We start from the raw sequence: 72089 nt of genomic DNA on the forward strand, positions 1-72089 counted from the left end.
AACCAAGCAGAGAATCGCATGATCAGGATGCATTGTGCAAGAACTTTTGTGGGTGGTCCTCATACTCCCTCCACTGGGTCCTGTACTGTTTAACAGAATTTAGGGATGTTCAGGGAAGGAAGGAGAAGCATGGGATGCTAACATCTGCAAATAGCATGAAGTCAGGCTTGGGAAGGATTGTGAAAATCTAATGAATGAGGAAAAATGTTGGTGAATGAAATTTAATACCAACACCTGTAAAGTAATGAGCATCAGAGGAAAAGCATCAGGTGCTTCTTACACCGCAGAGAACATGGACCTGGTTTCGTCAGCTCAGGGAACTCTCTCCTGTGGTCACTGCAAGAAGGCTGGAGGAGTATCCCGGTGTGGGATGAATACAGAAAAGCTTTCCCTGCTCACTTGTTTCAGCAGTTGCTGGCCTAGGAGCACTGTGTGTTGCTGCTCACCCAGCAGCTTCAGAAGGCTGGAGGAGAGGATTGTGAACACCCAGGGTCTGGAAATGATCCTTAATGCAATGGCTCTCAGTGCATTTTGGGAGGTCTGCTTCAACTCTATGTGCTAATCCAACCTCCCTGTACATCAAGCTCTCTGTATTCTACAGCTGACCTAGCAAGCCTATAGCTCTTCATCAGGCTGAGTTTTATCTGTAAGAGCTTTATCTAACACCATCATTTCACAGAGCTTGAGTTTGTGTATGAAGAGCTGCAGTTTCTCTGCCTTCTTCCATGTATTCTTTTATTTTGATCACTCTCTAAAACTACCTAAAAGATGGCTGTATCCGTGTGGGCATCAGTCTCTTCTCTCAGATAAAAAACGATAGGACAAGAGGAAACAGCCTCAGGTTGTACAAGAGAAGGTTTGGATAGACTGGATATTAGGAAAAATTTCTTCATTGAAAGGGTTGTCAAGCATTGGAACTGGGAAGTGGTGGAGTCACCATCCTTGGAGGGATTTAGAAGACATGCAGAAGTGGCACCTGGAGACATGGTTTAGTGGTGGACTTGACAGTGCTGGGTTAATGGTAGGACTAGATGACCTCAGAGTCCTTTCCAACCTAAACAATTCTATAATTCCTTTATATGATTCAAACAACTATTTTTAATACAGATGAGGCTAGTGAGTACCACAGTAAGGCTTTCTGGCATGCCTGAAGGGGAAAGAAAGGATGTGTGGCTGCACCAGTAGGTAATCCTTAGCACACCTTCATACACACATACATCCAGCTGATGACCACTGTGTGTGAGTGTATAGGTAAAGGGCAGTATAAGAATCTGCCTGTGCATAGGCCCTTGCCAGACTATGTCCTTTGAATGGATAGAAAGGAGCAGGTTGATGTGATGTTTTCCATGCATTTATTTAACAGATTCTTTGCTGGTGTGAGGACAGAATCATAGAATTATCCTGGGATTACTCACCTTCGGCTCTATGCCTGCATTCACTTGGCTGTAATTTCATAACTCAGAGAAACACCTTCATATTTTCTAATAAGAAATGTGTTGTGGGGAGTGGTATTGCCCCCTATTTGCATTAATATCCCCTGTCACAGGAAATTTTCCCAGACATGAGCCCTTGTAGCTGTTTGGACACCCATCCACATTGTGGCTGCTCCATATCTTCCTGGGATTCTTCTGCATCTCATACCTTCTCTCCCTGACTGTCCTGCCTCTGACTTGTGCATTTGGAGACCTGCCTCTAAATTACTGTATAATCAAGCAAATATGTGAACAGGGGGCTCCACAGGTGCCTTATCTGCACAGAGAGCTGAAAAATAAGCCGAGAAGTCAGCTGAAGGTAAATATACAAACTAGAATGAGATTTTCAGGTGGAGGTATCTTCAAGGATCTTTATTGTCATATGTTATAAATTGACTGCTGAAAATACTGTATGAAATATGAACTGTATTCAGAGAGTGTTTATTGCATACAAATACACCTTCTACAGTTCTCAGTGGGTTTGCACAACTGTATTAAAATTCACTCTATAACATCAGTGGTAAAACCTCCAGCAATCATGTGATAGATTCTTGTTGATAGTGGTTTCTACAGTGTGCACTTCACTACCCAAGAATCCACCAACTGTCTTGTCCACAGTCAGCTGAGAAGTCTCATGTGGAGTTACAAAAATTTACATTTGCTGCTTCCAGCCCACATCTTCCTCATTGCAACATCCAAACACTAGTTTTAGGAGCAAACTAACAAACTTAGAGGCTTATACAGTAATCATAGTTAATATTAGAAGAAATCTCATGAGTGAACCTAAATCTATCTAAACAGAATAATGTCAGAAAAACATAAATATGTTTTATGGGTTTCTAACAGTAGAGATGGTCACACTCAGGGATGAGTCTTTGGCCTCTTCCTGTTGAAATTAAGAGAAAAAAAACCCCCACTGGCTTCAAAGAGAATTAAGAATTATCCTGGGATTACTAAAGTCATCAGTGAATAGAACTCTGCTTCTCTTCTACCCTTTCCCACAGATTTACTATCTTATTTTCTAAAATAAATTCTAAGAATGTTGTTTATTTTAGAAGACTACAGGCTGAAGGAAAAAACTGTGCAGAAGGATGGATTGAAATCGTCTTGTTTCAGGCATCTTCAGATGGAAAATTCAGGTTGATTTAACCCACTGTGCTATGTAGCAGGACAGCACTGGTAAATGTTTTTTACATGTGAAAATAACGGAAAAGACATGAATTATGGAGAAATTGTTTGATTTTAAACTCACATTTGTACAAACCAACCCCAGTAATGTTCCTCCCTCAAACTGTATACTGAGGTATATTGTGTCAGAATTACCTGCCCCATGTCTCTTCCATAGGACTTTATTTCTGAATGAATTCTCGAACAGAGGGTGAGCAGAGGGCAGGAAGTGAAAGCTCTCCTAATCCTAATTTGTCAGCTCAAGTGTTGTATGAGCCTTTTAACAGATGTCATTCAAAGGCCAACTTCTCCCACCTGGAATATCTACTCTCATCATGAAATAAGCAAAACTTCTTTCACAAAACCAGGTGCCATAGAGTAAAATCTTATTATTAAATAGTATTAGTGGATTTCCCTTCTGTTTTTGCTTTTCAGATGTTTATACTCCAAACAGCTCCTACTTTGGCAGTGTACATTTTACACTTGATACAGTAAAGAAAACACTATGTTCCTCAGCTTTATGAAGCCTTGTTCCATAAAGATATTTGCAATATCCCAAGAATGTTTGTCAAGTGGTTGTTGACTCTTATTTATTATCTGAATGGTAAAAATCTGCTTAGATTGTTCTGATGGGAAGAGTGCAAACTGAGCTTGAGAAAGGTCTCAGTGTCCACAATGAGCACCTTCTGGTGGTAATATTCATTGAATTAACATACCTGCTCTTCTCTTCAGCCTTGAAGAAGAGAGAATAATAATTTCCAGAAGTTTGTTAGAAGCCAGATGCTGAACAGGAATAAAAAAGCCAGAAGAAGAAGGGACCAACACCAAAATTATTTTACCTTGATGAAGTGTGCTCTGTGAGAAGTGCCTACAGGCCAAATGTTGACCCTTTACAGAAAGTCTTTTACCCACTGGGAGGCTTCCTTTATAGACAAGTGCCTTAGAGACCACTTGGAGACTGGGAAGGAAAAAAATTGATGGGTTTTAGGCTTTGAACTGCTTTAGTAATGTACTCTTTGTTCCATCAGCCCCACTTTTTCAGGAAAAAGATGTATTTTGTTAGTATTACTCAGCTAATGGAACTGCATTTCAGTTTTGCAATATCTTGGCATTTTGTTTTCATCTTGCTTTGGGATGAAACGCATAAAATGTTTTAGATATCCTGTATATGTTCTTGCAATTGGATCTGGATTTACAAAGATGACATATTTTGACATTTTGAGCAGAATCTCATTTTGGCATTTGAAAAAAATATTGATTCATACCAAACTGTTTCAATTCAAAACTGTCATTTCAGTTTGAAAATAGCATTAAATTGGCTTTTGCAGCTGAAATGTCAATTTAAAAGAGAATGTTTCATCTTAAATTGACATACGGGAACAAAACATTTTGATTCAGAATTTCCACCTGTGGGAGAGTAAAAATATTTTTTTGTTGTTGGCCAAAACATTTTTTTCTCAATTGCAATGATTTTCATGAAACCAGAGTTTGCTACAACAACAGGAAAACAATTATTTAATGCAAAACAGTTAAATCATTTTAGCACTTGGCATTATTGTTCAAATCAGGCCCAAAAGCAGCCAGACTTGTTTTTCCTGCTACGCAGACCTAGCTAAAATATTCGAGTTCATCCTTGTGACAGTTGCTCATGAAGAGCTGTAACTACCATCATCATCACCATCACGTTCCTCCCCAGTGGACCCCCCCCCCCCCCGAAAAAATGCACACATACAGCTCTGAGCTGGTTCCCAGTTTCACAAGAGAAGATGGTCAGGATTCATCTGCCTGTTCAGGTTCACTCTCTGCAAGAGCCAAGAGGCTTCATTAATTATACTGCTTTTGGGTGATTGGGAGCTAAACGGAGAGTGAGCTCTGTTGGATTGGCTTCGAGGTGTCCATCCCGATCTTACTAATTCTTTGCTGTGCTCTTCTCAAATTTCATCCTCTTCGAAACTTATATCAGACTCCTTCATGTTCCCCAGCTCTTTAAAGGTTGCTTTCGTTAGTGTTCTCTTTGTGTCCCTCAGGACAGATTTGAGTTTCCTAGTCAGTACATCTGGCCAGTTGTGGCTGTAAAACAGAAGGGGAGGGGAAGGGAGGGAAGGGGAGAGTTGAACTAAATGGCCTTGCAACACCCGTTCCAACCCAAAGCATTCTATGAATCTATGATTCTATGATCTTATCTGCTGGTCAACTGCACCTTGCTAGTCTATGGTTTGGCCAGCAACATGCAATTATTTGAGCGTTTACTGTATTTCCTGAACAAGAAAGAATCTTGAAGGATCTGTCACTAAGCTGAGTTCACAGTATGAGAGATCAGAATAGAAGGAGAGTCAAATTCTTGAGGAACAAGGAAAAAAAAAGGAGAGAAAATAACTTGAAAAATTGAACCTCTGTATTTTTGGGTAATCCCAGACTTTTGTCCGTGCAGGATACCTGTATGGTACCCGTATGCTTATATATCTAAAGGTCAGCAAAGAGCAATACAGAGTGTACTAAGATTCATACGCCATGGATCCCTCTATAAACACAACAGCTACCCATCACACTGGGGTGAAATCTCACCACTTAGAACTCCAAAATGAGTTCTGACTGACTTGCATGGACTTTAAGTCTCATCTCCAAAGTGAGATCAATCCACAAATCCAAGGGAGTCTGACCTCTCTGTGGGACAGTTCTCTGTTGTGTCTTGAATTTAAAGAGAGAAATCCCTTTCTCTTTATCAGAAGTATTTTAAGATGCAATGGGTGGGATTCATCTGCCTGAGGATATTATCCATCAGTGTTTGAGATGCCATTGTTTATCCTACGTGGTCTTCAGCTGCTGTTTCATCTACAGCCTTGCACAAGTGTCTCTACAAACATGGTGCTCTGGGCTGAATCCCACTCACATGAGTGGGTTGGAAGGCATGTGTTAAGGTCACAGATCCTACCACAGGACAAAGTATAAGAGTCACTAGTGATATAGTCAAGGGGTTTATCTTCTGGTAACTGGAGATGCACTCACATGTTCCTCATGCTTTGATGAACATTTTTACCAAGATCCATCCAGAACCATCACTTCTCTTTGAAATAAGGTGTCCACTAAAGACAGCAGAGTCCACAGCCTTCAAGGTTAAAGGATTTGATTCCTGAGCATGAAGAGCAGAGTCTTGACCTTCCTCTAGACTCCAGACCAGATGAATACTCCTAAATATAATTACTCCAAGATGGGGATTCCTATGCTATTGCAGCAAGAACCCTTTGGGACTGTAAGCTGTTTATGGTCCCAGATTAATAGGATCGTACACTGAGTGAATGGACCATGGATCACTATATCTGAGATCTGTGGAAAGTGTTCCTTTATTGCTGTCAAGGAAAAACAAGGTTATTGGTGGCATATTCCCTTTCACCATAAGCATTTAAAGTAGCTTAGCTGGAAACATCACTAAACCACCAAGCAGGCATGTTGGGAATAACTAGCTGTTGAGGACTTAATTGCCTCCGTTGAAAGCTTCATGCACACAAGAAGGATTGAACTAGGACCATTGAAAAGATCCAGGTATGAATGCCTTATTGATTTTTCAGCTATTTCCCATGGATTGAGCCAAGTTGGCTACTGAAGACCTTCTCTTCTCCATAATGTACTACTAATCAGCCTGTGGGTGATACAACTACTAAATATTTATGTATCAGTATATATGCAGGTTTTGTCAAGCAGGGTTAACCCCAGTGAGAGATGCTCTTTGTCTTTGGCCTTGGAGGACTAGCTGGTACTCTTAGGTGTAAATCAGCAGGGCGATCTTCTGTGCCTTGGAGCTTATATTTAGCAGCCAGTGTTCTCATATGGTAGTGCTTATTGCAGGTCTCTGCAGATTGGGCCCCATATTTAAATCATTTATTTTATTTTATTCTTATTTTTTTAAGGAGGAATTTCTGCCCAGGTCCTTGATAGGGAGAACCTCAAAATTTAAAAATCTTTTAAGGGAGATAAACCAGCCCAGTGACACACACTGAATCTTTAAAAGTTGTGGTTGGGAAGGAGGAACACAGCCAAAAGTTATCTGCTGGGTTTTATCCTTATGAGAAAATTAGATGGAGCTTTAGTCTTCATAGTCATCTATCAGCCTGATCAGCCTATATCTTAGGGGTTTGTAACCATCCTGTATCTAGGTACTCTGGGCTTTCATCCACCTCTCCTTTTTTTAAGAAAGTGGAAATTAAATACACATTAGTTCAGAGGAACTGAGCAGAAGCATTATTGATGTTTTTAGAGATACTATTAAGAAAATCTAATCATACAGCATTTTCAGGGGACACCATACACGTGCACGTGTGGGTGTGCAAGCTTACATGCCAACCTTGCTCCAGTAATATCTCCTTGATCAGACACCTCAGGTCCATCTAACTGTAATACTCCATCTAACTTCTGAATTTCACCTAAATCCCCCTAAATCCATTATTTCTCGTACTCGTAGGTACCATAATTAATAACAGAGCTGCATCCTTTTTCATGTCATGAGATATGGGATTATACTAGGCAGGAGATATACATTACAGGAAAGCAACAATAGGCAATTTGGATTTTTGCAGGTTTGAAGAGTTTTATCACTGTGTTTACCATGTACTAGTCTCCTCCTGGCACAGTGCACATCAACATTCAATGGACTGATAATACACTGCAGGTAAACACAGTAATACTGTATGCCTTTCAGGAATTAATATGATAGTAGAGCATAAATTCACTAGGAAATCACCCAACAGGGCTACTACTATCTTTAGACAGCCTTACTGCTGTTCTGAACACATTTTGAATGAGACACTTTAGAATAACAATACAACATATTAAAAAAAATAGAAAGGAAGAAAAACAAATTAAAAAGGAAAAAAAGGACACTAAAACCAGCAAAGTGCAGACACACAACATGCAAGCAGGCACTAAGCAGAAGAGCTACATTGGGACTGTCCTACAGCTACTACCTCAGATCTAGGCCCTTTTGCCAAGGCTTTTTCAGCTTTCCTCCTTTTGAACTCTGCAATTTCTTCCGGGAGTAACCCATGAGCTCTATACCTGCAGTGAACAGGCAGGCCATTAGAGAAAGAACCAGTTCAGTTTCATCTGTAATAAAGAACAGACTGTAATGTAGACCAAGTGAAAGGTGAGTGTCTTCTGGTGAGAAAAAGGAAAACAAATATTGGTCCTGGTCCTGGTTTTATTTATTCCCATTTTGTATCCTTTCAACTTGAATTACTGCAAAAAGTGAGGTCAGCTAATTAAATTTTAAGTTTCCAGAGGTCTCTTGGTACTCTTAGACACTTCTCCCAGGACAAGATGAATGACTTTGTTGATTGAGGAGCACAAATTATATGTCTATCTGTTTCAGAATCTATTAGACAAGATGAATCCTGGGAGAATGATTCCATTATTCCACTGATCCTTCCCCTCATTATTAAAGGAAAGGAAAGAACAAAACTGCTGTGAAGACCTCACCTTTGGTTGGTTCAGTTCCTGTCTCAGTGCCTTTTGGTCTTCCAGAGGTGTTGCTTTCAGAAGCTCTCATCTCTCAAAAGTATGAGTACATTTCCTAATGGAAATCCTATTTAACTGTCCCTAGAGATAGCCAGCTGTCTCTGAAATTACCACAAATTTAAAAGCCTTTCCTGAGGGAGATCAGAGTCAAGTTTCAGCTTTTTTGTCAGTTCTGTTCTACAAATGGAAATGTCTAGTCAAGTTGTCCTCCCATTCCTTACCTAAATCCTCAGCTCTGGGAACATCCTTCTTCTTTTTAGAAACATTAATCCCTGTTTATAAACTTCCTCATGAGTGCTGGAGCATTTAGGGCTCTGTCCAAAGGACTGGGAAGCCAGAAGGATATAACCCTGATGGGTTCAATGAGGAATGACTTCTGGGAATCCACAATTCAGGTGGGATTTAGCTTCCTGCCATTTGTCTCTCTGCAACAGAGATATTTTCATCTGAGCCAAATATCTTGTGTTCCCTTCTCAGCCAGTGGAGGGAAGCTGACGCTGCCAGAACACAGCAGGGGTTTATCCCAAAGTAGATATCCTTTGTGAGACAGAAGATCTGCACCTAGAAATGTCTATTTCCCTGCACTGACTCTTAAAAGACGTGCAAGATGACCAGATCAGATGGAGGTAAATAATATTTAATAAGATTAAATCTTGACTGTTGGAGGGAGAAGAGGAATCTTTGTGTCCAGACCCTTTTTGCAAGCAGTAGCAAAATACAGCCACAGGGTGAGTGTGAGTGGTTTGTTTCTTGAATCCACTTGGCAGGACTCACCCACAGAGGAGTGGAGGATGTTGCTGCCTGTGTCTGCACAATAGCGCAGCAGGTTGTGACCCACAGAAAGTGAAGACCTGATCAGGGTATTTAGGGATGAAGCACAGTATGAGATTGAGGTCCACCTCCAAACATCGCTCACACAAGTATCAAATAACTATGATAATGACTTGCCTTTCATCCACAGCTCAATAACAAAAAGAAAGATCCTGCGCAAATAGAACTTGCACATCTCCTGAACTCACTAATGTCTGAGCAACTGGAAAGGTCTGGTTCTACACCCTCCACCCCATCCTCTTTTTTAAGACAGCTGTTATTTTTCCAAGGTCCTCTCTTCCTACCACCTTGTTTCCAAAGCCAGCAGGAGAAAATCTGTAAAGTCCTGACTTTGCTTCCTTTCTGAATACTGCATTTAGGGTTTCTTGCTATCAGCACCAATTCTCTAATACTCCTGTCATTTCTTCAGAAACCTCAGCTTGCTCAAAAAGAGCTTGTTTAGAAATAAAAGCTGAAGCAACCATATCACAAGTCAGACAGTCTTGTTCAAAGGGAGATGTCACCAGCTTTCATTCCCTCTCTCCCCTCAATCAGATTTCAGAGAAAACTCTTCTTTCTCACAATCATTATGCCACAGCCATGATCAAAATATTCCTTTTTCTTTATTTTGCTGCCATGTTAGGGGGTCAGAAATAATTTGAAAAGAAGGGATTGATTGTGAAGAAAAAAGCATGTGTCCTAAGATTCGGTGATCAAGTCTATGAGTATGAGCCAGAGGATGTTTGGATTTCCCCAGATAGCTCTTGTTATATGTTATATAAAGTTTATCTAGGAAATATTTTGATACTGTTTCATAAGTCCAGCTACGGAAGGCAACAGAAGTTTTTTGCTGCTGTTTGCCTCACAAGCTCTTTTATTTCTGATTTAAAAGAGCATCAGTTGAAAGACTTAAAATAGGAGCCTGAATAGAAATCCTTTCTCCCGGGAAAGACACATCAGCAGCAACAGCAACAGCAGAGGCTCTCTACCAATCAACTCCCATCATACCATGGTGCATCAATACAGACAGAACAATGAGAACCTTGTGCTGAGTAGAAGAAAAAGCCATGTTTTCCTAATGGGTACCTTTTTCCCAGCTCATAAAAAGGTGATTCTCATTTGGTGTTGGGAGATGGATTCTTTGAGCATCCTTCGCTATTTCTCACCCATTTATCTTCAAACAAGGATCTCAGTGCTTCCTCCAGGGATGATCCTCATGTATGTGAGGATGAGAGAGCCCCCAGATTCACTCCTATCCATGCCTGCATCTTCAGTTTTCAGTGATGTCTCATGTCAGGCTGCACTCATTGCTGTGAATGGTGGTGGGCTGGATAACCTATTGACCCTTCTGGACTTAAGACCTACTGCATGATTTCATATGAGGTCAGGAATCTGGGTTCGATGTTAAAAATCAAAAACTCTCATATGTGATCTACCCGGGCACTGAGTTCATAGTTAAAAACCCTTGAGAGGATCAACAATCTGTATCTTTCTTTGCTGAATTGTGTTACTTTTTCCTCTCCAGTTAACTTTCCATAACTAATTTAGAATAGTCTCAAAAAGGGAAAGTTTCTGGATAAAACTACCTGTTGGCATAGAGGACTTCTGATGCTTTTGAACACTGTATTCAGTACCAAAGCAAAGGATTTCTGAACCAGGATGTTGAACTTGGAAATTCAGAAGGCTGAGAATGTCACTTATCTCCTTGGAACAGCAAACGAACATGATCCTGGCTCTTGGTTTCATTTTGGCTTGCTTGTTTTTTGTTTGTTTTTTTCTTCTGAATTTCATTAGCCAATGAATTTTTCCTAGTGTTAGATATTTTTTCAGTGCTTTACAAAATGCGTCTGTGAGTTAGTCCAGGTCAGGCTTATATCTGCTAGTTTTGCATAAGCTCATGCCTTTTCTGCTGTTTTGGACAAGAGGAGTGCTCCACCAGTGCTGCCAAGGCTCTGCCTGTCCCAGAGCATCGTCAGCTTCAAATATCCCACATTTATATACTCGCAATTTTGTGGTTTTATCATGTCTGCTCTTCAGCTACCTAACTAGTGTCCTGGTATAGCCTTCCTCTAAAAGGCTGAAATCTCAAAAAATATCTATCCTACAGGTAGTCTGCTGCTCGACTGCTTATCATGCTTCTTTTTGCTATCTCATAATTTTCTTACTTCTCTATGTCCAATCTGCCATTATTTCCTGTGGCAGTATCAGATGTAGGTGTAGAAATTTGCCTTGAAGCAAGAAAAATTCTAGAGAGCCAACAGAAGTGTGTGCCCTGTTCTATGTTATGCAAAGTTAACCTAAAGCTCCCATGAAAAGCAGGTAAAACTGAGATTTGACCAGACCTATAAAGAGGTATTTATGGCTCAAAAAGGAACTTCAAAATTTCCATCCCTAGGATGTGACCCTTAAATCCACGGCCAACAGGTTTGCAGGTTTGGACATAAGATCAAGGACAATTTAGTAACCTTCATTAGCAGGAGACACCTCTTGGCGTGGCCACCAAAACTGCCCACCTGTAGATATTTAGGCCACCTAAGTCCCAAAATAAAGTGTGAGATAAAAGCAAGTGCTCATAGATCTCATGGTAACGGAATACCTAAGTAGAAGAGGAGTTGCCTGAGGACAGAGAGAAAAGATGAGTAGAAAAAGAATTTATTCAGCTCAAAAGTCCAGAAATTAGGAAATCCTTATGAAAGTATATGAGGCCGTGACTTGAAACCACCATATTTGCCAACAAGAGAGACACAACTTCATTTTTGTGCCAAAAACTGAACCATCAAGATAAGGCTGGAAAAGCAGGACATAATGTCTGACACCTATCTGATAACAGCCCAACTGATGCATGAGGCAGTTCTCTGAATATTTGCCTTGCTTGAACAAGTAGTTACTTCTTTCTGTCATTTGACATTTTGTTTCTATGGGGTATAACTTTCATTATGACACTTCACTAGGACAAATTCTGTTTTGTATAACTTCACTTTTTCCTATGATTACTGTAACATTCATTCAACTGCTGCATGATGATCTGTGGGGACAGAGATACTGCAAAAGAACAGTGAAGATCTGTGCCTTGGGACAAGAGCAGAAGACCACCTCCCTCTCTGCAGTGCTACAGATGGACTCTACAGAGGTTACACACAGATGTTCAAGATCTTCTGATCCTGTGCACATGGGAACATTTTTTTACTTCTCTTATTTTGTGCCTGGACCTGATTCATTTTCTGCCGTTTACAATCCACGTTTAGAAACAGCTCAGCCCTGCATAAATTTGACTTTGGTTAACATGACCAGAGGCCAGAATCTTTGAGAGTAATGAAAAGAATCTCAATAGTCAACAGAGGCTTAAATCATGACTTTAAGATAATAAAACCAGGATGAGAAGAATCTACTCTCAAAGTAAAAGTCTAAGTGCTTCCTTGGTTGCATAGTAAGCTAGCCCATCTTGCTAATATGGCAAAATTCCTCCAAGTTTCATATTTCCCGTGAATAATGCATTATTGGTATTAACACACATTATTCAATAGCTCACTTCTGTCAAGTATTAACAGTAAAATGCCTTCAAGGCCTATGAAATATTGTCTCTCAAAATTGCCTTTCAGTAAACTTCTATTTTCACCCTGACTGACACCCAAACAATTTTAAAATGATGTCCCCAAGTACTGTAATACTGTAAGTTCCACCTTACTCCGAGAAAGCTCTGGGATGGCTCTGAGCACATGGACTGCCCTGTATGCAGCCTCCCAAGGCAACTATAGCGTGCAGAGACAGATAAAAAAAGAAGTCTTCATTTTGCTAAGAGGAAATGAGGTAATACTTAGAACAAGATTGATCAGGAGAAGTCAGAGCCACATTAAAACAGACCTTGTTTGTTGTCAGACATCTATCTCTGAGGTAGTCACTGTAGGATCTCTTTACAGTCAACAAAAGAGGCACCTTGAAAGGGCAATTCATCTTCTAATACAGACGTCCAGGCAAGCCAATCAAATCAGATACCATAGCTTTTATATCTCTTTATTGACTATAAAGGGAGTCAAAACTGACTGCTTTTAATGTGGGTGACTACGCTGTTCTTGTCAAACAAATCTGACTTCTGTTTTTTATGTCCTGACCCCAACATCCTTTCCAGGCATACAGCAAGTAACAGCTGAACAGGGAGTACTCTGTTTGCAAAGTCAGGCATGGCAAAGCTAGAAAATGACTTAATGAATTTTGTGTGATCAATCTTTGCTCACCACCACCTGTATGGAGGCAACATCATTAAGTCTTCAGTTACCTAACAGTGCCATAATTTATAACACAAAGTCTCTTTATTTTTATATTAGAGTGAAAGGGAAGAAATATATTTATATGTTGGATGAGGTTGGTGTCTTCTGCAGGAATTTTGATGGAGGGAGAGAAAAATCTGAGTGTCACTCATACGCTGATGACAGCAGAGACCTAAAAGTGTCCGTACCTGTGCGTCTCCCATATGCACACAGAGTATGAAGGAGATTAAGGAAGCAACTCCCTGGTGCTCAGTCTCCAAGGGAGTATAGGGGAGAAGCAGAAAGCTTCCATGTCACTTGGGAACTACCACTAAGGAGAGGAGTTGAAGAAACCACATAACTTCTCAGTCTCAGTACTATGCCTGAACATACAAGTCACCTAAGGAAAATGATAGAGACTTTGCAAACAGATAACATGGAAAGACAGATATTCAGCCTGCAAACTCCAAAAAGGACCTTATAATGAATGTATTGAACAGTGATGAAGTCACACTTACCCTGGCTTTATTTCAGGAGGTTTAGGTAAGGGCTTCAGAAAGCCTTTTTTCCCAACCAGCCAATATGTGTCTTCTACTCCTTTACCCTAAAATAAAACAAAAAATCCAGATAAAGAGCAGCTTTCTGATTGCCCTCTGCTCAATACGTAATTTCCTCTGGATTTCTCTGGCTTCATATATCTCCAGAGACAGACCATGGCTGGAAATCTTGGGCTGTCCTTCCAAACAGCTCAGGGATTATTTGAATTTCATTATCCTAAAGCAGGATATTCATTATCCTTATTCAAACTGTCCTTTACAAATGACTCCTAGTGATCTGGGTCATTGAAACTACACAATTTAACAGAAATGGGAAACTACAGGATCTCTAATCACCTTATTTGGCAGCACTAGCATTATTAATTGAGAGATTTTACAACTCTTTCTGGACTGATTATCAGAATATAACTTCCTCTCCCACCACTGATGATTTAGTTTTAAGGTGTGATACATCTGCTGAACTGTAGGCATCTATATCAGAGTCAATCACCCTTGACTGAAGAAGTGGAGGAAACATTCATCTTCACATAAACTGGACCCTGACAGTACGTCAGGTTAATAATTTTCTGAAGTGCCAATTTATCTCCACTAACTCTGTAAAGGTTTCTTTCCATTGACTAAACCTGGAATAATTACCTCCAATCTCCACTTGCAGACATATGAACTCAGATGAGATGAATCCACTTGTCATGAAAGATTGTTGAGGGCCCAAGGCCGTATTCAGAGCTTTAATTCTAGGTGTTTAAGGCAAATAAAGATTCTAAGTCTGTCTATTAACTACGTAAGGGTAGAAATGATGGTTGAATTATTTAGTACTCTCTTGTTTGGACACTGTGAGAAGTAGCAGCTTCTCTTAAGGTGGACTAAATAGAGTACTAAATAAATACTTATATCCAGTGCATACAGCTGATTGCTCAATCCCACAGTGCTTCAATAACCACCTCATGTACTGAAACAACTGGAAGGGACAATTTTGGGAGGATTTAGCAGAAGAGTGGTGGATGAAGGCCAAACAAGACCTTACTATGTAAATTCTCTAAACAAGAAGACTCCCTTGTGAAGTGCTTCGCACAGCCCTGGCCCTTCTTACCCTCAGTTCTGTTTTCCCTCTAGGTATGATTTCATAGCCTTCATTCAGACTCCGAAGTGTATCCACTGTACTTTGGCTGACATGAATTCTGTAAGCTGGGAACAGAAAGCAAAACAGCTGAATCACTATGCTGCACACAGGCTGCAAATTCCCCACTGCTTCATACTGATGAGTAAAAGTGCTCCAAAGCACGCAGGTGTGTAGCTGGTGTAGCTGTGTGGTGCTCCTCTACACAGAGTTCAATGCTGACTGATGGATCCTTTCAGGCAGGGCTGTAACAAGCACAGGGGCAGAGGAGATCCACACTGGGGGCTTCCTGCAGATGGATACCAAACACACTAACTAACTAGCTCAACAAAGATAGTGATTTTCCAGTGACATTGTCAGCTGGATTGATGTTTTATCTATTGCCACAGAATAACTAGGGAATGGGAAAAACCCCCTAAAATAACTAACTGTCCTGCTCCAGACACCCAACATAAATAGAAAGTTGGGATGAAGAGCAGAGAGATGGAGTTTGCAAGGGAACATAAAGAAAATGTGGCTATGCAACTAGATCTGTCTGGGCTTTCGGTAATTGATTCCACCCAGAGCTACCATTAAGTCTGTGAACAAAAAGGGCAAAGATGGAGAGCCTTACTGAATTCCTAACTCTCCCAACTTGTTTTACAGCCCTTGCTGGAACTCCCTGAAATTTGTTATTGTTATGCTGGTGTGAACAAGCCAGGCAATGTTTATAAAACTTTTCTTTCAAAAGAAAAGTTCAAAGATACTTTTCTTTTTTGTTTTTATTGAGCTTTTATTTCAATTGTGTCAATCAAATTCCCTTCCCCCTTGAATGATGGGGGATGAGCCGATTAATTTTTTTTTTGGTATAATAATCTAAAAGAAGAACATCAGTTGGAGTATGTAGAAGAAGACCTCATAGCTATGAGCTACATTTCCTGAGAGACTAACCTACAGTTTTCCTGTTGTTAGTTATCTATATGCATTTCTACTAATGTATAACAATGCTCTTGTATCTGCAGTGCTCTTTCTGCCTCCATCTCAGTGAAACTTTCTACAACCAAGGGTATGATGGAAGCAATGCCCTTGTGTGCTTCAACCCTTGCTTTGTACTGGTCGTGACAGGCAAATGCATTATTTTACTGTGCAAGAACAGCTCTGAATTAAGGGTTCTCAGCACTGACTGAAAGCAAGATGCAACCTATGTCAGAGAAAACTAGGGCAAGATTCATGTTGATTTTAGTTGATGGCATTCAAATTAGAGGACTGGAGATGGAAGGCAGGGTCATAAAGGCTGACCTACAATTGCAAAGCTGATGCCCTGTCCTTCAGGCTGCTTTGAATTTTGTCATTTGACTTGCCCTTTTTCAGTTGCAATGCTTATAATTACAGATGTGCATTTCTTCATCTCTCTTGAGAAGTTAGTTCAACCACCCACCCCAGGGACTGTCCCAAATACTCACGCAGGCCCGTGGACTCCATCCGTGATGCCGTGTTCACCGTGTCTCCAAAGAGGCAGTACCGTGGCATGGTCAGCCCCACCACGCCTGCCACACAAGGCCCTGAAAGACACATCATCTGTGTTACCCAGATGGTACTGCACAAATCTTGGGGCTCACTGACAAACAAATCTCATCCTCTCCTCTGATACCCAAAAAGCCACTTGTAAATACAGAAGAAAAGTTTTTAAAGATCTCACTGATCTTAGTGCTTGCTATAAGCAATCAAAAATTAAGCACTGGTCTGGATTGCACACTGGTGTTTTATGCCTGAGAAAGGTCATGCGTGGTAGGACCTCAGTTTACCATCATCTGGGATAAGTTTGTCCAGAGTTCATGGAAACTCAAGGACTACCATAACCTCATTTTAAAAAGACCTTTTTCCACGTTAGAAGATGAAAGTTCAGATCCTGTGATATGCCCTGTATCACAATGAAACAGGATTAAAAATCAGCCTTGGAAGCCCAGAGCTGCTGGCAGCACTCTGGACCACCCTGTGTCCCCTCCTGGGAAAGGAAATCATCATTAGCTTGCCTTTCTGGCCAAAACCTGTTTTTTTTCTTTTATTTCATTCTTTGTACAAAGTCCATTCACTTCCAAAGTAGCTTCCAAAGAACTGATGCCAAGTTCTCATGGAGATGTATGTGTGCAGGATTCACAAGAACATGCACACACTGAGAGATGAAATTTGTGACAGACAAACACCGTAGACAATTGTCATCCATGACACATGGCTTAGATAATGTTTAGACTGCACTCTGAAAGATAAGACGCTAAATTTCATCACCCAAAATATAAAATATCAAGCCTGCAAAATAAAAGCAATGTAAGGAGATGTGGGGTTTCTTGCTAAGAAAAGACAGGAGGCACTGTATTTTCCATTAGACGCATTTATGAGATATGTCTTTGCCTTTTCAATGTCTTGATCCTTCAGAGTTAAGATTTAGTATAAGTGATATCTAGGAAATCTTTTGCCATGCAAGTTTACAAGAGATGGGAACATTGTACATCATCAACAGTACCTGAAATGATGCTATAGATAAGGTTGTATGTTAAAGTGTTGGGGGTTTTGCGGGTTAAATTATTTGTTTTTAAAACAGTAACAAATATAATTGTAGCCTAATTTAGAAGCGATCAGGTACTTGTTTTAGTACAATGTTATTTTACTGTGATTTTAGCCTTATTTACAAAAATTGATTCTTTCAGATACATCTTAAGGACAATGAAACTCCATAGCTGAAACCTACAGGAAACTTTGCAAGAACCCCTACTGTTGTAACCTCTGAAAAGTTGTTGCTGCACAAAGTTACCAGATTTTAATATACTTTATGAGGATGCAAACTGAGAGGTGAGACAGATTTTAACTCTTACCTGATGAAGCACTGCTAGATTAAATATCAGAAAAAAAAAGAGACAGGAAGAATGGGTCATACCAAACATGTTACAAGGATTTAAACAGCATATCTGGATCAAACACAGCATGCAGAGACTGATAGAAATCATAAAAACCTAATTTAAGGTTTGGGTATTTTCAACTGTCAACGAACTTTGAACAAGACGCTGTTCCTCAGAATACCTTCCAATTTAATTCCCATCCTTATTGGTACATTCTAATTTGTTTCAAGCTTTTCAGTAGAGGAGCTATATCCATCACAGGAAGTTTTTTCAGGTTTTAGTGTATAGGCACTTCCATAGCATAACTGTAAGGGCACTGTTGAGACTTCTGGGCCAAGGATCTAACGCTTACCTAAGTGGTCTTTAATCTGTGCATGCTAATGTGACATATACATAAAAAAGGGTCTTGTTAGAGACTTTTTAATTCACGCTTCAATAAGAGCTTTTCCTGAGAAAACACTTTCTCAGAAAGCATCACCTCTCTTTTTCTTGTGGTGATGACATGACAGCAGCAGTCAGAAATCTCAGTAAGGAACAAAGCTCCTTCTGTAGTAGGTGTTGCAGGGACACAAAAAGATGGTTCCTGTCAAAAAAAACAGTCCTCACTGAAGAGGATTTGATTCCATCGTAAGAAGCACAAGTAAAGGGAGTCAAGCTTCTACTGCTGTCAGTGGAGACAAGTCATCTGGTCAACTGAGCTGTGAGAGCCTTTCTATTCCTGCACCTGAACAGTTCTCCAGGGTTCACTTATGCATCCTCAAAAAGAATGCAGGCTCCCTAAAAACCCTGGAAATACCTCCATGTGGGTGCCTAAATTCAGGTTTCCTACTCAGCACAATCATCTAGCCATTTCTGCAAAACAGAGAGGCCAGATTTTTAGGCTGAGGTACCTATGCAGGAAATTCCTAGTTCAAAACCAACCCTACGGCGTAAGCATTCCCAAAAGACTTCTCTGTGTTGAAAGCATCTAAGACTTAATTCACTCACTGCCTTCACTGCCTGGGTGTGTTCTCCCTTGTCTAGACAGCATCAGCAAAAGGCTAGTAAAAATTTCCAGTGGTAAATCTCCCACAGTAACCAGTTTCAGAGGAAACCAGACACCCTGTGATGAGAATGTTATGGCCTAGTTATTTAATTACATAGGTTCACAGGTTTGCTTTGAAATGGCTCTTTGCCAGGGCTTGCAAGGATCAGTTAATGAGAGGTTCTGGCTAATACTCTGCAACAACCATCAGTGGTGCTGCAAAGTACAGGGCTGACTGCCAGAGAGCCTGACCGATAAACAAATATTCAGCCTCAGCGGAAAAGCTTGTCCTCTCACCACCACTCTCCCCAGCTGTCCAGCTCCAGCCCAGATATGGATGGCATGGAAACAGCTGAGTCAGCTGAGTTATCCTGGACATGAAGTGAAGTCAAGAGTGGAGAGACAAGATTCCAGGATTCATTTAAAGCAGGGGAGAAACTGCAGACCAAACCTTGGTATTCTTGTCCACTTTGCCTCACCCACGCATTGCCATAAGTGGACCATGGACATGGGCCAGGAGAAGTTTCCAGAGGTGCAGCTCTCCATTGGGGTTGAAAGGACATGGGCAGCCCATGCCCAAGTTGCATTTATTGCTTTTTCAAAGAGGTGATAGTGAGCTTTTCTTGACACCACTTTTCAGAGAGCAGTTGAACTGCACAACTGGGGGTCACACCCATTCTCCATCCTTTCCAGTACAGTGAAAGTGTCAGCCAAACTCTCCTCTCCCCCAGGTGCCTCCTCAATGCTTTCATGATGCTGATGATTCCCTCTTCATGCTTCTTTTCTCAGGAGAAATAAGGTCTAAGGTTAATCAAACTCTGCTGTCTGCTCAGTGGCTCAGAGAGCTGGTTTGCTTTGGAACATGGATTTGTGGCTGCTCCCATGACAGTACGATGCTGCCAGATCTGTGCAAAACAAGATCTGATTCCTGCTTCTTTAGAAAGAAAACACCAACTCCTCCCCCTCTTCCTCTCACACCCAATACAACAATTCTTAGCAATTCTGCATTCCAGCTACCTAGAGATCATAAAATCAAGGAAAAAATATAACTACCCCCTGTACATATCACCTAGGGATAGATTTTTTGGCATACTGTATGGAAGACACATTGCAGACCTGCTGTCAACAGGCAGCAGCAGATGTTGCACATCAATTTCCTCTCTTTCCATGTTGAAAATGTGCTCCTTGTGCTCCAGAGACTCCTGTTCTGGGCGAGACAAGCCTGGGCCATAGTCTCACATCATTTCTGATAGAGTATTAAATACACAGTGCTCCTGCAATCATTCCTTTAACACTTTATACTTCTGTGAAAGGCCAGCTAAGGCTCCCAAACTTCAAAGAAAACAGCAGGGAGATGAGTTTTAAAGAGATATCCCCAAAGGAAGATCTTGCAAGGTCTAGGAGATATGAAACATTAATCTTAACTCTGCTCAAGTCACAGGTCTGTTCTTTGGATATTCTGAGTGAGATACTTCCTTTCTTCTCCTTCTGTCTCCCAACATGTATAACAGAAACCAGAATACTGACATCTGTAAAATGCTTGCATGACACAGTTGCAAAAATGTGGACATTATCAGATAGGTAGGAGGATTAAACCTCCTGTAATATTGGGTGAGATTCCTAGGCAGTCTTTTTCATTGTTTGGCTTCCCACAATGGGCATTACCTGATACTGCAGAGGAAGAGGCGAGAAGTCTGGTAACAAACAGCTGAGAAAAATCTATTAGTGGATGACTACAAAGTGTATAAAATTATGGAGGTTCGTATCTCTTGTAAAAATATTGATTCCATGATAATAGCAGATGTATTTTCCTACATTTAAAAATCATATTTTTGCCTATGTAATGGCAGTCGGGTTTTTGGGGTTTTTTTTTGGTTTATTTTGGTGTTTAATTATATTTTTTAGATATATAAAGGAAAAGAACTTTCTCTTTTCTTTTTAAACAAGCCACTTTTCTGTTAATTGACTAGATTATGACTTCTACATTAGAGATAATTTGTTTTCTTTATAACATAACTTTTTCTTAAGATCTGTATATTTTTCTTCTAGTATGTCCTACCTGTAATAAATATCACCAAATTTTTTATTCTTTCACTTTATATGCCAGTTTTTCTGTGCTTTTTAATTTCAGAATAGAGTAGACATCACTGGATGTCTTTGTATCCCACCACTGAAGATCCTGTGGCACATCAAAGATCTATCCATACAATGAAACCCTTGTGACTAATAATCTGGATGCAGTTCCTAACTGGGACAGAATACACAATTTCTCCCTGAAATGATACTTAGCCATTCTCCTCCACAAACCCTCTTTGGGTTTTGTGTTTCCATTTTAATGCCCCTGTTGATATGGAAGATTTTAACGTGTCTTATAAGAGTGGTTTTTGGGGGGCAGGAGCGAATAAAGCATTTGAAGCTGGAAATACAATTGTGAAGGAGTTCTTTGATGTTCAGGTGCAGGTGGGTGCTGCTGCTTACCTGTGTGCAGCCCAATTCGTATCCTGAGGGGAATGTCTGGCATATGCCTCATTTTGAATGTTCCTACTGAACTGAGGATGTCCAAGGACATGTTGGCTATCTCAGCCGCGTGCTTGTTCCCGTTCCGTTTTGGTAGTCCTGAAGCAACCATGTAGGCATCACCAATTGTCTCCACCTAGCAAATACCATTACATTAAAAAAAATAAATTAAAAAATTGAAAAAGATGGAAAGGAGACATAGAATAAAACTACTTCTCACCTTGTAAACATCATGATTTCCAAGAACAGCATCAAACAGTGTGTAAAGGTCATTCAGAAGGTCAACTACTTCAATGGGCTCACTGAGGGCTGAAATGGATGTGAAGCCCACGATGTCACTGAAGTAGATAGTCACCTGGTCAAAATACTCCGGTTCCACAGTGCCACCAGTCTTGAGGGCTTCTGCCACTGATCTGAAATAACAACACCAGCAAAGTTGGCAGGGCACAAACCCTTTTCTGCTGCATGCCCAAGAGCTCAGACTCTTTTGTCCTACTTGTTCAGAGTATCTTTCACTAAATACAAAGTTCTATATGGCTGTAACAAGTACTGATTAAAGTTTCTTACTTTGATTGGAAGGTGCTGGCCAAAATTAGAGGTCAGCTGTACAGTGTTGCTCACTTCTGGGGAAGATTTTTATCCAGTCAAGCTATGGGTTATTTGGTTTGGTTTGGGTTTTCTTTATACCACCTAAAGTACCAGTACTTACGGGGGAAGCATTTGTGACAGTAGTTTTTCTGTCTTCTGTTTTTCAATTTCTAGCTCTTCGGTCCGCTCCCTGATTAGATCTTCCAGGTTGCTTGAGTATTGCTCAAGCATCCTGAGCATTGAGTCAATGATATTGGTCTTTTTCCCTTTGTTGATTGTTTTGAACTGGAAAATAAAACTGTAGAGTTATTTGTCCATCTCATTACACCACTGTATCACTCTAAGTTTGGAAAGGAATGAAAAGCAAACACTTATTTTCAAGGTTCAGTGCTAAGGACTGGCTTTATCAATGGGAAGAGTTCAACAATAAAGGAAAGAGGCAAATTAGAAGGTAAATTTGCATCAATAGCTATGGAAGCTGCCCAGGAGCATGTTGCTCATCTGTGAACTTTCAGTGACAGTTCCCTTACATCACCTTACAGTAGTTGTCAACGTTGTTACGGAGTCTTATCAGGCTGCAGGTTTGCAACCCCATTTATCCTATGACCAATCTTTAGGGTGACTTGCAAATCTTTGCATTCAGAGGTACAAATTTCAGCATGTTAGGAACACTTAAAACCTGCTTACATGTTACTGGACTTAAATCCAGCTTTACACTCTGGCATGTATGTGTACTGCTACCTCCATTCTCTATTCTTGTTGTGATTTCTCTTCCTGACCTGAAGTCGAATCTCTGGAACCTTTGGATAACTTGTGGCTTCTAAAGCTGCCTTAGATTCAACAGTGGAGTCACTGGGTCTAAAATTGTTCCCAGATTCATAGAACCAAAAGGTAAAAAATATGGATGTTTGTTTACTTGGTGTTAGACCAAGCAAATCAGTAGATCAGTAATTATTGGGTCAGAACCACCTTCTGGGGGAGCATGTCTGTTGGGGGAAGGGCTAGGCCAGGCCTGCAGGTACATGATCTGCAGGCCCATGGCAGGAAGGGACATGTAAGGCCTGTAGCCAACACGGCTGTGCCCATGAAGAGCACAGGGCAGCACCGAGACCCATGTGGCTGGGCTGTCAACCAACAAGGCCTGCCTGGTAGCCTGCCCACACCACACCCCCTGGAGCCCCTGATTGGATGCAGAACCCCTCCCTTTGGCTAGGAAGACACTCGAGTGGTCAGTGAACCAAAGGTCCTGCCTAGAGAGGGGCCACAGTAGATAAAGAGGCACGCATAAGGTCTCCATCTTGCCTGGTCTCCTTGAAGTTGTCAACATGTGATCTTCCAGTGGTAACTATATTTTTCTCTCTTTATTCTTTCTTCTCTTAATCTCTCTTCCTTTACTCTTTTCTTCCTCTTGTCGGTAACTTAAACACCTATTTTCTGTATTTCACTTAAGTTGTGGGTATCTCATTTAACTTGTATAGGGTTTTGTGTTTGCTGGGTGTAACAAAAGTTCCCTACTCTATAGCAAGTCCTAGTAGCCTGTTGTAATACTTTTGTGAAGTTGCATGTAATCTCTGTAAACCCCTTTTTAACAAAATGTGTATTTTCTCACCAAATTAAAAGAAAAAGTCTCTTAGAGAAAAGTGTGTAGTCTTTTCTCCGGACATGAACTCAAAGTATCAAAGAACCAGAGTTGGTTGCAAGAATTCATATGGACAAAATCTTTTGAAGTCTAAAATCAAAGTGTGCACCCAGTAAAGCTAGACTGGGGTTTAACACTTGGTTTGAGGAAATGGCTTCAAGTTGTGTCAAGGAAGGTTTAGATTGGATATTAAGAAAATTCTTTTTTCCCATAAAGGGCTGTAAAGCATAGTGGCAAACTGCTCAGGGAAGTGGCGGAGTTACCGTCCCTGGAGTGTTTGAAAAACTTGTGGATGTGGCCCTTGAGGACATGGTTTAGTGGCAAACATAGTGGTGGTGCTGGGTTGGCAGTTGGACTTGATGATATTGAAGATCTTTTCCAACCTTAAGAAATCTATGATTCTATGACCTTATAAGGATATAGGAACTACACTACTGGATCAGAAAGGGGGCTTATTTTGCCAATGCCTGCCCATGAGACTGGCCAGTAACAGATGTCTAAGAAAGCTTTTCAAACTGGGATCAAGTACAGTCATATTTCCCTGGGATGTTCTCCCATCCTCCACCAATCTGGAGTTGAGAGACCTCCTATGCCAAACATTGTATCTTTGTGTTTAACAATCTTTGGTAAATTTTCCTTTTCCTCACCTTTTGAACGCTTCGGCAGATTAAAAAAAAAAAAAAAAGGAAAAGATATAAATGTGCTATTAAAATTTACAAATCATTGATCTCTGTGAGACAATCTGTGAAGGTACACTGCAGATGTGAAGACATCAAGCCTATGTCCAGGCTGCTTCACCATCTCAAGGTCAGGACAAGTCTAGGGCTCTTCCACTTCTTCATTCTTTAATAACTCAGTTAAAGAAAAAAACCCAAAACAACAAAACACTTCCCTGCCAAGTACAAACAAAGGAATTACACCTACTGCTGTATTCACCAACCTTATGAAATATCTCCTCAAAGGTTGGACGTCGTTCAGGGGCTTCAGCCCAGCATTGCTTCATTACCTGGAGGCACGTCAGGGGGGCCACCTCAGGGGCTATGTTTGGGCGACACAGAGGAGGGGGCTTCTTCACTTTCTTTATAATTTCTGTGACAAAGAGAAGAATGGGAAGCATGTTGTGAGATGGAGGGTCTTGATAGGGGTAAAGGACTTTTCACCTGTCCCTTGCTTGCTTCTTCAGCCGTTACTGTTATTTCTCAGCACCCAATGTCTGTGCCAAATGAAGTTGGAGGTTTCTGCTTTACTCTGTCAGGAGTCTCTTGAAGGATTTAAAAGAGATTCATCTGCTTTCCTGTCCCTGAAGAACCAGGTTATGAGCAATAAAGTGTCTGGATGGGGGAAGAATGTGTGACAGATGGATGTGTGAGCCTGCAGGCGTGTGTTTAATGAAATTCCCTCTGACTCTCTCCACTAGGATTGGCAGTCTTCTAAAACAGCAGAGGTTTACGGCTGAGCCCAGACAGGAAGAATAGCAGCCTCTGACACTTCATGGTTAGCTGGTAACCAGTATGTAGGAGGTTATGTGAATGGAGACAATGGAAACAATATTAAGGGGGAGAGTTTGGGTTCAAAACATCTGGGAAATTACTCCCTATCTAGAGGTGAAAAGAGACTAATAAGGAACTGGGCTTGGGCTTTTAAGCCCTGAGAAGTCAGTCCCTAAAAAAAACCCACCAAAGTTATTTTATTTGGAAGTTTCATTTTGTGTAGTGCAGAGCAGTCAAATGGAGAGAAAACCACTCTCTCTGGCAGGAGCTCTGCATTTCCACAGCTGTTGCTGTGAGTACCCAAAGCTTTTCAGTGTTGACAGTTTACTTTAAGGCTCTTTGGTTCATCCCACCAGTCTCCACCAAATGAACTAATCGAAGCACCTGGCCCAAATAAGTCAACAGGCAGCCAAGGGAAGTGAAAGCCCCTTGAGGATTAAAACGCAATGAGTAGAGATCCATCATTTTATCAGGCTAAGAAATTGGACTGAACTGTGTTCATATTTGCTGGAGATTCTGCAGGGGAACAAGAGCTAATTACATCATAGGCTATATCATAGGTCCAGCTCTGATTTGCAGGGTGGGATATGTCATAATCATCATTGTCATTGCATTGTTGTAGCATCTTCAGGCGCAACAAGGTCGAGGCCCTGTTTTTTTCAGGCACTGAAGTGGCAGATACTGAATGGCCATACCCTATTTGGTGACCACCCAGCTTAAAACATGTTGAGAACAGGTTGTCACTAAAATCAGCTCAATTTAGATTGTTCTCAGTCCCTCCCTGTTCAAGTGCTTGTGACGTGACCCAGACTGCAGTGACTTTACTCTTTCCACGCATGCACAACATGGTTGCAACAATGAATAGTTCCCAAGGAGCTTATATCTTTGCTATTTCTGATAGAAGTCACCTTATATATAAGTAAAATGTTAATGACATATCTCTTCAAACTCTGTTGAAGAGAGAATCTCTTTAAATGGGGAAGAATTAAGGAAAAATAGATGGGCAGGTGGACAAAATAGGATGTTGGCAAGGGGTCCAGCTCAAAAACTTCAACCCCCATGATGCACATAAAAATGGGCTGTCAAATGGGAAGTTAAGGAGTGGGAAGCTATGGAAAATTCTACCATCAGATTTCAACCCATGCTGCAAAAAGTCGGAGTTTGGACAGGGAACTGGAGGTGCTGCAGTGGCCTACTGAGGCCGGCCCTGAAGCATCTTAAGGGGTACCCAGAGCCCCAAGGCTGTGATCAGAACTACACAGTTTGATGTTTATTATGGATATTTTTTTGAAAACAAGCTTTCATCACTGAGAAAAGTCATGAGATTGATACATTATTTCCATATTAATGTTTTAACCCAGGGGCTTGACCAGACTTTTTCTGAGTGCTCTGTCCAAAGCCTTAAAAATATACTGTTGCCTACCTTCAGCTGAGAGTTCTGATGTGCAGTATGGTGGACCCCGAGCAACCACTTCTTGTAGGATGATTGCAAAGCTGTAAATGTCCCCTTTGAATGTGCCTTTTCTGCGCATATCTGGGTCCCTCAGCAACTCAGGAGCTGTCCAGAGCAATTCTAAAAAATTCCAGAGCATCACGTTTCTTACACTTGAGCTCAGACTCTTGCAAAGTAAGTGCTTAAAGGAATACCTTATTTCAGTCATTTGAGGAAAGGTTGGAAAGTCCTTCATTACTTACTGGACCAAATCTTTTACTTCTTGTAATGTATTAGAAATATTAAACTTCCATCCTGACAAAAAAATTGAATTTTCCAGATTTCACTCTACATTTAAAAAAAAAGGTTCAGTACCAACAAATTTTATCACATAACACCAGCCTTGAACTTCAGCATAAGAAGTCATCTCACCATTGCCAAAAGGTTTAACTATTTTTTCTTTTATTTAAAATATCCGTGAGACAAAATGTTGGCACTGAAGCCTGGATTTCTTGCTACTGTTGTTGCTCTTTTAAAAAGCAAACAATTAATATCATTATTTCTGTAGTACTTCTTAGATGAAAGTGGTTTCTGCAAAAGCAGTTTGTGACAATCTGAAGCACAATCAGTCTTTGTAATCCAATAGTTCAAGTGATGAAGAACACAGCTGTAAAACATATCCAGCCTCATCAAGAAATTAATCTTGAAACTGTGCTATTGTTACCCTGGTAATTGTGCATTCTGAATAATGGGAATAATGAACATTTCAACTACTGCAAATATGTTTAACTTCTGTAAGGGAGGAGAAGGTCTTCTATCTGGTAACTGCCCTATCTGAGGCACTGGAAATGCGTAGCATCAAATACCACAACAGAAGGATCAAAACACTACCTACTACTTGAAACCGTGTTTCAAGAATAAATTGAGATATCAGAGGAATCCCAAAACAAGGGGCATGTGAAAGAAATCCTGTCATAGTCTCCAGACCTGGTCCCATGAGATGTTCTTCCTAAGTGGTGGGATTCTCATGAGATAGCCTTTGGTAACTGGCATGTAGAGGACCTATTTCAAAGACATCTGCATCATTTTGTGTTTCAGATAGCTTCTTTTAACAAAAAGGCTCTTTGCATGTGGGTTAGTGTAAAACTTCAAATATAGGAATGGGTCTAAGTATGTGAAGCCAATTCTATTGGTCACAGAAATTCAGTACTGATAAGATTTCAGGGACAGTTAAATCCTTCTCCAATTGCAATAAGCTTACATTCTGTCACAACTTACAATAAAATCTATTTTCCTTACAATGACACTCTGTTATTCACGTTTAGGAAGTCTGAAAAAAACTTAGCTTATCCTTTCGTATAACAATGACATACAGGAAACAAGATGTCATGAGATTGAGCATGTAAATCCTTATGTGGCCACTGGCCTGAAATTGTATTGGGACAAACATTTGTTAAATCAGTGGAAAAATATTTCCGAAAAGAATATTTCCTCATGTCACCTACCTTCTGGGGATGGCTGAATATAGGGGCATTTCTGTGCTTCTAAGAGCTCGTTATAACCATAGTCGGTGATCTTCAGCACAAACCGGCCATCCACAACACAGTTACGAGACTTGAGACGTCCATGGGCAAAATCTCGGTGATGCAAATATCTAATTCCCTATGAAACACAGAAAAAACCCAAGGCTGTTCCTTAGGATTTATATTATTAATCAGCATTCAGAGACACCAAGCCAGATTGTCACCTTAGGTGGCATCAGATACAGCATTGACTTTATGTCAAATGCAGTCATGATCAAACCAATAAACTACGGGGGAGGTTCAGAAATGGATTAGGAACATGAACTAGGTTGTCTGCACCCTCAAGTAATATTGGAAAGGTCTGACAGTTTTAGGAACAGATGCCTCCCTCTGTAGCCCTAGGACTCAGTGCACTCGTAAGTTTCATTTTTAGGCAAGGGTAAGCAAGCGGGCACAAGTAGTACTCAATGGTTAGGTCAAAGGAAACCATGAAGACCTGGATGCCCTTATCCAGCTCCCTGCAGGAGGTTCAGAAGGTGGATCACAGGCTGCAAGAATTGTTCTGGCAGTCTACCCTCTGAACACTGTGTGTCCCAGATTAGTAGTTTACCGTTATGGGATGAAAACACATGGGACATGATTGGAAGGATGTGAACACTCTACTAAAGTGACCATATGTGCAGACATCCTGTGGCAGGGGATGGACACTGGTTCTATGGTGGATGCATTTCTGATTTGCAATAAGATAAGGCCTTTGAAAAGCATGAATTTGTCACAAAATTCTTTGTTCTAGGTGATCAGTTGCAGCCTGATGTGTAGTTTTAACCTCTTATCCTGCTGTGTGGCTGTAGTCCTGTTACCCTAAATAATTAACTTCTCTCAGATAGTAACAAAATAAGGGTAAAAGTTCTCCATTAAAGATGCTGTGTATCGGTATAATTACATTCACATTGGTTTTCCCTGCATTACTATAAAAATCCCAAAGTTCTGGATCAAATAGCTCAGTCAATATAAAAGCCACATGCAGATCATGGCTCAGCAGGAGTAATGGGCTTACTTTAATTAGATCCATCACAAGAGAGGACTTGAACATCCAGTCCAGTTTCATATCTTCATTTCTCAGCAAGTCCTCCAGGCTTCCTCGGGAGCAGTACTCTGTCACTATGGCAAAGATGCCACAGTCAGAGAAAAAGCCCAGGAACAGATTCACATTTTCATGACGCAGATCTTTCATCTGAAACAAGACAGTGAATCACAGCTAGTCCAAGTCAGCCAGACATCTACTTAGCAGCTTCTTGATATCATTAGATGTCCTTATCACTCTTGTACTCCCAAACAGCCTTACATACAAGGATGGGGAAGCAAACAACCTCTTTGATGGTTATTTTTGGCTACTCAGTGCTCTTTTCAAGCTTTGCTTTCCTTTGTCTATCCATTAGGACAAAGAAAGAAAGATAGCAAAAGCAAACTGAACAGAAATTTGTTTTCTCTTTAGACAGGCCGGATTGAATCTTTCAATAGGCCAAAATGGCTTTGCTGGGGTAGATTGAGTTCAGCATGTGGCATCTTGCTCTGGGTCTGGTCTGATTTGGAAAGCAATTCCATACTTGAGGGTCCAAAGTTATCTGTCAACACTGCCTTTGGAGACATGACCTGGTAAATTTGTTGTATTTATATGCATTAAAATGCCACTGCTATGTTAGCGATAGCTGTCAAAAACTAATGGCCTTGGATTTGGAAAATAAATATATTTTCTTGTCATTTGGTAACAGTAATAAGATTTAAGACTAAAAGTCAACTTCTAACAGGCATCTTGGATGGAGACACAAAGCAAATACCAGAGAAATGCAAAACTGTCTCTGTGACACACTGCCAACATATAATACATGAAAGTGTCTACCAGTGCCTCACACCGCACAGGGATGAGCTCCCCCAAACCACTCTGCCTTTGCAGGCAAGGTCATTTGGAGGATTCATTGTACATTTAGCATTGTACCAGCTTTGAAGTGGCAGGTCTTGGGTGAGGTTTTGCAAACTGCTGACTCTGACATATTGATCACTGGTAAGTTTGTCAGATGCAGTCATGCATGGTCCGTTCTACCAGGTTGGACAAGACTCATTGACAACCATGATGTGTGATTCAATGGATAAACAGGAGACAAGGAGAATAAGAACACCCTGAAGCTGCAAAAGTCCCCCCAGAGAAACCTTCCCTCCACACATCTCTTTATCTCCTGTTCCTACCTTCCTTAAGATGCTGGTGGAGCTTTGCCGCAGATTGTGAATCACTCCCGTCTCAAATTTTTTCAGCCACACCCAGTCTCCCTGTCCATAATCACAGAATCACAGAATGGGTAAGGGTGGAATAAACACTGATGGATCATCTAGTCCAACCTCTGTGTTCAAGCAGGGTCATCCTAGATCACATGGCACAGGATTGTGTCCAGACAGTTCTCGAATATCTCCAGTGACGGAGACTCCACAATCTCTGTGGACAACCTGCCCCAGTGCACAGTAACTCACAGAGTAAAGAAGTTCATATTCAGATGGACCTTCCTGTGCATCAGTTTTTGCCCATTGCTTCTTGTCCTATTGTTTGGCACCACCAAGAAGAGCCTGGCTTCATCCTCTTGGCACCCTCCCTCGAGATATTTGTACACACTGATGAAGTCCCCTCTCTGTTGTCGCTTCTCAAGGCTGAACAGGCTCAATTCCCTCAGCCTTTCCTCATAAGAGAGATACTCCAGTCCCCTAATCACAGTACAGGTGGATGAATGATAGGGCAAGTCTCTGAGCAACAGCTAACATTGGGACCTAGGTATGAATTCCAGATCCTTCACTTTCAAAGTGGTTGAGGATTTTTAATGTTCTTGGCAGTAGATTATTTCTACACTGCACCTGAATAAGAATATCCACACAAATCCTCAAGAAAGGGGTGAGGCAGGGCTTTCACCCAGATCAGAACTTCATGCCTGGAAGGTGTATTAGTATCTGATAACCTATGATAAATTGATTAAAAAGGAAAGCAACTCTGGCCAGATCTTTTTTCTGTCATTAATGATAGATCCAGTTTATTTTGCTCCTCTTCAGGTAAAGTTACCATGCCATTTTTTCAAAAAGCTGTATTTTCAGGTAAGAACTGATGGACGGGGTGAAAATTCTTGGCCATTGCTTCTGCTTAAGCTCCATACAGTCCTAGTGGCACAAAGGGGAATTTGAGAGCCTTTATTTGTGTATTTGGATGCTGTCTTGTCAGAAAGTTCCTTATTAGAGATGTCACCAGCTAAAGACGGTCTTGTAAGAAAGGTTCTTCATGCTGCCTTTAGATGGTGACTTCTCTAACAGGGACCAGACCTGACAATGCATATGGATGTTGAATATCACCATCCCACATGACTCCAAGTGTCACGGTGAGGATTGGGGTAGAGTATTCCAACCTTTACTTACCTTAAGCACTGGTAAGTCCATGCTTGGGAATAACTTATTTTCATGCTTAGAGTCTGTTCATAGAATTCCTGTTCTGGGACCTACAGTACTGTAACCCAAGATTTTCCCACTAGAGCAGTTCAGTGAACAGAAGCAGTAGGAGAAGGTTGCATGAGGTCTCTACCTACCTCATACAAAGCCACATTGGAGGTTTCGTGGGTGGCAACTGTGCTTTTCAAGGAAGAGGAGCGGGTTACAGATTTCAGGCTTCTGCAGTTGACTGCTATGCTGTTTGCATCAGTCAGACTGTCCAAGGTCAGCCTCTGGAAGGCAAGGAAAGCAGGTGCAAGACAGCTACCACCTTTGGATATAGACTTCCACTCCAGCTCTGTCTTGGACCACAGATTTCTTGATAAGTAAATCATGGGATCATCCCCCAGGAGGTCACCAGCTCTGGGTAGGAGCCAGCACAGACCAGAAACGTTTTCCAATAGGTTTGAATGCAGACACTTTATTGTAGAGGATGATTTGTCTATATGGACATGCACTATAGTACACCATCCAACCTCAAGAACAAAGAATAAGCCCTGGCAGTCAGAATAAACACAATCAAGGATACTGTTTTACGTCATCGTAAAAGCTCTGACATCTAATCTGAGACTCAAAACCACTCAACATATGGGAAATTTTCTGATATGCAGGGAAAAATGACATGGAGAAGTGAATACCTTCACAGAGCTTCATGGGTATGAAAATACCACACAGCAAACCTGTTCTAGTGTTCCATCCGATTACTTTCACGAGTAGAAGACTTACCTTTCTATGTAACTCTGGGTTGATGAAGATGAGGTCATCCAAGGTCACTATTATCTTGTTTGGACCCTTGAAAAGCTGATTGTTCAAGATACTCTGCCTGAAAGGTTTGGAGAGTCACGGTTATCATTTTTAGGTAGGCAACCAGTTTGCACCGCCTCTGAATTCCCCACATCTGGCTTCCCTGCAGTATTAGACCTCACCTGCAGTACTGCTTCCAGCTCTGGGGAACCCAACATAAGAAGGTTGTGGACCTGTCAGAGCAGGTTCAGAGAAGGCCACAGATGCTCAGAGGGCTGGAGCACCTTTCCTGTGGTGACAGGCTGAGAGAGTTGCAGTTGCTCAGCCTGGAGAAGAGAAGGCTCCGGGGAAACCTTAGAGCCCCTTCCAGTGCCGAAAGGGGATACAAGAGAGCTGGAGAGGAATTTTGGACAGGGTCATGGAGTGACAGGACAAGGGGAAATGGCTTCAAACTGAAAGAGGGCAAATTTAGATTAGAAATAAGGAAGAAATTCTTCACTGTGAAGGTGGGGAGGCACTGGCACAGGTTGCCCAGAGAAGCTGTGGCAGCACCATCCCTGGAAATGTTCAAAGCCAAGTTGGATGGGGCTTCGAGCAACCTGGTCTAGTGGAAGGTGTCCTTGCCCATAGCAGAGGGGTTGGAACTACATGGTCTTTAAGGTACCACATCACATGGTGTGGCAATGGGGTTGGATACTGGTGAAACCAGGGGACAAATCACAATGCCTTGTCTTGGACTGAAATCCCCTGAATCAAGAGTTATCCATTTCACAGACTACAAAAGATACCACCTAAAATGGTGTGATCACAAATAGACAACTTGATTTAATCTGGTTACAAATATTAATTGGATGTGTGTGTAATGCATATTTTGTTTTGCTCAGTTTTATTTGTCATATCCCAAATCATCCTCCATTAGGACACAAAAATAGGTTTCATTAGTCCAACTGGCCTGGCTGGTGAGCAAACCACTCTCAGGCACACCAGCCTTTCTTGGGAATCGATGCTGAATTGTGGGTAATTTATAAAAGCTGTCTGGACACAAGTTACTGTTGAAATATGCTACCTGAGTATCTACATTGTAGTATTGTGTTGTATGAAGCACAGAGGAAGATATGATCTTGTAATGATCACAAGCTTACACAGAGGGAAAAGCTATACGGGATGAGCAGTATGGCACATGTGACATCACACCTCATCATTTTAAACCCACTGTTTCAATGGACATCAAGGTCTAACACTGAGCACAAAGCAGACTATATCTATTAGACAGTCAAAAGCTCCCCAAGCAGGAGCAGAGAAGGGAAGGAAATGCTTCCCTATTGCCCTCAGTGTCACTTTCTTGTTTAAGGAACTTTGTTAGCACTAAAGCAGTTGTCAGCTCTGCAATCCCCTAAGACTTTTCTGACACTGAGATTAGCTCAGTTGGCTAGAGCATGGTGTTAATAATACCAAGATTGTGGGTTCAATTCCCACCTGGCCATTCAAGTGAGAGTTGGACTCTATGTTCCTTGTGGGTCCCTTTCAACTCAGAATATACTCTGGTATTGACTCTATTCTGTGATATTGATAAGATGGGCCATAGAATGTCTTTTGCTAACTCTACTATAGAAGAACTTCATTCCATAAAATACCACAATTCATTTTTCCACTCCATGTACCATTTTGGGCGTTTTAGAAGAGCACAGAGAGTTTCCTGGAGCTCAGAGGGAGCCTTATCTGTGTAACCACAGGCTTTACCTGGGACGATGTTTTTATAATCTTTTCTAACCACACTGTCCCAAGCCACCCAACTCATATTCATCCAAAAAACTCATAACTTATGTATCTTACACTGGTCCACCTGAAAAACCTTGCTTGATCAATCACATCCTTTCCCACAAGCATGGAGGAAAGCATCCTTCCGCTGAAAGCTAAGCATAGAGTGACTCATTGGAGGTCATGCAGCAGATCCCTGGCAGAGCTAGGACCAGAGCTTTCACATTTAAACACAGACTATGGTGTGGTTTAGATTTAGTTCTAGACATGCTCTTTCCTAATAAAAATTATTATCTGAGTCATGCTGGACTTTTTTCTTGCCGTGCAGATGGCCATACATCTTTACTCATGACTGAGCCTTCCCAATCATGGTACCTGTGGAAGAGTTTACAAATAGAGTAGGCAGAAAGATTGTCTTCTGTTTACTTAATTGTAGAGGCTGGTAGCCAGGGAATAGAGCTGGGTTTCAAAGTGTGGGTGGATGAAGGCAACCTCCTCAGTGCCTGCAATGCTATCAGAAGCAACTGTGTGCTTGAAGTGGAGGAGCTGTTTGGGGCGTTGCTTGCTGGGTGGCCTTGTATCATCTGGGTTCAGAGGGATGATTCAGGACTGAAGAGAAAACATATTTGGGAATTATTTGAGAGGTAAGGCTGGATGGAACCACCTAGGAACCCTGCTTTGCTGAACTCATTGCTGCTGAGTAAATGCCTTCTACTTTCAGTCTATTTACATTTTACTTTCAGTCATGTAGGCACCAATAATCAAAGACAGACTACTCCAGAGGCCACAGTGTCCTTGCCAAACATCAATCCATAGCTCCTGGACTGAGCACTCCGTTCTGGCTGATTTCTACCCTGGGTATAGAGTGGGACACACACACACACTTGGCACACAAATGTGACCTATGCAATTATTGGAAACAGTTCCTTCCCCAGACAACTACTGCATTTGCTCCAAAGGTCTCATCCCCAGACCAATATTTATACAATGGGAATGATTAGGGATCTGAACTCCAGTTCAAAACAGAGAACGAATCAGCTTGATAATAAAGAGGCATCCTAAACAGTTGGACCAAACCCTCTCTAGAGGTATTTTCTTTCTCTTTAGTACATGGAGAAAATACGGAGGGTCAGCCTTGCGTAGGAAACATGATTATATCGGGGAAGAATGATCTGGAGTAAGAAAAAGAGTTGGTCTCCACCCTCATGTTCTCATAGCAGATTCCTGTCTTTGGTTCATATGCCATCCTTTGCACTTCCAAAGTAATAATCATCCTGATGCTTCAGACCCATCATCCAGCTAATCCTTACAGCAACAGACTGCAATCTTCTACCAAGCCTGGACTGTGTTAAGAGTAAAATGGCTGCTCCTGAGACTGCAGAACCAACGCCTGCAGTGCTCAAGCCACTGTCACCTAGTAAAGTTGTATTGGGTTTGCATGGCAAGGTTTTGGTAGTTGGGGGCTATAGGGTGGCTTCTGTGAGAAGCTGCTAGAACCCTTCCCTTTGTAAGGAGGGGATTCTCCTTGATGGAACCAATGCCAGCTGGCTTCAACACGGACCTGCTGGTGGTCAAGGCCATCAGTGACAGTGGTAGCACCTCTGAGATAAGATATTTAAGAAGGAAAAAAATAACTGGGCAACTTCATCCAGAGTGGAGTGAGAATATGTGAGAGAAATAGCCCTGCAGAAACCAAGATCAAGGAGGAAGGAGGGGGAGGAGGTGCTCCAGGTGATGGAGCAGAGATTCCCCTGCAAGCTTGTGGTGATGGGTGAGACAGGTTGTATTCCTGCAGTTCATTCAGGTTCTCAGTGGAGCAGAGATCCGTTTGCAATCCATGAGCAAGAGGATGCCCAAATAAGTCTGTGACCCCTTGGGAAACCTGCACTGGAGCAGACTCCTGGCAGTACCTTAGACCCGTGGAGAGAGGAGCACATGCTGGAGCAGGTTTACTGGCTGCATTTGTGACCCTGTGGGGGACTTATGCTGGAGTAGCCTGTTCCTGAAGGACTGCACCCTGAAGGACTGCTGGAAGAGCTCATGGAGAACTGTGGCCTGTAGAAAGAACTCCTAACATATATATTCACAGAGGACTGTCTCCTGTGGATGGTACCTCACGCTGGAGCAGGGAAGGGTGTGAGGAGTTCTTCCCTTGAGGAGGAAGGAGCGGCAGAGACAACGTGTGAAAAACTGACCACAGTCCCCATTACCTGGCTGCTGTGCCACTGGTGGGGACAAAGTATAGAATTTAGGAGCAAAGTGAAGCCTTCAGAAAAAGGGAGAGGTGGAGAGAAGCTGATTTTAAGATTTGATTTTATTTCTCATTATCCTACTCTGATTCGACTGATAATAAATTTAGTTTCCCCAAGTCAAAACTCCATTTTGGCCGTTGTGGTAATTGGTGAATGATCTCTCCCTGCCCTTATCTTGACCTATGAGTCTTTTGTTATATTTTCTCTTCCCTGTCCAGCTGAAGAAGGGAGAGATAGAGTGGATTTGGGGGATGCCTCCCATGTAGCCAGGGTCAACCCACTATAAATATGAAGTGATTTGTGGCTGGAAAGCAGAGAGCACAATCACACCTGCTTTGTGTGCATGGTCTAAACTGCTGGTTAAAGCATGAGCCCCCCCCCCGAAGTTAAAAATGGCACCAACTCAAATATGTGCTACAAACCTCACCTGATGAGAGAAGCCAGGCCCACAGCACACACCACCAGGGCAAATATCAGCATTACTCCCAACGTAATGATTTCAGGCTCAATCCCTGTGCAAAGGGGAGAAAAGAATAAGTGAATTAGAAAATCATTTTGATTTAGGCTGTAATATTAAAAACATCAATATCAGACCATTAGATTGCAAAGTCAAATATTCAGCCAGGAGAATGCCAAAAGAAAATTCTTATGCAATGTTAACTTGTGAATACACAAATACTTACTGACTTTGTTTACATGAGACTGCAACTGCTCTAATTATTTATTTCCATGCACTTTTTTTACCTAAACCAGACTTAGAGCCTTGGATCAGTGGAAAAATAGTTTTTCTTCAAGTAAATAATATTTTCACAGGAAAATATTAAGTTTTAGAGAAAGTTTCTGCAAAGTTCATAACTTTTTAACATTTGACCCTTTTCACTCCAGGAACTGAAATGCTGAAAAATCTTTATCATGTGGTACCAAACTTATGGCCACTGCGAGTTACTGGCCCATCTGGGATTTTTCATTCTCTGCTTCAGATTTCTAATGCTGAAAAGAGCAGAAGAGGAGGAGCAGAATGTTGATGTTCTCCTCAACATTCCATGGACAGAAAGTACTGGAGACAGATACTTTGCTCATGAGTGTGTTTACTAGAGAGCTAAGGGAAGCCAACATGAGTGAATGAGCTGAATTCCAGGGGGAGCTGTTTGCTGCGTCTGCCTTTTCTGTCTTCTGATTTTTCTATTTTATTCTGTTTGTATTCAGAGATCTATAAATGCAAACAAACATGGAGAAATTTGGGTTAATAAAAGGTTCATGACTTTATGTCACACTTGCACCTAAATCACAGGCCTATCTGCAACCTCTGAAACCTAGACCTTCCCAGTGAAAACTGAAGACATTTTTGAAAAGTGGTGTCCATTTCAGAAAAGATGGAGTATTTTAGCTGAAATTTTCCTGGTTCAGCGTAGATCCCCAGGCTTTGATTGTCCTCACACATATGCAGGAACAGGTTGCCCATAGAAGCTGTGGCTGCCCCACCTGTGGAGGTGTTCAAGACCAGGCTCAGTGGGGCTTTGTGCAACCTGGTTTAGTGTGGGGTTGGACTAGATGACCTTGAAAGGTCCCTCCCAATCCAAACTATTTCATTATTCTAGTGAAAGATGTTCCTCTCCATAAAAGGTGAGGTTGGACTTGGTAATATTTGAAGATCTTTTCCAACACAAACCATTCTGTGATTCTATGATGTTATGATTCTGTAAAAGAAGTCACTCTGTTTTCATGCTCCAGCCTGGATCTAGCCCTGGATACCTTCATCTGAGAAGAAATCTATGCACTGTGGGGTGGATACTTCACACCCGTTTCTCCACTTTGCAGACAGTATGGATGCAGACCAAGGTTTTACTTCACCACAGTGCAGTGGAGACACAGATACCTTTCTCCAGAAGATGCTCACCTTGAATACAGGAATGAGCAAAATCACACCAAGCTGGCTTGCAGGACACATTTCGTTCTTCAAGCATGGACAAAGTCAGATTGTTGTGATCCTCATAAGAGTGGGTGACAGCAACCCAGTGTTCATTCCAGGCAGGCAAAGGAGCTGCCAAAATGTTCCCCTCCAGATGGAATGGTGTTAATGCAAAGTTAGAATACATCACATAAAGGTCTTGCACAATGCTACATGCATGGAGAAGGAAGGATTGGATCCACTTAGAGGCAGATTTGCAGGAAACCCAGTGCTCTGGGCTGTGGTCACCTGCTAAGAAACTTATTTTTAAAGAGAGAATGAGCTTTGAATAGCCCAGCCACAGTGCTGTGAGTTGGTTTTCTTGCTGGACAAAGCAGGGAATGCCTCCTGGACAAACCAGTGATGAAGGTTTAAAAGTCCCATCTCACATCCCTGCATGGCCTTGTAACATTTTCAGAGAGAATCTGTAACCCAGACCACAATGTGGTAGGAATAATTTGGAGTTTGGTAATGCTCTCTTCTGTATTTAATCAGGGTTTTTTACTGATCCTGTCTCCTAAACTTCCTTAGGTAGCCCCCAGAGACTACTGTCTGAACAAATCTCCTTTGAGAAAGACTCCAAGAGAAGTTCTTTTGTTTGTTATCATTGCCTAGAATAACCTACAAGTGCTTGATCATTCTTTAGAGGACCCTTATGCAATGTGGTACTTGAAATGCAGTGCACAAAATCAAGGAGTACCAAAGGGTCTCTCTCTGATCGTGTCCCTTGCTGAAGTAGAGGAACAGTTTCACATCATTACAGATGTGAAGACACTTAATCAGCTAAAAAACATCCAAAGTCCATCTAATTTTATTCACTGAAACAGGATTTGATGAGAATGAGGGCTAGTCAGAGCACAACATTCACTGCAGTGAACCATACACTGAAAGGACAAGAAAAGTAAAAAATAAACAGCCAGATAAACAAACCCTGAGGAATGAGAGATAGAAAAGGCACTACCGAACACCAGAGAGTTCATGTCAGTGATGAATGGGACATTGCAGGGACCATACAAAGCCCTGAGGAAGCTCAAACAGATCTTTATAATTAATTAGAAGTGAAAGCAAGGTTATCTTGAGCTCATGGGAAACAGTAAATTTATAGCATACTTGAGGGAACTTGTGGGATTGTGTTAAAGTCATTAGGGAATGTTTTAAGGGAACTGTGGGACTATGTGAAACTTCTTATGGGATCTTTAGATGGAAGGGCAAAAATGGGGAAAGGAACAGATAGGGTGAGTCAGGGATGGTCAAGTATGGGAGAGAATGGGGATGCTGGTTACGCTTAACCATGTTGTGCCTTTTTTCCAGCCAAACCTTGCACCTGATCATCACAATCTGTCCTACCTTCTTCTTAACCCCTACTCCTTCTTTTTTTTTTTCTGGGTGAGTGTGTTGTCTGACTGCGCGTGATGTTTACAGACTTCACACTGATCAAACGAACAGGTAGGATGAGTCCTGGAGCCTGCAACCCATGAGAAATCACAAGTATGAAGTCACCTCCTGCAGAGATCAAAGGGTTTAAGAGCTGGCTATTAGGGAATTTAGGTTGGGACCATCTACCAGAGGGTGCGTTTGTAAGTCTGCAGGAGCTGGGGCTGTGAGATCTGGTAGCAAGCTTGGAGCCTAATTATGTGGTGCATGAGAACAGGATGGGGCCATTTATGTTGTCTGTGTCTCAGCAATCCTGGTTTTAGGTGTGGTGCCTCTAAAAACACTGCTGTCTTATATCTGTTACTCTTATCAGTGACTGGTTGTCTCTGCAATGTGTATGTGTGTGTGTGTGTATGTCCACGCACTGGGAACAGCAACACAGCCCCACTCCGGGTGAACTTGGAGCTAGGAACCACAGCAGCCTGACAACTTCACATCAAATCCCCCTCCAACCCTAACTTCAAAAGCCAGAGTGAGTCCTGGATTTAATTTTAGTCATAAAATTCAGTCTCTGAAATATTAGTAATAATAATAAAGTACTGTTTCACGGACAAATGCCTAGAGCTTTATGTTTTTGTAAAGGTGTGAACATGAAATCTGATCTTCCTGAAAATCAGTGGGATTTTTCCATAGACTGGAAGAGGATGCTAAATTGCTACATAGTTCCTGGTAGCAGTGCAAAATTAGATCTATGATAGTATTATATTTATCTCTTCTATAGCTTGCCAGCTGCTGTAAGATCAGTGTATCTCCAATTTTCATAGAATGACACAGATTTAAACCAGCTATGGCTGAGCCAAAGGGAATGTTTTTCTCAGGTACTGAATGAAGTATTCTGTAGATGTGGTTAATTTTGTCTGTTTCAGTCATATCCTGGAGCAGTAGGTGTAAATGCTTAATATTATAAGTAAATATGTCAAGAGGGGGCTAAGTATCCTACCCTGAGATTTTGGCTTTCCTGTGACTTTAAAACTGCACCACAGTTGCCTCAAATTAAAAACAATAAGTAAAAACAGTGCCCAATCTTACCAATCTGGGAAGCAGAACAAATAACTTGGCCTCTAAGCCTTTGTTTACTACCTCTGTTGTCTACAGTGACTCAGACTATTTTGAGTAATAATTATCATTTTTTCTTGAAGAGGTGAGCTCTGATGTCCTTAATGCCACAACTGGATAAAAAAGCTGGGTTAATAGGAGAGGTGGTGAAAGCATTTGCTGTTGAGCAGCTCTCTAAGGCTGTCTTCCAGGCAAATCCTCTTAGTGCCCTATCCCTCAGAAGGACAGGGACATAGTGCTGGGTATAAAATGGTTATTATTAAAATAGGCAGATGTTGACTGTTAGACCCAGAAAACCCCTTCAAGCACACCACAACAGTAGAGTGGCAACAACCTTAATGGCGCAGGAAAGTGATGGGATTAATGTCCCTGGAACTGCTCAAAAAATGTGTGGATGTGGTGTTTAGGGATATGGTAGTGGTGGCCTTGGAAATAATAGATTAATGGTTGGACTCAATGCTCTTAGAGGTCTTTTCCAGCTCTAATGATTCCATGATTCTATGAATAACAAGCAATAAAAGAGTCTTTTGGATCAGTGATGGTATCTCTGCATATAATTCCCATTACGAACAGGATGATGACTGGACATCTTTATATTAATTTCTTGAATTTAGACTTTTCTTGTTGGAGAGTTCTAATCTAAAGGAGTAACCACCTGGAGTGAGAGAAAAGATGAAAGAAATGACACTCAAGGCCATTTGACACTTTTGTTGTTTTTTTTTCCCCCTTACCTTCAGTGCAGAGAACATCTGGATCAAACCAACAGCTGGAGTCTGGCTTGGGTGGAACTTCATTGGGAAAGTGGATGGCCTGGCCTAAGGACAACACGGAGTCTGAAGACATGTCCAGCATGTGGGTTGGGAAAAGCTGGTTCCCATGACCATCTGTGTCCAGTATCACATAGTTGCTGAGCCCCTTCCCACAGCTGTCTGTCTCTACCTGGTGAGTAAATCCAGGGAAACTGAAGTTTTTTGTGTGTTCAGCTATGTTAGCTCCGGAGGCTCTGCCTCCTTTCTTCCGGGCACTGTCTATAGCCATTGCCATGAAGTAAATAGCATCATAAATTGTTCCAAAGAGTGGAGAAACCTAAAAATACATGGAGAAATTGAGGTCAGGATAGACTGTTCCCAACCTCCAGTTTGAGGTTTGTGACAAAATATTGTCCCACTGGCTAAGTTGTAAACTCAAGTACTGAGACAGTTGAGCATTAAGGCTCTGAGAGTAAAGGGTTTGAAGAATCTCAGGTCGAAGGTAGCTCTGGATAGACTCAATATATGCATGACTTTGAACACCTGTCTTTTCCTATGGTTGCTTCCCAAAACACAATTTCAAAATATTTTTAAAACCATGCAAAATTGCTTTAGGATGGTAAAAGCCCAGACTCTGAGCCTGATGTTCAGCTGAAATTTATCACAACCTGCCTCAAAACACTACACTAAAACATCTTCTACAAATAGAAGTTCAAAGTCACAGACTCACCTCCCTCCCTACCAAGACAGGAAAAGTGTTATTGCCTAAATAATTGGTCTTCTCTATCAGAAAATTACTTATTCCTAAAATGTTAAAATCCCAAAGCAGAGCCATGGCAAACTTGTTTTGTTGGGTAACAGAGCCTTTTCTCTTTGCATTGCTCCTTTCCATGACAGACTTGATTTAGGAACCTTTAACAAAAATGGTGACTTTCGCAATCATGTGGACGTTCACAACTGGTAGGTGAAGAGGGATTAGAGGCAAATACCTGTGAAAAAAAATGAGGAGTGCCATTGGGAGCCACAGAATTTGGCATTCGTGGTGGGATTTGTTGCTCAGATGTAGATATCTACAGCGAAGAACCCGACACTCTATATAGTTAACCTGGGCTCTCATTATATTGAAGGGAAAGAAATGAATGCTTTCAGGGCATGATTCATCTCCTTCTAAAGTAGACATCCATAAATCATGCCTTAAAAGTACTTGTAATTTTTTCAAAGGTCATAGGGAGATTTGAAGATCAGCTCAGCTGAATCCTGCATCTCTTCACCAGTATGAGATTCCCCAGTTCTTCTTGTAAATGTCTACAAGGTAGGAACTGATTTAGTTTTTAATAGGCTACTGGTGACATTTAGATAATTGTGCTGACAAACAGTAACTTCGACTATAGTGCTAAGAAGAACAAGGTAGCGAGAATCTTAAACATTTCCCTCTTAAACGTCCAGTATTTCGTTAGTCTGCCTCATCCCCTCAAGTTTTCAGGCATATGGACATCCTTACAAACTCCATGGACTTTTTTCAACTTAGGAGACACCTTTTCAACTTGAGCCTACTGCAGTTAGCACATAGCAAACCAAATCTGAGAAGCTCAGAGACAACCCCTTTCTCTTGAATTCCCAGCATGGTCCTGTAAATTGAACCGAGTTATATTGCCAGACATGCAGGAGAAATGATCTTTCCAAATGAATGCAGACCATACTCAAATTTCACCATATTTTTCTCAAAATGAAAGCATGCAGTCTGGGTTGACTCTCCCCTGTGCTTTCTCTATAACTATTGCTTCTATCTATAACACTGCTGCTTCCTTTGAGAACGCACGCAGGATCACTCTCAAGGAGAAAAGACAACACAGAAAGAATCATGTCTTGCCGATACCACCTCAGGAGTCCTTCTGCTGTGCCTTTTGCAACTGGACATGCCTATCTCATATTGGCTTTTTTAGCCACCAACGCGCTTGTAACAAATGTGGGTAGAGCCCTTCCCAAATCTTCATTCGCGAAGCCTAGCCATGGTTGCTTGTCTCATGTCTCTTGTTGACAGGTCCCAGAAAAGCCCAAGAGAAAGAATATTTACCTGTGTGGCTTCCAAATCCCTGGTTATTTCACCACTTTCTTTAGCTTCCCTGAATGCATCATAGAAAGTCCTTTCTCCAGACTCCAGTGTGATAGTCAGCACAGCATCATATGCTTCCTGGAGCTTGCTGTCATTATCAAAGACATTGAATGAGTTGTTTTGGTAAGGAAGACTGTACAGTAAAGTGTCATATGGAACAAAGATGTATCTTCCATCTGCTAGTCCCATTTCCAGAGCTTTTGTAAGTAAGGTGGCCTGTTCCTCCCCTCCGATGAGAACAGAATGCATGCACAGGACTATAACTGGAACACAAGGACAGTAGAGACTGTTGTTAATCCATGTGGGGTTTTCAACACAAAATAGCTCCCTCCCCTCCCAATAAAAGAGCTGTCTGAACTACTCTACTCCTGACTACTACAGGTCAGATTCCTATGTTATGTGTCAAGGAAGCTGGGAGCTACACCTGTTTTGTTCAGCCTTTGGAGGTCTGCAATATCTAGTAAAGAAGGTTGTGAGTAGTACATATTTCTGGAGCTGTAAAGAAGAAAGAATGGAGAGAAATTCTGACAGAAGTGAGGCACGGGTTAACATGATGGGTAGTTATGGTCATTGTTGTCACTGACCATGAGACTTGAGCTTTCCCTCTGTGTGCCCTGAGCTGACGGACACCACACCGTTGCAAGCAATGTCCAACCTCCACCCATTCACCCTGTCACCAAATATACAGATTTTAAGTTGGACTCTGTGTTGTGTTTAAACATCTGGTTCATGCTTGACTGTCACAAAGTCTGTTTCTTTACCCACAAAATGCCATGGAGCCAATGTCCCCATGTCTGGTGGGAGAATTGAAATACGGGTGTATCTGTTTAACAGGCTTTCCTGGGTGCTCACTGGCCCTTCAGGAAAGGAACCACTCCTGATATTTGATCCAAGATAGCATCTCAAGACTAAGTCAACGATAGAAGAAGAATAGGGCAATGGTGAAAGGAAAGTTGCAAAGGAGTCCTGATGGCTACTAAACTGGGAGAGAGCAGGATCCCTAGAGTAGCTGTGGTCTCTTTTTAGGAGAAAAAGTATCCTTGGAAAAGTAGAAGCTAAAATGAAAAAGAGTATTTTCAGGTTTCTGAATTACAGGAAAGAAACCTGTACTTCTTGACAGTGGTTCATCCCATACTGTAGCAGAGAGCTTAAGCTGGTTAAATGAATGATATTTGAAAAGGGACTGGTTCTCTCCATTTATTATGAAAGGAGCCCATCATCTGTAACTCACATGGAGAGCTGTGATGGTGAGGAGATGAACCCACCCAAGGTGGATTTGGTCTCAAGCACAGACTTGAGTACTGATAAAACTTGAAGTTAGACAACATTTTGCTACCCTTGTTATTCTTTGATGTAAAATCCAAAGTCAGCTAAAATGCATCCTCACTGGAGTCCCAATGATGACTGCAGATGTGTACATCCAGGATCAGAGCTCCATCACAGATTTCCTAACGAGGCTCTGAACCAGAAAAACAGGACTTTTCCCCCCACCCATTTTCTCAACAGAGAGAAGATCGTTCCTTACTACAAGCTGTGCGTCAAAGGTCCTTTAGTAGACTGTTGCGTAACACTGAATTTCACTTCTGATATCTTCACTGAACACAGGCAACAAGGACACCGTGTCAAAGGGTAAGATTTTTGATAATCCAGAATACAAATCATTATTAATATAAAACCTTCCTATAAACTACTCTTTGCACAAGTCAAGCACAGACAACCCTCTACTAAGTATCATTTTTTTCAGATAAGCTGGAACTAATCTTTCATGTTGTAGGAGACTATTTTGCTCTATCTTCATCAAATACAAAATGTCCAGCGCTCTTGTACGTGAAGACCTGGCTCCATTAAGGTTAGAGGTAAAGTTCTTCTTGATTTAAACCACTTTAAATTTTCCATTCTCTAAACTATAACAATGCAGTACCACCCTAGAGAAAATCATAATAATTAAAAAAAAATTAAAAAAAGAGAATGAGACTTAAAGCACTTACTTTTAACGTCATTAACTTCTTTAATCTTGTTCCAGGTGTCTTCAATGCCTTTTTCTCCTTTATGCACATATGTAACAATGCCTACAGGTAGCCCCTGGCTCCTGAGTGCAGTTGCTAACTCATTGGCTGTGTACATCCAAATATCCTCACTGGACGCAATGATTCCAACATGAGCCCAGTTAAAATATTTCATTACTGTAAACAAAACGTGGGTTGGAGAGGGTAGAGTCCTTGCAAATACAGGGTGGTGGATGGTGGAATCCAGCTTATAATTGTTGCACATCCATGAGAAGATAGCTTTATTCCAGTTTGCCCCTAAATGTGTAGCCACCTCACAGAAGCCAGGGTTCAGAGGGCCTATGAAAGCTGAGGAAAGCTTTCCAAAGTCAATGAATCTAACCAGAGCTCTTGGTGCCTCACATTCTTCTTGCAGGATCACATAATCCAGCCTGTGGCCAAGATCTAGTGAAGGATCTTGGCTTATTCGTCCCACAGCTAACCTGGCAGCCACATGGGGAAAGGCTTTGGAAAAGAAGGGGTCACAGTTCCAGGGTCCAAGCAGTCCAATTTTAAAGACAGAACAATGTGCTGGAGAGCAAAGTAGGATTATTTCAAACAGCGGCCACCAGAGAGCCCAGAAAAATGTCTTGAATGAATTTCCAGTGTTGAGGTGATGCAAGCTAATGTGCCTCGACAGCACCCAGATGAAGCTGTTAGGGCACCGTAGGAGAAACGACATTGTATTACAGGTGGGTAGATCTGCACCAAGTTCTTGAGGAAGCCAGGCAGTGCATCACCAGTGGCTGGAAGGAAAGTAGATTACTTTCGCCTTTCAACGTACATATTTGTTCACTGCACGTAGATACATCTGATAGATACACAGCAGCACAAACTGCACAACCTTTCTCAAGGTGCAAGTCTGTGAGAAGCCAAAACCATGCACAGGCACGTGGACATGCACCACACAACCCACCTGATCATGCAGAGAAGTGTCCAGCCAGTGTCAGATGTGCCATAACCCTTAAATGCACACTTACATAAATATTTTAACATGCTTTGCAACATATTCTGACACCAGGCAGTGAAGAATGAGTCTGCTTTGTTTGCAGCAGTAAGCACAACTTGTGGATACACTGTGGGTTTGGTTCTTAAGAAAGATAATTTCAAAATCACACAAACACCCGTAGAAGAAAATAAAAAAGTGAAACACATTAAGCCATCAACTTTTGCCAAAAATCCACAGTGAGTTTTGAATATTAATTAGAGCCCATATGAAGACAAATACACACACATACACATACATAGACCCTTATATTCATATACTTAGGGATACATATGTACATGCATTTGATTTTAAAACTTCCTGAAAAAGTTTTTCAAGAACAACCCGTAGCAGAGACTCTTAAACCTGGCAAAATGAAAGGTGGATAAACAGGTAATCAGAAAATGAGGGAAAAGTAGGATTATTGTTTGAATTTGGATAAAGAACTGCTATATAACTATCAGTTTAAAAACTTTGAGTATGCTCTTGGCTTAAAATACTCTTGGTTTAATATGAGGAGCCATAGAGGGGTTTTTTGGAATAGCCATCTAACCCTTCGCAGCCAGGTACAGAAATAGCAAAGCCACAACAGGCTCCCCAGCTCTCTGCAGTGTCACCCCATGGCTTAAAAAACTTTGCTGATTCCAGCAAGTTTGTGCTCTAAAAATAGCAGGCCCCTTACATCAGCTTACCTGTTCAATACTGGAAAAGTACTTGTATCCTGAATCCTCAGCCGCTGAGACACGCAATACAGAGCACTGCAATGCAATGTGTGCTGTAAATGCACTCGCAGGTCCTCTAGCCTGATGGAGGGAGACCTCCAGAAGGAGCCACCCACTAACAGAGCAGTTTCTCAGCAGTGGCTGTCCTTGGGTGTGGGTACCATCACAAGGATAGGTGATGCACAGTCAGCTTCCCCTGCTTTGATGCCCACTTCCATCAACTTCTTGTGTGCATGGGCCATTCCAGCTGGGTGGGTGCTCTGGGACCCTCTGTGCCTTGTCAAAAACTTCCTAGGTCACTTTTGGTGAGGGCCATCCTCCTCTTGAGGGCTTCACAACTTGGGGCATAACGTCCCAAGACCTTGGTTCCTTGATGAAGATCTTGCAAAGGTCCAAGGCTGCCTCACGCTGAACTGTCTCAGTGCAGAGATGTACTCCTATCTAACTCACTAACTGTAGGGATAGCACCTTAAATCTCTACCTTCGGATTAGTGGGATTTAGCTCCTGGGATCTGCCCCTGCAGAACAGCTCCTTAAGTCTCTGCAGCTCAGGAGAGATGGCTCCTCTTCTGCCTTATAAGCAGCTGAGATAAGAGCTATTTTAGGTTTGGGGTAAGTAGAATACTTGATTTTTGGCTTTACCATTCTGCTGATGTGTTATGTTCTCCTTTTTCCTGTGTTTTCCTTTGTACCCATCATGACACACGCTTGCATCAAAGCCTTCTTGGGTGTTGGACTAGGTGACCTTTAAAGGTTTCTTCCAATATAAACTAATCTATGATTCTAAGATTCTTGGTTATTTCTCTGGGTTCTCTAGATACCTCCCTAGAGCTGAGCCCTCCAATGAACCACTCCCAGACACCCTGGAAATAAAACTGTCATCCTGCAAAGACCTCAGATGTCTCCATGCCTGTCCTAGCTAGGAAGCCCCCTGCAATAATTTAGCTGAGGTCAGAGGACCAGCGCTTGTGGTCTAGAGGGAATAATTTGTGATTTAACCTTCTAGCAGTATTAACTTCAAGTACTTCATATAAATTATACATGTCATTGGTGAGTGTTCAAGAGCAGTTCTTCATAACTAACGATTGAGGGAAGCCCCAAAGACTTCAGCTCTCTCCGTTAATTTCATCAGTTTCCTCCCATTCACTCATTTCCTTGCACAGGCCCAGATCCAGGAAGGTTCCTGGACATGTGCTTCATTGAGGACTGTTACAGCTCAAGACAGTCATCAGGGACTATCAAATAGCTTCATCTTTGGAAAGTGCCTAAAACACACTCTAATGTCAAGCCTAAACTCAGAACACTGCTTTGTATGCTACTAGAGCATTATGGTTTGTCACCAGGTTTTACTCAAAAAATTAAATAAAGATTTTTCAATTAGAAGTCCTTTTTTTTTATTATTTGAACCTGAAAGTTTGATTTATCCATATACAGATATACCTATATCTCTATCCATATATCATATGCTCACTGCTATCTCATTTCTTTCAGTATAAACACTGGGCCTGCACAGTTTAGTTCCACTTCAGATCAGCAGTCTCAAAGTTTCCTGGAGTAGCTGCAAAACTCCAGTGACTCACTTCTAGGGCATCTTTATAGCATTAAAACCTAATCTGTTGAAAAATATGTGGTCAGGCATACAGCAATGGAAGATTAAGAAATTGGTGGTCTATTCATTAGTGTAATTACTCTGCCCTTAACAATTCATACATTTCCATAGCCAAGTGGGTGGAAAACTTTCTGTCTCCCTTTCCTTCTGCTTCTTGTTTGCCAGTGAATGAAAAGACCCTCCTGCCATCAAGTAATAACTGTGGCAGTAATAATAATCCTCCGTCCTCCACAGGAAAAGCTGGTTATCCCAAATGGCTTTGCCAAATCTCTCCTTTGCTCAGGGTACCCAGGACAGGGGATAACACTCCTCCTTCTGCAAAACAAGTCCTGGTAGTCCTCTCAGGTCCTGGCACTGCCTGATTGGTTCACTAATAAAAAAGCAAGGTAAATCAGCAGCTGAGACAAAAAAAAAACCCCCAAAGTTATTTAGGTTATCCATCTGGCTGAAATTAACACTGAAGTTTAAAACCTTGCCTATGTGTCCAAAACCTTGCTTTTCCCCCCCACATCTACAGCTCATCATTATTGCAACAACCACACTACAGAGGAAAGGTTTCTTTGCAATACTGCATTACTTGCATACCAACAGATTAATTCCCAGCACTCTTCATACTCATTGAAGTGAATACCATAATATTTCCCAAGAGAAATAAGTTAAGCCACAGCTGTTTCTCTTTGCTTTTAATTTTTAGAGCAGGAGAGGGTGCTCTAATCTCTCTGTCTGACCTCCCACATCAGCCTCCCAGCCAAGCAGCCTCCCAGGAGCTGCTGCTCCTCTAAGCTCTTTCAGCATCTGGGAAATAAAATATGTTTTGTAATGAATTATACCAGGGGGTACCACTGAATAAAGCTGATTTCTCTGGAAAAGCTCTGCTGTCAGCAGAGAGAGACAGGGAAAAGGCTTGACTCCTGTTCTGCTCTCCCTGCAGAAAAGTCTCGTATCTCCATTGATTACAGAAAAAATTGAGAGAGTACAGCATGGCAACGCTCACATTAGCCTTTCTGCACATCCTCCAAGCCTTAATTAAAAGCTCCAGCCTTGGAAGATCTACCATGTTCTTTTGTCTATTATTCCAACTGTTAATTATCCTCAACATTAAAAATACCCACTTAGCTTTTAGTGTGTCTGGCTTCAGCTTCCTGCAACTGGTTCTCACTCTGCCTTTGCCTTAGAAACAAAAACCAGGAAGTAAAAAAAATATCACCTCCCTGTAGACTATTTGCACACCATAATTAACTCACATCCTAGTCATATTCTGAGCAAAATAAATAAACAGCTCGTTAAGACTTTTGCCATAGAGGATGCTTTCAGCATTCCATCCTTGCAATGCTCTTCCAACATTCATTTTTAATTTTCTTTCTTTTTGCTAAATTAAAAGCAGTATCCATTAGTAAGCCTCACTCCTTAATGCTGAATATAGGAGTGATGACATCTTTTATCACCTATTTGATTTTTCTCCGCTTTAATTCTATAGCTTGGATGAACACTGCAGAAACACAGTTTTTAAGCCCTTCTCTGCTCTCCTTAATGCAAACATCTGCTTTGAAAGTGTGGTATGATTTCTTTGTCCCTAGATTTTACAAACCCATATGGTTTAGTGGGTGTTTCTAAAATATTTCCATTTAATGAGAGATCCAGACCAATTTGCGAGTTACATAAATAATGATTTTTCTATTTCTTCAAGATAACGTGATAGAGGTTTTGAACAGCACTGGGAAAAAAAATCACATCTCAGAGGCTCTACTACAAAACACTACCAAAGAAGGGTCGTCATCTACTATTTTATGTCAAAATAGCAATTAATCTTCTTTTAAATTTTTTTATGATGTAGACACAATCACTATGTAACACTAATTTTCTCTTTCAGTATCAACTTTCAGCGGGATGTCAACTTGTAGGTATTTAGGGAGACAGCATCACCACTTGAGTTTACATGCCAGACCTATGACTCGATCACAAAAATTATGTTAAGTCAGACTGAAACAATTTATTATCACTCCAGCCTCACTGCCTGGCATTACTCAACCTTTATCCTTCTGTTTTTTAGAAGTTTCTCTCCATTTTGTCCTTTCTGTGACTTTGATTTATTTGATGTCAACCCAACCTGACCTCACCTTCTTGACCCTGCAGCACAGGAAGGATTTGATATCCCATGGTTTTGGTGGTACTGGGTTTTTTAGGAAGGAGTGTTCTGCTGTGCCATATTGTCCTGTTTTCAAGTTACAGTCAAGCATTTGGAACGTCTTTTTCTCCAGGTTATCTGGTTTGCTTCAGAGCGGCAACAGGTCATCCCTGAGGAGTCCTGTAGAGTCAAGTTCCAGTGGGTCCATTTCTTTCCCAAAATGGCTAGATTTATTTGATTTTCTTGGAAACTGATGTCGTAGCCTGTGAGATCTGAAGTCTCTAGCACTGGCATTAGTGGAATATATGATGTTGTAAGTAGATGGGATAGTCAATATTAGAGCTGGCAGGAAACACTCTCATAACACCAGATGAGATATTTATACACGTATTTATTTAGGCATCAAAACCTGAGTATTTAACTTGATAGCCTCATCTCCAGAAGCTCATTATACAGCAATACATAGAGGAACACTTCTCTTCCAGGGGATGTTTCCAAACCTCTTAGAATCCAGCTATGATTCAACCTAAGAAGTGGCTACTGTTCATTTTTTTTTTTCACATGAGGCTTAGCAAAGCTGGACTTTTAATGAGCAAGTTAAAACCAGGTACTAAAGGAGATGGAAACTGAAAAAGCCCTTGCCCAATGTGTTTAAATGCTTTTTTCTTCAAATATGTCAAATTCAAAAAAACTTCAGACGTGTCTGAATCAATGTCTGGATCAACCGTAGAAATTGCCAGGTGTCTTATCTGGGAATAAAGATATCAAGCAGGTCTGTCTCATAGGCAGGGAATCCAAAAGCAGTTGAGTGTTTGATATATGCTTTGCAAGACTGGCCAGCATGAAGAAGCCTCGAAATCAGCCACAGCAGCTCAGTGTCATGGTTTCATCCCAGCCGGCAACCAGTACCTCACAACCACTCGCTCACTCCCCTAGCAGCAGGATCAGGGAGAAAACTGAAAGGGTAAAAGCTAGAAAACTCGTGGGTTAAGATGAAGACAGTTTAATAGGGAAAGCAAAAAGTGCACACACAAGCAAAGAAAAACAAGGAATTAATTCATTGCTTCCTATGGGCAGGCGAGTGTTCAGCTATATCTAGGAGAGGAGGGCTGCATCATGTGTAATGGCCACTTGGGAAGACAAATGCAATCACTCCGAATGTCCTTCCCATTCCTTCTTCTTCCTCCCACTTTATATACTGAGCATGATGTCATATGGTCTGGAATTTCCCTTTGGTTAGTTTGGGTTACCTGTCCCAGCTGTGTTTCCTCCCAATCTCCCATGCACCTCCAACTTCCTAGTCATTGTGGCAGTACGAAAAGCAGAAAAGGCTTTGGCTGTGTGCAAGTACTGCTCAGCAATAACAGAAGCATCACTATATTATCAACCCTGTGTACAGCACAAATCCAAAACACAGGCCCCCATTATCCACTGTGGAAAATCCCCAGCCAAAACCAGTACAGTCAGTGACAATTACAATTTCACTGATGGCCTTAACAGAAAACCTGAGGGGAACAGCAAACCCAACCAGCACTTGTAGAATTCAGGAAGCTTGTCGTTCCTTAGGTATTTAAAAAATAAACAACTTAAACACATTGCAGCCAAAAAAAAGAAAAACAAAACCCAAACAAAAAACCACCAGAAACAGAAAGAAAAAAGAAATAATCACTGTAAATCTGGTAGACCATGATCTCTGGCAGAGAATGATGGGTTTTGGCCAACCCTGCACACAGTAAATGGCAACAAGACTTCCAAATGCGTCAGTGGACTTATGAATGGCTGACGTTTTGCATGATGTCTTACCCTGTGCTATGTTGCAAACTTTCCAGTAACCACATAACCTCAGTGGTTCATCAGATCCTGCCAGATCTGATAACTGGCATTTATCCCTAAAATAAAGCTTGAGTATGACACCAAGTGGCATTTCCTTTAGACCAAGGTTTTACAAACCCCATGGAGGAAATTACACTGGAATATCTTCTGTCCCAGTAGGTCTTTGCTAGCTTCTGGCATCTTTGGCAGCTTGAAGAAAATATCCAGTTTTACAGTCTTATCTAAGTATCTGAGTTTCAAATGTCTGCTAGAGAGACTTAAACTTGGATACTAAACCACAGCACAGGCCACTCAGTTGTGGTCTTGTATCTTCCTCCAGCTTTAATCTTGTCTATCAGAGAATTTGTTTCCTTTCATGAGAATACCCAAACATTTAGTCATTATTTGGTGGTAGAGCAGAATAATTTAAATGTTTAGAAACTGAGAACACAAAAGTTTAGCTGTCTACACTAGGCTGCATGGGGAATGCATGTACCTAAAGCTTTATATTCTTTTTAGTGTGGAATGAAACAAGACCGAAGAGGTGTGTTGCTTCTGTTATAAGGAGGCATCTATCATGTAGAACTTAGGCCAGCATTTTTAAGACAAGGTCTCTGCATGATCTGCCAGATGTTACACAGAAGATTATACAGGAGTAGAGAAAGAGACTCCACACATGTCCATTCAGTGATAAATCTCTTCTCTGTCAGCATCTCGGCTTCCCAGCACCAAACTTCTCCTGCTTGAGAGCTCTTCTGCTGCAACAGACACTTTATAATTTTTCCTGCAAAATGTGCAGTAATCTCTTATATTCCCATTTTCTAAGGCCACTTCATCCATAATTAGGAGTTACAGAAAATTAATAAATCAATGAATTAACTAATTAATTAATATACAGCATGAGCTAGGTATGAACTTTCCTGGGTAGATGGAAGGTCTTAGCAGGTAGCCTCCAGCAACCTGATGGCTTCATCTCTTCTGCTTCAGTTACATATGTAGGTAGATAGATAGATATAGATATAGATATATATCTTCCCTTCATAGAGTCATAGAATCACAGAATGGTTTGGGTTGGAAAGGACCTTAAAGATCATCTCATTCCAACCCCTCTGCCATGGGCAGGAACACCTTTTACTAGACCAAATTGCTCAGAGCCCCATCCAGCCTGGCCTTGAACACTTCCAGGGAAGGGGCATACACAGCTTTTCAGTGCAACCTGTTCCAGTGCCTCACTGCGCTCACAGGGAAGAATTTCTTCCTAATCTATAAACGTATCTCACCCTGCCCTCTGTCAGTTTGAAGACATTTCCCTCTGTCCTATCATTCCATGCCCTTCTCAAAAGTACCTCTCCATGTCCCTTGTAGCCTCTTTAGTACTGGAACATGCTCTGAAGTCTCCACGGAGCCTTCTCTTCTCTGAGGTGAACAGGCCCAACTCTTTCAGCTTGAGAGAGGTGCTCCAGCCCTTTGACGATCTTTGTGGCCCTCCCCTGGACCCACTCCAACAGGTCTACATCCTTCTTGTGTGTGTTTATGTATATATATATATATATATATATATGTATGTATGTATATATATATATATATATATATATAAAAAGAACACACACACATATATATATAAAGCATATACATGTGTATATATAAGTGTATATATATATATATATCCTCTAGCAGTGGTGTCTGGCAACAGGTTTGCATTGCGTTGTGGCAGGAGAGTCACTGCCTTTCTGCAGCCTGGCTGTGTTGACTCCCTGCAAAGCCCTTTCCCATGAAAAGCCCATGGTCTGTCCCAGCCTTCCCTCTAATTCCCTCCACATCTACAGGGTTGGACCAGTGCCTGCTCAATTTACTGGAATTTAACTGGCCCTACTTCAGACTGACAGAAAATCTAATCTGTAGGAATTTCTACTAGCATTTTTTAAAACTGTATTTAAAGCCTTTCTGAAGATCCTCACTCTCTGAAGGAAATATTTCCATAGTTTCCAGAGCCTGAACAAAACTTAATGAGGGTCAATGTACCTAGTTTCTGAGCGCACCTACATTTTAATTGTCATTTATCAAGACAACCCTTGACATGACTGTTTCCAGGGGACATTCAAATCACATGAATGGTTGCAGATGGTTATTTTGTAGTGCCGCTCCAATTCAGTTGACCCAGCTAGAGTAACACATCTGTTAAACACATGCTTTAGCTCTTCAGAAAAGACCAGAGATAACAGAGTAAAACACACCCCGATGCCACTTTTTCTTTGCCTCCTGGGATTGTAGAAGCAATTGGTCCTAACTTCCCCTCAAACAGCAATACCTGCAGTTCAACTAACCACAGAAAGGAGAATAAAAATAAAATAATCAATTGCTCTTATCTATCTTCATTCCAACAGTGTGATTTTTTTAATGGAATTATAATTTAATGAAGATGTTGAAAGAAGCAAGACAAAGGATAAATCCCAGTGTAAATATTGCCATATTTCAAATGTGCTGCCTGCAGGAGACCCAAACAAGCCCCCAAGTATTAATCCCTTCATCTGAAACATGCACATCCAGGCTAACACCTCACTAAGTCCCCATTAGCTGCTGCTGCACAGCATGGTATGCTATAGCAGGGCAAGTACAGAATGCCCTCAAAGAGAAGGAGAGAAAAACAGATCAAAACTGTTGGTGAAAATAAGCACTGACACAGAAGACAGACAGACATTTTTAAATATCAGCAGCCTGCTGTGTCCTGGTATAGCTTTTCAGGGTGGCCATCACGAAGGGTACCTTCCAAAGCAGTGAGACAAATAAACAGCATGTTCTCCTTGGAAATGAAAAACCTTCAGAGAAATTTAACTTTAAGCCAGGGCATTAACAGTTAGGGATCAGCATGGCATTGCTGCATTTCATGGAGCAATTTATTTCAGCCAGGATGAAGAGAGGAAGAGTCCCAAGAGCTGCAGCTCATCTACTCTGGTGCCCATTTAAGGGAATTGATAATACCTTTGTCTCTTTGGATGTGAAAGTGTCTCTGCTCATTAAAATTCCCTAATGACCTACATATCCTAAGCTGATAATGATAAGCCTCTCACGCTGAAGGTGTGTTGCTCTGTTACCTCCAGTGCTGCTGTGCATGGGTGGCAGACACAGGACACCTGTCATTGCTGAGAGCTCTGCAAGCCAGCATTGAAATCTTGAATACTCAGAGCTATGAGAGAAAAAGAGAAACATCTGGGTCTGGAGAAACAGGGAACCACCAGGCTTGCCCAGTAGCATGGAGGTCTGCAGGCATCTATAGAGAGAACTGCAGGGAGAGAGGCAGGTCAGAAAAGCCCCATCCTAAACTGTCTGTGGCTCTGATGGGCTGTTTCTGACTTTCCATGGTTCCAGCTTAATTAGCCTTTGCTTCCCATCAGAGACCAAGAGATTTCACATGGATTTCAGCTCAGACTTCACCCCAGTCAGGGAAGTTCTCATTTGGTCTTTCAAACCAGTGTCAGTGTCTTTGTGAGGCTTGCAATGCTCAAAGGTGGGCAAAACAGAACAGTCTGGTGAGAAACCACTTCCCCAGGTTCTAGGACTGCCTTCTTCTCTGGTGGATTTAGAAGGAGCAAGGCACTGGGGAGGGCAGCATGCCTTTTCCTACTAGCACTGCCAGCATTGTGCTGTGAAATAGGGACATAGCTGTTGTCTCCTTTCTTCTACCACTTTACCTTCTGCAGCTTTCTCTAAAGCAGACCATGTAATCTTACACAATAAGACACTGGAACCTGGATTACCTTTTCCTGCATTTTAAAGAGCACAAAACACTTCCAAGCCTGCAGCTGGATCAGCATTATTCTGAGTGACTGAAATACTGAGTGGATAATGCAACAGACGCAGCAAAGAGCTGCCACTTCTGCTTCTTCTCTAAGACTGTAGACATATGTGCAAGCCATGTTTTACCCCATATTGAGTAATTTAGATGGGGATCTGCCAAATGATTTCATATCTGGCTGACTGGCAGAAAGGGTGTCAAGAAGCAGTGTAAATAGGCCATTAGAATTCCATCTGGATAATATACGTGTTCTAACATATATTACAACATATATAATATCTACATAACACATAATAATAATAATATATATGTGATGTAAATGTTTAATTGGTATTCAGCTGATGGAGTGAAGATGTTCATCCACAGCAGTATCAAACTCTGGTTCCTGATCCTATCTCAATCTCTGAGCATTATCCTCTGACTGAAATCCAAGGAGGAGTTCAAGGGAGGAACTTCCATAGAGTAAAGCATGTAAGCATACTACAGTGAATTATTTAAGGATATGCTACTGTAAGTATCAGCATTTTGCTGATAGAGCTCAGCTCCATGTATTGGATGTGGGCTGGAAAAGGCTCTATCTGTCTTTCTGGGGGTTTCTGGTGGCTATTTACCAAGTAACAAGCTACAGGCAAGAGGAAATAAACTCAATTTGCACTAGAGCAGCTTTAGACTTTATGTTAGGAAAAAATTCTTCACTGAAAGAGTTGTCAAGTGCTGGAAAAGGCTGCTTAGGGAAGGGGTGGAGTCATCATCCCTGAAGTGTTCAAATGCAGGTAGTTGTGGCACTTGGGAACATGGTGGACTTGGCAGTGACAGGTTAATGGTTGGAATTGATGCTCTTCAAGGACTTTTCCAATTCTGTGATTCTCTTCTAGTTTCTGAAAGCTCCTGTGCCATGAGATGCAGATGGGTATGTGGGTGCAATGTGAACAGAATAAATTGCATGTTCTTCAGCAAGGCAGGTCCAAAAAGGTGGAGGTTACTCTAGGAGGTGGAACAACTTGTTTCAGGCTATCATACTTTGTCACAGACTTTTTCTAAGACCATAGGAAAATCATTTCACTCACCCAGCAAAGATAAGTGTGGCTGTCATCCTTGTGCAAACCATGATATATCAATTAACAGGCTCTTCCTCTCATTCATCATCTGTGTTTCTCTTTCCTTTCTGTGTTCACATTCTCACAACCATGGGCAGAAACACACCTACCTGAAGTTTTCTGGTCCAGCTGCCATTCTCAGCTGCTGGCTGCTTTGCCAAAACCTCAATGCGAGCAAAGTTAGAGCAAAACCAGCATGTCTGTGCCTTGCTGCAAGCTGTCCTACATGCTTCTGCAATTCACAGCCCCCAGGCAGGGGTATGTGACACATTGGACCTTACCTTTCATCTCAGTTGGCCTCAAGCAGCACAGCGGGTGCCTGAAGTGGCTCTTACAATGGAGGGGGGTGGTATTTGTCTTCCCTCTTCCTTAGCTCTTCAAGGAGAAGATCAAAACAACCTGACATCTGGTTGCACTTAACTGCCATGCTGGTTTATGTCATGTCTTTCTTCCACAGTCTTTATTTTCTTTATTAATCACCTCCGATCCAACACAGCTGACACATGCTCTACTCACCCTCTGCGTAGTCCACGAGAGAGCGCTCCTTCACTGGTAGACTGCACACTTTTCCAACTGGTTAGACTGGAAAGCAACTCAGCTGAGGTAGCTTGGTCCCTGGGCTGCCCTCTAATCCCCTGTTCAAGCTCAAATCCCACCAAAATCAGCTCTCTTGGAAACAGACACGATGCATAAGCATCTGGTCTGTCAGAGAGGGTTTTTTTTTTCCAGGAAAGAGATTTCTGCAGGGCACAAGCACTTGCAACCAAAACAGGAGAACACGACGGGAGGGGGTTTCTGTTACCCCAGTCACACTTTTTACCATGTGTAAGTGTGATTTGCCAGTTCATCATCCAGACTAAACCATCACTAGCAGGATTTTGATTCTGCTAAAAATCAGTGCTGGTAAAATGTATTTCACTGTCCTCAGCCTTCCTTTTCATATTGAGGAACCTCCTGTCCAAAAGAGCTTCTGTTGTTCCACTACATCGCTGAAAATGGTTGTTTCTCCAATTAAGCTGTGAGCTGCTCTGGAGAGAAGAGCAGCAAGCCTCTCTCAGCACCTCGTTTTAATTAATTTTCCCTAGTGGTGAACGTCTGAGAATGACAGACAGTTCAGAGGACTCCCCAAATGCCAAGCTTATAACCAATCCTGATTTTATGTTACTCTGAGGGTTCTTTCCTGCTCAGATGATCGCTGGGTCTCATCGGACCTTGTGCGTAATAGTCCTTGCGTTAATCAGCACGTCAGAGCTGCAGCCCCCCACTCACCACACCCTGCAGCTGAAAAGTAATGCTATAAAAACACTTAATGAAGCGTGGTGTCTGAAAAACACCCAGCTCATTCCTCCAGGGAACGGGAATGCCCTCAGCCATGACTAAATTGTTGCTTGAACCCAGTGGCTGGGTGGAAGATGGTTTAGTCTGCCTGGTCTCCTGTGCCTCTCGCACAGTGCTCTGTGTTGAATAGCAGTGGAGCCACCATCCTGCTGCACTGGGAGACGGGAATAAAGTCTGTTCTCTTCAGAGCAGTGCAGCCAAGACATTGTGCATGCAAGGCAAGCCCCTGCTATAAAACTGGGGGAGATGAGTGGCCCAGCACCCTAAGCAGTGGATCTGGGTATCTGGCCCGGGAGTGGTCTCTGGATAAACAGAAATGGCCACTGGTTGAGAAGCCAGGTTCTCCAAAAATGCCTTGGACATTGAGTTTTTCCCTCCTTTCCTGACATCCATTAAAATTTCCTTTCAGCCCTTCAGCTGCAAGAAAACCCCTCCCAGATGTGTCTGATGGCAGACATGTCCCCTGCAGCAGCACTTGTGGGATTTGAACCCTCCAGTTGATGCCAGGATGTGTTCCCATGTCCGCAGCAGATTGTGGAGTTGAGCAATAAGCTTTTCACTCTTCATTAGTGAGGAGAGGAAGGGAGAACAGGTATTTTATCCCATTTCTGGTCCCAGTAGGTAGAAGGGAAAGGAACTACAGGGAGGGAGTGAGGGGAGGGAGTGTTGATCTGCCCTTCTACCATTGCTCTGTTTTGCTTGCACCAGCTAGTCTGCAGTGACCAGAAAGCACCAGAGAAGACTGCGGCTGAGAAGGGTGAGATGGGAGAGAAACAGGTCAGAGAGGAAAACCACCTAGGAGAAGAGAGGTCAAATGCAGTGGACAAGAATGGAGATGCAAGAAGGGAGCAAACATCAGGAAAAAATTCTTGACTGCGGGTAGTGGAACACATTGCCTAGAGAAATTGTAGGTACCCCACACCTGGAAATGTTCAAGGTAGGTTGTATGAGGCTTTGAACAACCTGGTCTAGTGGCAGGTGTCCTTGCCCATGGCCAGGGGAGTTGGAATTAGATGATCTCTAAGGTGCCTTCCAACCAAAATATTCTATGCTTCTATGAAGCACAGGCTCAAAGGGGAAAACCAGAGGTGGATAGCTCAGGTCTATGGTAATGCCTGTGAGTCCATGTGCATTTGGATGATCAGCCTACCATCCTGCCAGGGAGAGTAACCAGCTCATATACCAGCATAAACACTAGATTCACAGGACTAGGAGTATAAATGAGAGGTTCCCTCTGCAAATTACAGCTGCAAGCAGCCTGCCTGTGTTCCAGAATGATCATCTTAAAAGATTTTACAAAAAAAAAAAAAAGTAAAATGCTAATTGCTGAGTTTTGGATGGCATGGGGTTGGACACTGAGGGAATTACTTTAATTTACTGCTCATACAGTGTTTTATCTTGTCCTTTCAAATCTGAAGGCCCAGTGTGTGCATGGTAATTGGTGTTCAGTTGCTGCTCTACAGCGAGGGGCTGAGATGGCATAGTTGCCTAGAAAGAGGGGATTTGAAAGGAATCTCCCACCACAGACTAGCTTGAGTGGATAGAGCTAATGGAGATATGTCACCACAAGTTAATGCCCCTGAGACAGTGGCTCCAGGTCCAAGTATACACAGGCACGCAGGTACTACCATATCTGAGCAACTAGAGATGTGGTAAGATCAGAATTCAACTTTGAAATCCTCCAGAGATGTGAAAACATCCTCTAGCCAAGATTTTCTGTCTCTTAGCACTCTACCTAGTGTCCCTTTAACTTGTGGGACACCTTACATCTGCAATTACCCCTCTCAAACAGGGAGACGTTGGGACATGGGTGTGTCGGGTTAGGATGCTGATGCCTCTGACTCCCTCCTTGCTGTGAGCCAAGGTGTCGAAATGAACCCACCACTTCAATTAGCTGCTAAAACTCCTCCTGCCATGCCTCATTCCCTGTCTGTAATGCATAGACAATCCCTCCTCAACTCATGTGGGTGTTACAAAGAAAAAGACAGGAAAATGGTAAGGTACTCCATTGTTATGGCAACAGCCATTGAATTATGGGTGGATAGAGTCAAGTCAAAATGATAATGGAAATACATTTGTGTCTCCTGTTCCCTGTTTATACATGTCATTTTTCACTGGTGTTCCTGTTGTGTGTTATTCCAGGAACAGAACACAAAATGTTGTCTCCACTCCCTGGTCAGAGGGTGTGGTCTCCCACAAGGCTTTTATCTATGTCTATTAGTATTCTGTGTTTCTGAAGTCTTGTAAAATATACATCTCCACCAGGGTTTGTTTAGTGCTAACCCCTATTATTTTATTGTCTGGCAGAAAAACGTAAATAGAAGAAAAGCAACTAATTCCCCTGAGTGGACATCTGTGCTGATGCTAAAGGAGCTCCCAGGAAGAAATACAGAAAGGATTGTGCTCTGCTGTGATATAACTTTTGCAGTAGGAGAAAGGACCATATTTAAACATCTGTTTTGCACAAAACTTTTCCAACCTTCACTCCTGGAGCTGAACACTCCAGCTGGGTGGACATGTCTAGTCACAGCACCCACCTCGTATCAAGTAAGCCTTGTTCCAGGGCAGAAGACACATTGTTCCGGGGAAAGGAACCGTTGACACCAAGAAGTGACTAAGCAAAGATGAGTCATAGTAATGAAGGAGGATAAAATTTGTTGCTAACTAGATTTCAATTTGCACCATCACAGTGTCAAAATCTGTGTATTTATACTCAATTATCTTTGTGACACTTAGTTTAGTTCAGAGGGGAACCAGGAGAGAGAACTGGCTTTATGATGAACAAAAGTAGACATCAAAAGCCTGGAGCTCAGCAGTGTTGGCTTAGACTTCCATGCTATGTGAATGTGATTCATGAAGGCAAACACATCACGCTGAGGGTTTTGGGTCTTTTTGGAGGCGTCAAAGATAGCTTGTGGCTCAGGCTTACCAGCAACATTGAGGTTTGATTAGGAACTTGAACATGGCACACTCTGGATATAGGAAATAAGGGAAGAAGGAAGGAACAGAGTTGGAAGAGGAGAAGAGATGACTGTCCTAGCATTCTTGTCTTGGACACAGTCTGAGCAGTAGTATTTGGCCGCAGAGGTAAAGAATACTCCTTAGAAGAACAGATGAAACAACATAGTCCAAAGAGATTGATGGAAAACCAGTAATAAGATGTCACATCTTTCCAGAAGCCTGAAGAAAACTCAAAAACCATCAGCAGAAAAACCCAAAACCCACAAGAACTGGAAACTCATATACCAAGAAGGCAGAAAGAAACAAGGACATGCACATATGTAGGAACCAGACACCGATTATGTTTTTTAATTCACCCTATTGCCTGTATCAGTGGATGGCTTTCCATTTAACATTGGTTAAAGTGGGTCACATCTCTAAAGAGCAAAGGATAAATGCCTACTCCTGGCTATCATTGCCCCATGCTGAGAGTCGTTTTGCAGACATTCTAAACCTCTGGAGCAATTTTTTATGAAGCAAACATTTATGCTTAACTTTAAAGCAGCATGGATCTCCATATAAGTCTATAATGTATGCAAAGGATCATTAAATTTTTAGTGTGCAATTCTGGAGGGAAAAAAAACAATCCCCAAAAAAACCCAACAATAGAACCCAAACACAAAAAAACAAGCCAGCAAGAAAAATTTTTAATATAAATGGGGTATGTTTATCTCATATATTTTGACCAGAGATGAAACAGAGGTATTTTGGAGCTGTTTGCCCAAAAGAAATTAAAAGAAAATTGTCTGAGAGGAAGAAGGTGAAATCTCAGAGGCCTTTGTTGACACCCTTGACGCATAACTTTCCAGATGCTTCTAATAAGCCTCAAGGTACGTAATGACTACAGTTCTGCAATAACGCCACTGGCAATATTAGAAAACCTCATCAGTTTTTGTCTGATGCATTTTCTTATGGATACAGGGAGGGGGAGGCACAACATAACAGCAATAATGAATAACAGAGATGAAACAGACAGCAGTGATTGGAGCTCATGACAAGTATTGAGCAATGTGAAGGTTCGGCAGGATTGGATTTGACTTTGTGGCTTGGCCCGTTTTAAAGAGAGGGATTGTTTGCAAAGCTTCGGTGTGGGATTAGATTTCCAAACTCTTCAAAGTCTGAGAGAGGCTTGGATAGAAAACAAAGTTTTGGGCTATTTGCTAAATAATAATAGCAGCAGCTTCTTGTTGCTATGTTTGATCCAAATATTTCATTGGAAATAAAGAACAGCAGCAGCTTTTGCAAAGTTGGATGAAGCTGATTTGAAACCAAATTCAAAATATAAATAACAATAATCATTTGGAGGGGAAGTGAGTTACCAAAATCCCGGTTAGGTAATCTGCAGGTGAATTTTTCTCCCTAGGCTACTCTTAAGACCATGATCTGTACCACCATGAGTAATGCAGAGAAGCGGATGATTGTCTGATTCATCACTGGTGATGAAGGAACTTCTGATGAAGTTCCTGGTGTCAGGTTTAAAACAAAGAGGAACAGTATGTTTCTTTTTCACTTAGAGCACAGAAATTTGCTTCTAGAGGGCATAAAAACCCATATATCCATGGTAGCTGTGCATAAAGTGTTGCCCATATTCAAACTCTAGCTCAGAAGGTCTTAAAATCACCACTAAAAGCTGAGAAGGCCTGTTAGGAAAGGTTCACTTTATCCATTACACCTTATCCTACAGGTTATTGACATGTCAGAGAAACAACACTGACCCAGAACAAAACTTGGTTGCATTTTATTCCAAGTTTTCAAATTTCTCTCATTCACAGATATTTTTGTCCAAATCACTACTGTAAAATTAAGAAATTAAATGTTTTAGCTGTGGTAAAAGCTTATAAGTGATGAATACAAGGTCTAAAGAGCTGGTATTCCAGCCAATATGTGTTGTTCTTTGTCACAGCAGTTAACGTCTGAAAATTCTGCCAAAATGAAATAGTGCGGGAAGATAAGATCCTGGTGGGCAACTGCCAAGACCTGGGAGGATGTTTTTGCAGTTAATGGATTTAGCAATAATTTTGTTAATTATTGGCTTCCTTTATAAGTCTGACTCCAAAATGCAGTTCATACTTCGAAAAGAGTAGGGTTCAAACATAGGAAAGCAACAGTGATCAGGCATGTTTTCAGCTGCAGTAAAAATGACATGGTGTGATTTGTAGATGACTAGTCAAACTAAACTCTAGTTCACTCTTCTAGACTCACATCCTCAAACAAACCCACACAATTCTCTCTTTTATCTCTTTAGATTGTCTGCCAATATAGTTTTGTCTCATTTTGCACACACAAGTGTCTTGTGTTCAATCAGAAACTGGAATAATCAGTGATTATTATTAATGATGGCCATATGCAGGAAAGCCAGGAAACGAATTATGTTCTGCAGCAAAATGACCACAGAGACTGCTGGTCCCCCATCACCCCGGTATTGCTAGTTCATGATGTTCCCTGTAGCCTGCAGCACCCATGGGACTAAGGTAGCTTTTAACACCTTCCCCACTGCTGCCCCTGAACAAACAATGTGGAGCAACAAGCAGTCAACCAAGCCACAGCTTCAGCACACTTCAAGACTGGAACTACAGTTACTGGCACTGCACTGTTCAGAGTTGATTTGTTTGCTTTAAAGCTTCACTGCTGTCTCAAATGGTTTTGTTTGTACAAGATGGATGTGTGTTAGTCGCCCCCCTGCCACTCCTAACTAAAGAGAATCTCCTTCAGACCTAGCTGCGTAAGTCTGTGATGACATGGCTTGCCATGTGACAGATGCTATGCAATTCCTGCAGATACCAGGTTCAGTTCTTGGTGTATCAACAAGGTTCATGACTATTTTAGATACTTTGATCTCAGTTACTAGTGCCTCAGCTGATGGAGGAAGGCTCTTCAAACACATCATGTGTGAAGCTGCCCAAGTCCCTGAATGTGCAATGCTCAAATTTGGTCAAATTAAAACCAGTGACAACCAGCCTGGGTGACTGTGCAGATTTTTTTTGAGGTTAAACAGCTTAAAATTTCAGCAGCTGAACAAGAATCCCGATTTTGGGGTGGTCTGGACATTCAGTGTCTCACCCACCTCACCTAAGAATGCTTACTTAGCCACCAGGACATTTGAATTGTTCTGAGGAGACAGTGGATCAGATACACTGTTCCATCAATGTGATCAGTGTAACCTATATAACCCTCTGCGTGGGTGCTCCTCAGCTTCCTCTGGGAGTCTTTTGGCCTTTCAGATATTAAAGGGTCCTGCCCTCAAACAGCCTCTTTGACACTGGTTTTCAAATAGAGAAGACTTTTTGTGGGTTGGTTTATTTTCTTTCTAAGGCAGGAGGCTGTTTTTAAGGAGGCAGGAAATGAGCAGCTTTCCAAAAGAATTTGATTTTTGTATGACTATCAGGGACATCTCTATTTATCATCATTAATTCCAGCCAGTGTGAGAAGGGATACTAACTCTTGTATTTAATGCTCTGGCTATTAGACTGTGTTTACATCAAAGTCCAGAGACCTTACCAGTTATCAGTGCAGATTGAACTCAGAAACCATGCGTGTATGTGTTTGCATCCAGATGTCTTCGGAGCTGCTCAGCCCCACTACAAGCTGGAGGATCCTACATGCAGTCACAGTTCATGCTGCTGCTTCAATGTTTCTCGTTGTTCCAGCTCAGTGGGGCTTGCAGCTTCACAATCACCTCTTCCAAGATACGTGATGGAAACCTTGTGCCCGGCTGCATTGCCGTTCATCCAGTCACAGGACTGACTTACTGACATTTCACTGAGTGCCTCCTGGGCTGAGAGGTCTGAGCCAGGACAGAAACAGTGAGTCCAGCTGAAACCAATAAGTCCAAGGGAAAATAATTTGGGATCAGGAGAAAAGGACTTGAACAGTCTTCTCAAGAAGGCTGCTAATAAACAGAAATATGTGCAACCAAATTTTCCCATTTCAGCACACCATGGCATCATAAACAGTGTGACATCCATCCCTTCACCACTGTTAGAGGGAAGATCTGAGATGAGGAAGTATATATATTGTATCAGTTGAGCTTTTCAAGAACTTCCTGCTGGTTGTCCCTGTTAATGTGGCACTTAAATTAAATGTTTCTGCAATTCTGCTGTAAAGGGGGGACTTATCTGCTGGTTTTGGCTAAGGAAGGTGTAGAAGTACCTGGGGGACTAGATAATTCATAGCACAACTGATTGTAACATGCAACAGGACCAAAATACATCCCTCTGTAGCATACTTTCTTTCCAAGGAAGGACTGCTCATCATTTCTGCTCCTTGACATCCCTACAGCAATTTCCCTTTACCAATGATGCTCAGTATCTTGTGATTCGGCAAGCTGCATAGTGATTCCTGGAACTGTGGGACTGTCTAGGGACAATGCTATGAAACGTCACCATCTGTTGGTTATATCATCTGCTCAGTCTTATTTTTTCGGCCATAAGCCCATTGCTGTACCCCATGCAGATAGAGGTCTCAATGCAAACATTTTCATATTCATTCAGGATGTAATATAGACCTTATTTTAAGCTTAATTTGTTTTGCACCAAAATGAAAAAAAAGTCAGGATTTGATGGCAATTGTTAGGGTGGAGTGGAAATGAATTTTTGGAAAACATTTGCTCAGCTTCTCATTATGTTATGCATTTTCTAAAATGCTTTTCTAGTGTTATTGCCTGGGTAGTTTAGATAGAAATAGATCTCCTGTTACTGGGAATTTCATCTCCTCCTGTTCAGCATCACATGTCATGGGTGGTTACTACAACACTGGCTCTTTGATGTTTGCAGGCAGAAGATGGCAATGCACAGCAGGACATAATAAAAAGCAATGAAAATGCTGTTTGCCCTAGTTTCCTAGTGAAAGAAGTACTCTACAGTCATGCTACCTTTGCAATAGCCTCCCTGTTAGTGTCTTTGCCTGCCTAACCTTTCAGTCCTCTTCTTTTTTTCCTGAGTATTTTTGAATATGTTGTACAATTTCAATGACTTTTGACAAAAAATTGGAGACCTTGAAGGTACTCTACAGCTAAAGATTTCCTGTCCATAGTCAATGGAAAAAACCTTTACTGGTTGTCCAGAAGGAAATTCTGTAGCAAAACCTCAAGCCTTAATGGACATTAGAGAATCAACCACAAGACACAGATCCATAGGAAGGCAGGTTTTGGTAACACAGCATGTTAGAGTGAGCTATCAGTGTCATGAATATGGCTGAAGGAAGGAAGTACAGAAACACTGTGAGCTCTTGTCTTCACTGGGAAAATGGTATGTCCAAGTCAACTCATCTCAGACAACATTTAGCAGTTTGCAGAGACAATTTCCTAAGTTTTTAGGTACTTTTTATTTTTATTTTTTGTTTGGTTTTTTTCCATGTGTGTAACGCATTACAGAGGAGGTAAGAGTGGATCTGGAGGACCTTTCATTCATTGCTTGCTATCAGTATTGTGGTATTTGTAACAAACCCCTGCAATCTCAAAAGAAACATGGTACAAAGCAGAGTTGACACAGTAGCCTTTGGGGAAAAAGTGAGAGATCAATATCACAAGGAAGGAGGATATAGGCAGCAATGTGTACTCTCAGCCTGGAAGGCCAACTGTACCCTGGACTGCATCAGAACCAGCAGGTCCACCACAGCAGGTCAAGGGAGGACATTCTCCCCTTCTCTTCTGGTGAGATCCCACCTGGAGTACTCCATCTAGCTCTGAAGTCTCCGACATAAGGTCGTGAACCAGTTGAAACAAGAAGGTCATGAAGATGATCAGGGGACTTGAGCACCTGTGCCATGGAGATAGGCTGAAGAAGAAAAAGGTCCAGGGAGACCTGATTGTGACCTTCCAGTACCTGAAGGGGGCTACAAGAGAACTGGAGAGGCACTTTGGACAAGGGCATGGAGTTACAGGACAAGAGGGAATGGCTTCAAACTGACAGAGGACAGGTTTGGGTAAGATATTAACAAGAAATTCTTTAGTGTGAGGTGGTGAGGCACTGACAAAGATTGTCCAGAGAAGCTGTGGCAGCCCCATCCCTGGAAGTGTTCAAGGCCAGGTTGAATGGGGCTTTGAGTAACCTGGTCTAGTGGAAGGTGTCCCTGCTCCTGGGTAGGAAGGTTGGAACAAAATGATCTTTAAGGTCCCTTCCAACCCAAACTGCTCTGCCATTCTATGATTACCTCAGAGCTGCAGTGGCCAGCAATAAATGGTTACTCCTGTAGAGTAACACTCATTGAGACTTTGGTTTGATTTTTATAGAGCAATTTGATGTCTGCCTCCAAGCTAGAAGTAATTTCTTGTTTGCTGGTCCCAGTACATGACATAGAGACTAACTCCAGCCTCCAGGGACTGTGATGAGTTTTACTCTTAATGAGCCATTTGCAGTGTGTACGTGAGCCTCTGAAGGTGGATATTCCTTTTGCATTTTCCTCTGTTGAGAGTGTCACATTGCTGCTCTCCTTACCCCATGCATCAGGTTACGGACAGGAGGAATGTGGATCATATGGCAGAGACGTGTCCATAGGGAGCATGGTTTCTAACAGCAATCCTGAGCATCCATCCGGCGCAGATCACCCCCTCGTCATGGCTGTTGCCTGCTCTGTGATCCCACAGCCCAGTTCAGCTCCTCAGATAGCCCTTTATTTGTGTACACACAGCATCCTTGATTTCTTAGGAATGTCCAAGAGCTTTTTTTCAAACCCAGTCGAGCAGTTATAGGGCCACAAAGGGCTGTGAGCCGTCTGAACTGGGCCATTCTAGAGCTTGCATGTGCAATGCCAGCCTGAATCCTCCTTCATTAGGCCTGGCATATCTCTGGTCATGTATTTGCATGCCCACACAATACATCCATTATTTAGTGTGTCAACATAATCCCCCCAAACCACCCTTACAAGGCCTTTTGGAGCTCTTCAACATTTTCCTGCTCCAGGATAATTCAGCAATTACAAGTCCCACCCAGGAGATATGACCACATACTGGAAAAGGAGGGACTGTTCAAAAGTGCTTGATGCAATTTTATTAAGTAGCACAAGCAAAACTACTCAAACAAAATCAGAAAAGAAACAACTTTTCCACCCAAGAAGCCTCATTCAATGTGATGGTGAGAATACATCAGCCTTTTGAAATTTCCTTTTCTGAGAGTTTGAAAAGCTTGGATAAAACTTTTCTCGTCTTCCAAGCATTCTCCTAAGAGATCCTTCGAGGAAAATGTGTGGTGCCTCAGTCCTCTGCCATACAGCTTGTACTCGCCCTGGGCTATGATGAAGGAATTTCAGAAGGGAAATCAAGGGACTAGTCAAAAAAGTTGAAGCTGTGACCCTTTTTCTATATCTAGTTACACTATTCTGTCAGTGTAACTAGCCCCAGGCCATCTCCCATATGTCAAAGCAGAGGAGCAGAGGTACACTCTACTTCTTTGCTCATCCTTCAGGCAAAGCAGATGTGCTTTTTTCAAATTTACCTCGTACTAGAAAAAAGAGTGTGAATGTAGATCTTTTGAACCCAAATTTGTTGCCCACTCCACTGAGACATCATTGCTTTAGGAGTCTCCACAGACTCTGATCAGCAGAGCTTCTAATATTCTGAGGTTGTTTAAGGACTTACAATATGGGCCAGAGACCATCCTGGATTTAAGGGCTCTTGATCATCTCCTGGGACACAGAAGGGATGGCACACATTGACCCACAGAGTGGGCTCTCCTGATCCCTACGGCATCATACACTCAGCATCAGAGGATTCTCAGGCTCACAGTTCCCTGCAGTGGAACAGCAGAACTTCTGCATTGAATTTTTGTCCACCCTTATGTTGCAGCACATATCTGGTCCTAAGCAGTTCAACCTCTACAAACTGCAGACCTCCTGCAGGTCCACAGAATTCATTGGAGCCAGCTCCTGCGACTTTCCCAGACTCTAATCCATGTGCCTGACAGGTTCCTCTGACAGCCAGGTTTGGGGATTTGTCCCCAGGTAGACAGTTTTAGTAGAGCACTTTGAGGAAACTGGTTTACCATCTGTCTGTGTCTGCCTGTAGCAGCTTAATGGAGAGTAATGATCCTCCATGAACCCTCTAAATGAAAGCCATTAACTCAAACGATGAGTGAAATTGAACTATTGTCTCACCCAATACTTCCAATTTACCTGCCAGTTCATCTTGTCTAAGGTGTGCTGAACATGGACGTAGTCTCTGTCAGTCACCAAGTTGCAGGCAGAAAAAGACATCTCTCCTTGGATCCCCAGGAAAGTTAAAATGTGCTGGCAGGTCCTTGGTCAGTTACTGACTGATTTTTATAAGTCACTTTCTCTCCCTGTAATGTTTGAGGTTGGTATTTTTCCTGGTGGTTTGCACTGACAGCAGGGATGTCCAGGAGCTGTTCTCCTGCAAACCAAACCTGCTTCTCCCTGAGGCTCAGACCATGCAGAAGGTGCAATATCAGTGGTCACAGACCCACTGGGTGTATTTATGCTGCTTTATCAGATTCAGCCTGACACTTCTAGGGAGACTAAATTTAGTACAAACACTAAACATGAAAACATCAAGATAAGCATGAATACATGGTTATAAGGATGCACATGAGCTGGGGACCCTAAACTCTCCCAGCATTTAGGATCTCCTCAGTCCACTGGCAGGAGGCAGAGCAGACTTGAAAGGAGAGTTTGCCTGCAAATCCCCTAGTTTGAGGCAATATCTAACGAATTAGTACCCCTAAAACTGCAGTACTAGCAAACGGATTTGCACAGGGTACAGAGGTGCTTTGTGACCACTTACTGCAAAATGCAGAGGAGTTAGAGCAACTCAGCAATGTGTTATAGGTGAATTATTTTGTTCTTACTCATCATGCATCCAACTATGGGCAAGGGGGAATTTTCTATCTTTGATATTTGATGAAGTAGATTTAATCAGACAGGACATTGGCCCTGATAGTGTCATGTTAGCCCATCCATTATTCAGGTTTTGTTTCTGCTGGTCCCTAGATGGATTGGTGTGTCTCCCAGATGTTCTTCCCTGTTCGTGCAATGTCTTTTTGTTTTCATGGTCGACAACCTTGTGCCTGGTGTGTGCAAATCTAATTATATTTTGGTCGAACAGAAAATGTCAGTTTGCATACACTTCCAAGAATGATGGATGTCCTATCTCTGGAAATAACAGAGCCACAAATGGGAACTATCCACAAGTGTGAAGTTAACACACTCTATTTGCCAAATAGAATAAAAATAAAATAAAATGCCCAAACCACAACACACCTTTATTCTTTGCTTCTGTAAAACTGCAGCAACAAATGGAAAATGGCAGTAAAGAAGGAGCTAATAGCATATAGATGATCTGTGCAGGGAACACAAAGATAAAGTCTCTGGTTTGGCTCCCACTGGTTTCTTGCTCTGTGATCTTGGTGAGAGTTCATTTTAACCATCCCTTTTCTGTGCTGACACTTTTTTACCTCTTCTTCCTCATCATTCATTTTGTATGTGTGCTGACCTTCTCCTGCTCCTCCTAAAAGTGTATGGATCCTCCTCAGAAAAGACAATCAACCTTGAAATATCATCTTTTGCACTGCCGCCTGCCTTCATCGGTTGTCTGTTATCCTAGTCCAGCAAAAGACCTTCTGTTGTGGTTGCTTGTGTGCTTAAAGCACATGCAGAGGTTCTTGCAAAACTGGGAACTGAGGCTATCAGGAGCTGCAAGAGAGATACCCCAATACTGAGGACACACAATGCCTTCAACAAGCTCAGCCTGCTTTCCCAAAAAGTACACAGAGCTCCCTGAATAAACAATTTTAAGTATGTTTTATTTAGAATGACTGTGTTGGGTTTTTTTATGGTGTTCTCTCTTTCTATAGATTTTCTGATAGTGTGGTGGCTGGAAAGGCTCTTGGTGCCAGCTCATGTTGGAAAATGCACTATATATAAAATGTGATGTTGTTGACAAAACTTACAGACAACCAAAGCTCACTAACAGTAGCAGACAGCTGGTGTTAGTCAAAATGCAAATTAGTTTTCTATGTCAGGAAGGAAGGCACAAATAATCATCCCAAAAGGCAGCAGGGATCATTTAGGATCCTGTACAGC

The 72089-nt window shown here is 41.8% G+C and overlaps 1 protein-coding gene across 1 annotated transcript; it reads right to left on the bottom strand.

Moving 5' to 3' along the window:
* Positions 1-7555: 7555 nt before the first annotated feature.
* On the bottom strand, positions 7556-46264 carry GUCY2F (guanylate cyclase 2F, retinal). The gene is made up of 18 exons (XM_064642174.1): positions 45520-46264; positions 43493-43794; positions 41401-41755; positions 36659-36743; positions 32204-32300; positions 31576-31710; positions 30206-30286; positions 29019-29195; positions 27944-28100; positions 26430-26579; positions 24457-24605; positions 21999-22162; positions 21510-21702; positions 21251-21425; positions 16318-16416; positions 14849-14943; positions 13720-13805; positions 7556-7688 (listed from the first exon to the last, which is right to left on the bottom strand). Exons 1-18 carry the CDS (start codon positions 46256-46258, stop codon positions 7556-7558), a joined length of 3372 nt encoding a protein of 1123 aa, XP_064498244.1. The 5' UTR covers positions 46259-46264.
* Positions 46265-72089: the final 25825 nt, after the last annotated feature.

This window comes from Pseudopipra pipra, chromosome 2 (genome assembly GCF_036250125.1).
Source record: "Pseudopipra pipra isolate bDixPip1 chromosome 2, bDixPip1.hap1, whole genome shotgun sequence".
Lineage (NCBI taxonomy): Eukaryota > Metazoa > Chordata > Aves > Passeriformes > Pipridae > Pseudopipra > Pseudopipra pipra.

Bases quoted from the DNA above. Each gene is read 5' to 3' on its own strand.
- GUCY2F (XM_064642174.1), bottom strand. From the start codon at position 46,258: ATGTCGTTTCTCCTACGGTGCCCTAACAGCTTCATCTGGGTGCTGTCG. The intron at 14,944-16,317 runs GTGAGTATTTGG...TTCTGTTCCCAG, and splicing joins GATGGAGTCCACGGGCCTGC to CTTACAGAATTCATGTCAGC. The intron at 7,689-13,719 runs GTAAGTGTGACT...TGTTCACTGCAG, and splicing joins CCTCCTGAAATAAAGCCAGG to GTATAGAGCTCATGGGTTAC.